At 33.3% G+C, this 65,202-nt stretch overlaps 1 protein-coding gene, 2 long non-coding RNA genes and 1 pseudogene across 3 annotated transcripts; all 4 read left to right on the forward strand.

Moving 5' to 3' along the window:
• Nucleotides 1-8,051: 8,051 nt before the first annotated feature.
• On the forward strand, nt 8,052-11,709 carry LOC128161157 (uncharacterized). Its single transcript, XR_008240335.1, has 3 exons — nt 8,052-8,344; nt 8,962-9,017; nt 11,486-11,709. It is a non-coding gene; the product is annotated as an uncharacterized LOC128161157 (long non-coding RNA).
• Nucleotides 11,710-12,908: 1,199 nt separating this feature from the next.
• LOC128159119 (uncharacterized) lies at nt 12,909-14,306 on the forward strand. The gene has a single exon (XM_052822174.1). It carries the CDS (start codon nt 12,909-12,911, stop codon nt 14,304-14,306), a length of 1,398 nt encoding a protein of 465 aa, XP_052678134.1.
• An 8,966-nt stretch (nt 14,307-23,272) lies between these two features.
• LOC128159120 (interferon-induced protein 44-like) lies at nt 23,273-59,624 on the forward strand (annotated as a pseudogene).
• LOC128160561 (uncharacterized) lies at nt 42,122-48,045 on the forward strand. The gene is made up of 2 exons (XR_008240301.1): nt 42,122-42,411; nt 46,608-48,045. It is a non-coding gene; the product is annotated as an uncharacterized LOC128160561 (long non-coding RNA).
• Nucleotides 59,625-65,202: the final 5,578 nt, after the last annotated feature.

A 65,202-nucleotide genomic window follows, 5' to 3' on the forward strand; every position in this document is an offset into this window, starting at 1 on the left:
GAACTTTTGTACGCTTGCAAATGACACCAATACAATATTGTCAGAAAGTGATATACCTGTAATCTCTCTCTCTCTCTCTCTCTTTCTCTCTTTCATTATACAAAAAAAGTGTGTAGCGTAGGGCATTTTATGTATCTTATTTCTTAAACATTTAAAAGTAAATCATATATTAAGAAAACTGTACAGCTACGCATATAATAACATGTTACAACCTTCCTTGATTTAAATCCTTCCTTTTATTTCTTGCTGAAATTAATGATACAGTTAACTACCGCTTAATATGTCACTGATTACATGTATGTTTAAAATTTATAATGAATTCTGCAGTAGGTGTTATTTTGTAAAATTAAAACCCGACATTTGCAATGTATATTTAAATATTTTAATCAAAAGAAATCAATTAACAAATGAGCTAGAAACTCGCACGCTATCTTCAAAATGTACCTATGTAGTCAAGTGGGCAGTCATGATATTTGGACATGTGTACAAAAAAAAACAAGCCTGGATATATTTTGTGGATTCTGTGTTTAATTGACTGTTTAGTGGCTAAAACACAGCTTATGAGACACAGAGAATTAACAACCCGATCATTTAAACGAGGGCTTGTCATATATCATCAATAAGAAATGATTATGTAACCTTGCTGGTGGGGGGGGGGGGGGGGGGTATTTTCGAATGACTGGCAGAATGATCATAATGACATGTACTTTTTTAATAATCAGATTCAACATGTAAAATTCAATACTTTCATCTTATAGCTGGGGAAATTATCATAATTTTATGATCGTTACATTCAATAACAATAGATTTTTATTAATAAGAAAACGTATTAAATGAATTTAACGACCTGTTTCATTCATCTGTAAAGTTATCTGTATACATAATGATAATGCTATATACAGCATAATAAGAATAAATATCGAAGAAAAAAAATATACTGTAGATTTAAATATCTGATTTTTTTCTCAAATTAATAGTACAGTGCCGTATAGTGGGGTACAGTGATGGTCAGTGTCCGGTACAATGGCGTACAGTGAGGTACAGTGCTGGTCAGTGCCCTGTACAGTGGCGTACAGTGGGGTACAGTGGAAGTCAGTAGGACTGTTCAGTAATGTACAGTGGAATACAGTGCTGTTCAGTAGAAATGTACATGTACAGTGGGGTACAGTGGGGTACAGTGGAAGTCAGTGAAATATACAGTAAGGTACAGTCAATGTACAGTGGATGTCAGACAATGTCAGTCAATATTTGGGAATATCAGTGGATTTTGAATTCAGTAGTGAATATGGTTGATAGCACAAGTTGAGTTAATAATCCAGTTTCCATTTCTATGGTTCGATACAAGATATCTTCTTCAAACTTTAATTTCTCTCTTTGTTTCAGAAGTTTCCTTACATCTTTGTTTTCTTGCTTCAACTGTATTGTAGACGGTTTGGTAGAGGACCTCAAACAGTAAATAACACGGCTAATCAATGGATCATTCCGTTGTAATGACGCTATTTCTGCTGTTTCATATCCTGGTAGCGTTGATGTAGCATCTATTCTTGATTCTGCATGTATGGCGTTAACAGAAGTAGGCGTAACAGATATTTTCTTCGATAAATCCATCAATGGGGAACTACACACAATTCTCTGAACTGCAGTTTCAGAATGACATGTCACAGTCTTAACTTTTGGAATAGGTTTTCGACTTAATGCGTCAGCGTTTCGATTCGATTTTCCGGATCGGAATTTCACCTCAAAGTTGAACTGTGCTAATTGGCTAGCCCATCTCATTTCTGTAGCTCCTAACTTTGCGGTCTGATGATAACTTAATGGATTGTTGTCGGTATAAACCGTGAATGGAGATCCAAGTAAATAATACCGAAACTTCTCTGTTACAGCCCATTTCAGAGCAAGTAGCCGTAACTTCATGGAACTGTAGTTGTTCATGTTTCGTTCTTGCGGTCGAAGTGTTCTTGATGCATAGGCAATAACAACTTTGCCATTTTCCTGTTGTTGTGATAACACCAAGACCATCCATGCTTGTATCAGTTCTAAGATGAATTCACGTTTAAAATCAGGATATCCAAGTACTGGCGAAGATGTAAGTTTCTGTTTTAGAGTTTTGAATGCATCATCACATTCTTTTGTCCACGACTCTGGAATGGAAATCCGTCTCACTTTCTTTTTCTTTGTCGACTTCTTTCCACCAGATGTAAGTTCATATAAAGGTCTTGCGATTTTGGAAAAGTCTTTCACAAAGCGGCGGTAATAACCAGCCATTCCCAAGAAAGATCTCAATTCTTTTTCTGTAGTTGGTTTAGCCCACGATTTTACAGCTGCTGTTTTATCTGGGTCGGTAGAAATTCCCTCCGATGATACAATATGTCCTAAATATTTAACAGATTTTTGGAAGAACCAGCATTTTGAAGGTTTCATTTTAAGTCCATGCTGTTTAAGTTTAAAAAACACAATATCGAGTCTAGCAAAATGTTCTTCGATAGATTTTGAGAAAACTAAAATGTCATCATGATATAATAACAGAATTTCAAAATTTTCTTTACTAAAGCAAGCCTCCATAAGCCGATCGAAAGTGGCTGGACTGTTGCACAGGCCAAAAGGCATGTGAAGGTATTCATAGAGTCCTCCGGTACCAACTCTGAATGCTGTCTTGGGAATTGATTCCTCATCCATCTCCACTTGATAGTATCCTTGTGCCAAATCTATAGAACTAAAGTACTTAGCATCATGTAACATGTCAAGAGTCTCTTCTATCCTCGCGAGGGGGTATGCATCTTTGATGGTCTTCTTGTTCAATTGTCTATAGTCGACACATAGGCGTATAGTTCCATCCTTCTTGCGGGCAATAACAATGGCTGATGCGAAAGGACTGTTACTTTTTCTGATGATTCCTTGATCCAACAGCTTACTCAAATGTTGTTTCACTTCCTCCAATTGATTGGGTGAAATTTTTCTATGTGGTACACGAATGGGTATTTCGTCAGTTAATTTGATTGAATGTTTAACAAGAGATGAATGTCCCAAATCAGAATCATTTTGACAAAATGCATCAGAATGTTTCTTTAATAAAGCGTCAAACTGTGCTTTCTGTTTTTCAGTAAAATCTACGTCACCAATGTGGAATTCTACATCAGATTTCACATTCATATTGTCTTCTGTTTTTTCATCGATATCATAATGATCCTCTGTTGACTTTACTATTTCTACTTTATGCAAAGTTCCAATTTCTGCTTTTGGGTTTTAGCCAAATATCTTCGTTTCCTAAATTTAAGACACGAACAGGAATCTTTCCATTCTTTACCTCACTAAGTGTGTCTATTACAGAAATATTTCGTGGTAATGATCCAGTTGCTCCTTGAATCGCTTGAACAGCTGCTACCATTTCTTCTCCTCTCCGATTGTGACGCGTTGAACCAATGACGACTTTCATTGAACAAGCTGGAATTAAAATGTCTTCTTTTCCTGCCACTTTAACAAATGATAACCGATCACTGTTCTCTGTTAAATCAAACACTGTTGATATTCTGTTCCAGTTTTCTTCTTCTTCTCTGTTAATGTACACAGGTGTAGTGCTATCAGTTTTCAAAACACGGTTAACATATTTCAGAATATTGCATCCCAGAATTCCTTGGACAGAACTGGAATTAGTATTTTTGGATACAAGAAATCCAACATTATGAAATACACAACCAAAAAGTTCAATGTCAAGTTCTACATAGCCTAGGTATGGAATGATAGTATTATTTGCAGCAACTAGTTTCAGGAGTCTTTGAGTATCTTTAAGTTTAACATTTGGAAAGAATTTTCTATATACAGTCTCACTCAATGTAGAGACTTCTGATCCCGTGTCTAATAAAAATGTTACATTAACTAGTCCATTCAAATTTACTTTTGTTGTTGGACACTTTGAAATACTGATTTCACTTTGAATACTTTGTTGTTGTAAGTCTGTTTCAGAGTCTTTCTTGAGTGGCCCCTCATCAGTTAGACTCCCCACTGAGAGGGTGTGCCTTTTGGGTGATTCATTGGTCCTTCCTCTTTTCCGTGTCCTCTTCTGTTAGAGTAACCCCGGTAGTTTTGGGGAATTGTTTGGTTTCTGTTTTGTCATGGACATCAGCATATCTATTTGTTTCTGTTGGTGTTCTAACATGTTTTGTTGACATTTCACAAGTTTTATCAGATCTTCGCTGAGCGGAGTTTCAGTTGATACTTTGTTGACTTGAACTGATGGTGTATCATCAACCCACTGTAGCATCCTGTCTGAATTCAATAAACGGTAACTTAGAGTTTTCAAATGCAAATCGACGCACTTCTCTCTTGATCTGTGAATCCATGATACCATCTATGAATTTATCTGTCACAACTGTGTCCATGGTTTTCATATCACAACCCTCTTTCTTCGCAATCAATGACGCTAATTTCATGAGAGCCAGAGAATATGTTTTTAATGTTTCACCACCATTCTGTTTTCTCTCGTAAAATTGATGACGAAGTTGAGTTACAGTATCTTGCACTTTATAAGTGTCTTCAATGATTTTAAGAATATCCTCTGGAGTTTTCTTCAGCTCTGCTGGTCTTAGACGAACTTCTGTTTTAGCAGATCCAATGAGGTGGTCATTGATGAATTCAATTTTTCCTTCTGTTGATGGGATACTCAATATATGTTCTCTCATATCCATTAGCCAATCGTCCACATCCGGATCACTGTCATTTTCAGGTTTTCCTGTAAACTTACTCAGTTTTCTTTCAGATTTGATGTATACTGTAGGCTGTTTCTGCTTCAGTTGACTTTGGGCAAGGTCCATCAGTGTAAACTTCTCTTTCATTTTTCTAAACTCTGCCTCAATTGCAGGATCCATCGCTTATTTCATATCATTATTTCATCGCTTATAAACCGTAGTAACGAAATGTTCCTCGACGTCACCAAATCTCTATCCTGATTCGATGTCCCAGCTCTTCATACAATGTTGTAAGTTCCTCTCCTCAACATCAGTGAAGAAGTCCGGTGAGTCATAATCAAAATCCCACTTCTGACACCATTGGTAGTACGGGTGGGGTATGTGTTCAAAATGTTCAAACCATTTTCCTATAGATTAACTAACAGTATTATGATGTAATAAAAAAAAACACATCTTGTTACATAAGCGTCCGTAGCCTATTGGATAAGACAGTGGTCATCACTTCCAGCGACCAGGGTTCAATCCCCAGTGGAACCTCTTTTTTTTTATTTGAATTTTTAAACTTATATATAAAATATTTATAAAAAGATATGATATACAATTCTTCATCACACACACACACACACACACACACACACACACACACACACACACACACACACACACACACACACACACACACACACATATATATATATATATGATGTAATGAGAGTGTGTTCAGGGTAGAAAAAATCCATGACATCATAATACAATATAAAACGTTTAAGTTCAGGAAAACTGACTTTAACAGCATAAAATAATAACGACTTCAATTATTGTATATTTACAATGGCTGCAAAAGAAATTACCAAATTTACAGATGTATACATTAATAGACATCCCTCTAACTGACCATAATCATTAAAACTCTCAATTTTAAAGACATCCAAAGACTTTTTATATCTCTTTTATTTAGTATGGTGTAGAAAATAGGAAAAAAAACGTTTCCATGGATACAGTAGAACTTCTTAAGATTTTAAAAAGATTTAGCCCTTCAGCCCATATTTTGAAAGAGATATATATTAATTGCCCCCACCTAGTAGAGCACATGGCTCAGTGGTCATAAGTGTTATGCCAGAAAGCTAAAAGTCGCTGGTTCAAACGTCTCTGTGGTCCCTTGATGGTTTGTGTTGTGCACTTAGAAAATGCACTTTATCTACATTGTCTCAGTCCACAAAGCTGAAATCGGGTGCCGGCTTATGCTGGGGGTTAACCTGCGATAGATTGGTTTCCATCCAGGGAGAGTGAATAACTCTCATCCGCTTAGCACCACAAAACTGAGGATAAGCACTGGTTTTATGGGAACTAGGTTTTTAAGGATTGATATACGTCAATTTTCTGCTACAGTACAGCTTCTATCATATCGCAATATATGCTGTGGCTATTTATTTACTCGTGAGGAGTTCTTGAAACTAGTTTTATTAGAAGGTAGCTTATCGTTAATTTTCTGCTGCTATTTGACTACCAGGATAAAAATTTAAATTTTTGAAACTTTTTGCAAAACTATAGGACATCCCCTATCATACCCTACGATATGATATGGCTATTCGATAAATCATAATAAGTGTTCTGGTAAATAGGTTTTTTTAGGATTGATAAACGTCAATTTTCTGATACTATTTGACTCCCTGGATAAAATCTAAATTTTTAAATCTGATTGCACATCTATCGAACAACCCTCATTATATCCAAAGAAATGACAAGGCTACTGCATAAATTGAAAAAGGTATTCTGGGAACCATATTAGTTTTTTACAAAAAATATGCAGCAGATTTACTTCTTATCTGTTTATATTGGATTATACCAGAACGAATATTATTTATAAATGTTGATAATTTTGATAATTATCATAATATAACATATTTCAACTGGTTTATGGCAGGTGCTTGTAAACAAACATGATATGAAAAAAGATACGTTAATTATTTTTATTAAAACAATACGATCTTTTAGAAGATCAGTGCAAGAAAAAAAACCGCACCCTAATGCTTATTTTTAAGTTTATAATAATCTAACTTTTTTAATGTAATTTGTGTAATATTAGAGGGATTTTTTTATAAGAATATGAAAAGAGGGTTAATGTTGAAACACGTATAGATTCTTTAACATACCAATGGAGAAATTATTGTTTGACCAGCTCGTTTTATACAATATCACTGCATTTACTTAATTTACAACAGAGCATATTTCTTTTTCCTATCGTAAATTTTGCTGAAAATCATATGTTTTAGAAGAGAAAATGAGGGGTAGGGGACCTTCTTTCTCTAGTCAATTAAACGATGTACTGGTAATTGATCTGTAACTTCTATCCCCATCAGGTCCTGTTCTCAAATACGGTAATTTGATTCACTAGTGTTAACAAATAATTATACTATCAACAAATCAGAAATTCAATTCCAGAATTTGTGATTAATACATATTTTTTCAAAGTGCGTTAAGAGTTTTAATACTAAAAAATGATGACGTACCTATATAACGCACTTTTAATAATTTAAAAAAGTGGGTTAACTTGGTCCAAAATGTCACGCACTTTGAATTTTTCTTCAAAGTGCGTTGATTTGGTCTCAATTTAACCATTTTAGCTTTATTGACCGGAATTGTATTTTCCGTGAGATTCCATAGTCTCACATCGGAAAAGGCATCAAGATTCTAGCTGTTTTCTGCTAACCTAATTTGGTTGTTTAGTCTCAGGATCTTGTGAAGCTTTTACGAGTATTTCGTCAGACTCTTCGAAGTTTGATACATTAGAGTATTCTCCAGACTCCAATGTCAACAAATTCAAATCAAATTTTTTAATGCATAAAGTACTGATAGACGATTTTATTTTATTACACAATGTACTGAAATATTCCATATGTCGATATTTTTTTTCAAAGAACTGATCCAGTAGATGAATGAATTGTTGACATTTTCATTGCTTAACTCGAATATCAGAACACAGGATATACGCATATACACTAACCGCTTAAGAATTGATGCACGTTTTAGGACTCATAAATATCTGTCTTTTAATAATGAAGTTGATTTTCAAAAAGAGATTCAGTGATTCAAATTTTTAAATCATGAATAAAAGAATGTTGTATTTTGTCCATAAACAATTGTGTTGTTATTTAATGCAAGATGATGCAAAAACTTCTGAAAAGACTTCTTCTGAATTCATCTTACTTATCAAATTACATTAAATATATTATGTAACCATTTTTGGTTTTATTTCATAGAATATGAATAAAAGTGTTTGCTCAGCTATGTTAAGGAAGGTCTAAGAATTCTACCACGTGTGATTTAGAAAAATTTGCATAAGCCCCGCCCCTTATTCATCAGATTTTACGAGATATGGGTATTTCGGTAATTAACAAACATCTACCAAAATGAATATGATTAATTATTGGGTTTGAATGGTTCAAGAAAGGTGTACTGAAATAAAATCATAAACTATTATTTATATCTCGCGAAATCATGAAATTCCTAAGTCGTCTGATGACGTGTCGAGGTTGACTACGTCACACCGGCGCTTGCAGCTGTGATCAGAATAAACATGTGGACTTCAGTGATATATCTCGGAATTTAACTCGTTTACAACCAGCGTGGACAGAAATCGGCATAGGATTCAACTGAACAAGGTAGGATTTATCTGTACTTTCCCTAAATATTGTTTTATATTACCTAATATTGCTGGATGGAACGGAAACGAAGTGAAATTCCTCGGCTTCGATTTTGTTTACTTGTTTACATTTGTTTTTCATGTAATATTGTGTTCAAACATCAGTTTGGTGACTCGGCCAGGCAAAGTAATTGTTCTGCGTTTCGCTAGTTTTGATCATAGAGAGCGTTGAGGCTCATTGTAGCTTTTTACTGGTCTCATATCGCGATAATATTAGATCGCATTTCCTCCATGTTCAAAGTACACAATAAAAAGTCCATGGCCAAACACTGTATGTGCTAGCACTACAAAGATTACTGTGAGGATCTGGAATGATTATAGACAAGATTGTAATTTGTTTTATTTTATTCAGCCTTCTTTTATGAAGATCTAATTAATTTTATTTAAGACAAAATTAAAGTGTGTTCAAACTGAATTTCCACACATTTTAAAAAACAAACATTTGATTATGCCTGTTGTAATATCACTGAAATTGAAACCGCCATTAATATGCCCAATAATAGAGTAATGTTTCATTTTCATGTTATCTTTAACACAATAGCTTAATGCTAATTATGACACATTATTCATTTTCAGGGTTACTAAGGCAGTAGATGGTCCACTGAAAACACTTCTTGGGATGTTAATAAAAAGTAGGTACTACAAATGTATATAAATATTTCTTTTACTCACTAACTTCAACTTCATGTATAGTTTGTTGTTTTTTAATATCATATTGATAATGATACTAATGTAACCTATAATAATATTATTATAATAATTTGCATTGATATCTATTGAAATGAAATTTGAAATTGATATATGGGTCGTTATCAAAATATGCAGACTTTTGAAAAATGTAAAACATGAGAAAATTATTGCAGAAAAAATTACTTTGATTGCAAAAAACACATTTAACAAACAATGAAGTATAACATCTAAAAATTTGCAAACATTGGAATCTACCATTTAGTTGATAATTAGACTAAAATATAATGAACTGTGAAAATTTTGTCAGTGGTGTAACAGGCATATAGTATAGGAAAAAATTCTTAAATATAATAAAATAATTCTTTTAAAATGATGGACATAAAGTTTATATCAACAAACTTCATTTAAAGTTATCAGAGTTAGATAACAGAAAATATTTGACACATTTACATAGTGACCAACATAACATTTGAGACAAAGTCTTGATGTTACTCAACAAATTTTTAATTTGAGCATTAAAAAGAACACAACTGGATTTTTCTTTTAATGGAGCATAAAAAAGACATTATTATAACTGCACTGGTGTTTTCAAATATACATGTATCATTGCCAGTTAACTTTATTTGGAGAAAAATGTACATGTTACACCACTGATTATTATGTTTTACCACTGACTTAAAGTTACACCACTGACCTAGCGATAATAAATAAGAGATAAGTGTATTAAATTTTGAAAAAAAAACTAATCTCTATTTTTGATTGCATTTAAAACATGATAAATTTGATCTTGAATAAAAGTTTTCGTACCTCATTTTTTCATAATCTGAAGATAAACACACTGTTACACCACTTATAATCAGTGTTACACCACTGACACAAAAATGGCATGTAGATGTTTTTTTTACATGAATTCACTCATTCTTTAATGTTATATTTCATACTATTGGCATCCACACACTTTTATCCACCTTGTACCGAGTTCGAACTTTCTTTGGCTCATCAATCTCACAAACAACATCGTCAATACTATACCAGCTCATATTAATCATACATTTTGGATTATAAAATTGAAATTTCTCCAATTTTCTCCAAAATCTATGCATACAACTCATATACACTTCCTCTTTGTTTATATATGTTTTTTGAAGCTCAGCTAGCATTTGTTACCTTTTAGCATTTGAAAGATTTTAGTATAACATAATAGGGAACGTGAAATGTCAGTGGAATAACATATCTTATAATACACTATAAGTCAATAAAAAATTTGATTTTTTAATAAAAAATAAAATGTGGATTATTTCATTTCTTTATCAGAATAAATTTGTTTTTACTTCTATTTTTTAATCAAGTATTTAAATGGGTAAAACATAATTAGAGCATACAAAATGTCAATGGTGTTTCAAATAATGTCAATGGTGTAACAGGTCTCATTTTCCAGATTAAGAAAACATAATTGCAATTAAATTTTCAAGCTTTCTTTATTGTGACAGTGTCCAACTTGCAAAATTGATAAATAGGAATTGTTCAAAATGCTCAAAATATAAATGAAATGGAAGAAAAAGTAAAATAATTAAATAATGTCATGTGGTGTAACAGTTTTGTCAGTGGTGTAACAACAATTTTTGGTTACACCACTGACCGTTATACCACTGATGTATCCATAGTAAATGTAGCAGTATGACCCAAGAGAACAGCTACTACACAAAGCTACATAGCCTATGTTATAATGTGATAAACATTCATCATTTATGTGAAAAACTTTTTTGTTCTTTCATAATAGAAAACCCTAAATAGCACGTTATCCCACTGACACAGTTTACATTGTATTTTTCTGAGCATACTAACATTTTCTGCCATATTTTTTATTACAATGATGTCATCACTGATACATTTATCTTTTTAGTAGCAGGGAATGATGTCACTATGATCTGAGGGATTCCAATTGTAGTACAATATTATTTACTTGATGTATTTTAAGATATTTTTATTTAATTTGCCTTGTAACACCAATGACAAAAATTTTTTGTACAAGCATATATCTCATCAAATTCATTGTTTTTAAAAGAGAAATTGTTAAGGAGCATAGCAGAAATTAATATATGAATGTTGTTTTGAAGATTAACGTTGATTTTTGGAATAAAACATCAATATTATTGAAGATATTGTAGGTTAAAGACGTTGGAAAAATTTAATGACAACATAAATTCACTGAAATCTCATAACAAATAATATTTTTTTTATACTTTAAGCAGTAAAATTGTCAATTTATTTGTTCAACAATATAGGTTTAATTTTCTAAAATCCAATGGTACTGTATATATTCCCCAGAACATCATTTTTCCCCCTTGAAATTGACACTGACGCAAAAGGCTGCATATTTTGATAATGACCCATATATTCATCATTTCAGGTAATGGTTTCATATCAACTGGACTACCTCCTAATATAAAAAAAGACAGAAGAGAAGAACATGTAGTGTGCAAGAAGAATTGTCAATTTCCATAAATTACACATTATGACTGAAAAATACTAAAAATCAGAAAACACTAGTCTTGTTGAACAGTTTGTCACAGAAAAGCAATCTCTATAGTATTTGTAAAGTTGATTATCAAAATAAATTCTTGATAATATTGATATATTGTTTCTTCTTGCTTTCTTTAATAAGTACAAAAATATCAATTATGATTACAAGTAAACCTGATTATACATTAATAGAACTTATTCACCAGCATAGTAACATAAATGTGTACATTACAAACTCAAAACTTTTACCCCCCCCCCCCCCCCCCCAATAAAGGCAACTGATGAAGTTATGTTTTTCCAATTTCAACAATTTTATAATGATGGGTGGTGTGAACAGAAACAACATTTTAACATTATTTTAGTGAAATTCACAGCGTTAAATTATTTTAAGAATGAAAATTAAAATCATGATCTTAGTCAGTGTTGCGTTTGAATTTCACGCAAATGACGCTGAAAGTGAAGTGGGTCAGATAAAATGCAGTAGTGCAATGGCATACACTTGATCAAATATATTGAAAATTTCCATGTCTTACCACTGTATCCCTATTATATCAAAAAGTGCTGGGAGCTGTATGAAGTCGCTACGCATTTTATATAAATAAGCGTTAATTGCGGGAAATCCCAGTAAATTGCTGTTCATACACTGTTTACATTGAATTTAATAATTGTTCTTACTTGAATATTTTAAGCTCCCAGCACTTTTCGAAATTTTGAAGGTTCATTTTACAAGTTAGAAACATAGATAACTATATTTGTTTATGTTATGCCCTTGCACTTTGCATTTTTTCGTATTATTCCTGGTTCATCTATTTTTAGCAGTATCACGTGACAGGGTATTCCCAAGAGACTAAAAAATTGCTCATCCGATAACAAATTATTTAATTTGTATAATCGATAAAATATCACTTTGTTTAACACATGTTTGGAGTAGAATACCAAGATTGTTCAAAGGCTAACATTTTATGTTATAAATATCGTTATTTTTGTATGGACGCCCTTAACATAGCTGAGTGACCATGGACAACCTTCAGGATCTGTTAAGGTGTCATCATTGTGAAACCCCGGCTCCCCCTCTTTACTGTGACGTTTGTAACGAATATCTGTGTAAAGTCTGTGAGGCGAAACATCTCTCTAATCTATCCAAAGAACACAAAGTGGTGCCATTTGAAAAGAGAAGATATACAGCTTCTCTTAAATGTCCAAAACATTCAACAAAAATATGTGAACATTACTGTAAACACTGTGATATTCCTATTTGTGAAATATGTGCTTCCTCTAAAAAACACTCTGGTCATAAATTTACTGAGTTAATGAAAAGCATTGACAAAAACAAAGAAGACATTAGACTAGATAAACAAGAACTAGAAAATTTCATTTATCATAAATACCAAGAGATTGCATCCATTATCCGATTGAAGAAAAATGCTTTTGATAAAAACTCAAAGAAATTGGCAACAGAAATCGAAAATCATGGAGAAGTCTGGCACAGAGAGATAGACGACATTTTACAGATTTTTAAATCTGAACTTGAAAAAATTGACTCAAAACACCTGGATGTCTTAAATAAAGAGGAAGATAAAATTAGACGTACTCTTTCTGAAATCACACAGAGCATTTATGATCTGAAGAAGTTACTAGACTCCAATGATGTCAGCCTTGTATATGCCTACAAATCCAGGAATGCTGAATTTAGAAGATTGCCTCCCAAACTCACAGTTTCCTTACCAAGGTTTACCCCTCAAAGGATAAACAAAGAACAGCTCTATAAACAGTTTGGTTCTCTGTCAGCGTTATCAATCAAAAAAGAAAAACACGGCTACACATCGAAATCTCTCGATTCTCCCTCTTCTCCCCCGGACAGACCCCGACCGCTCATTGCTGTACCTCGGATCATCACACAGATAAACACCGAGTATAGATATTCACCCTCTAAAAATCACAATCCATTACACAGTGTATCCTGTCTGAGTGATGAAGATATATGGTTATCTGGTTCTGACAACATCATGAGACTCTACCACCTTCGAGGGAAACTAGTAAAGTCAGTCCAAACCATGTCAGGAAATGATCCATGGGACATAGCAGTGACACTGAGTGGGGATTTAGTTTATACTGATGTCAATGAAAGAACCGTGAACAAAGTGAAGAATACACAGATAGAGACAGTTATCGGACTTTGGGGATGGAAACCTCGTAATGTTTGTAGCACGTCCTCGCATGGTCTTCTGGTTGTCATGGACAGTGATATTGATATGCAAACAAAAGTTGTGTGTTACTCTGGCTCCACATTTACAGAGCAACAAAGTTTTCAGTACGATGACAAAGGACAACCTCTCTATTCGTCTGGTGGTGACATCAAATATATAAGTGAGAACAGGAACCTAGATATTTGTGTGTCAGACTATAGAGCCGACGCAGTAGTGGTGGTCAATCGGGCCGGCAAACTCAGGTTTACCTACACTGGTCCTCCCTCTACTACCAAGAGATCATTTAGTCCACACGGCATTGCAACAGACAGCCAGGGTCGGATCCTGACGGCAGACTTTAACAACCATAGTATCCATATTCTGGATCAGGACGGACAGTTTCTCCGCTGCATTGAGAAGTGTGACATATGCGGTCCATGGGGTTTGTGTGTAGACACCAGAGACAACCTCTTTGTGGCTGATTACAAAACAGGTAAAGTGAAACAAATACAATATGTCTAATACTCAGTTTATAGTTTACAGTTTATACAACTTACTGTGTGTATAACTGTATTTGTTACACTCGTATCTTTTTAACATACACGAAGTCCTTTGATGTCAACAATATTGTTGTTTAGCTTGCATTTGTAAATCATAACAAACTCATTGATTTGTGGATTGGTTTTGATATTAAAATCTTTTATTTGGTGCGTCCAAACAAACTGCACGTTTGTGCATGATAAGAATACAGTTACAAAAAATTCTGGTTCAAATGCATTGTATATCAAAAATTAAAACATTTGAATGTTTGAAAAAATGACACTTCAATGATAGTATTTAATTGGATGAGTAAATCGTTATGTATATCAAATAATTATGTACGCAGCTATGTGAACTTGTTTTTACTATTTTTAACTTATAACTGTAATTTTAAAATATAAATTGGATTTCCAGATTTAATTCATAATTTTAATTATACCCGCACTTTCTAAAGAAAGTTCGGGTATATTGTTGTTACCCTGTTCCGTCCGTCCGTCCGTCCGTCCGTCCGTCTGTCACGTTTTACTTTCTCAAACTGCTCTTACATCTTATAAACCAGCAAACTGAACTCTTGGAGTTTGATTTGGGGTATCATGTTGTTTTGTAAAAAGGTTTCCAAAATTTTCTGCTAGTCCTGGGAGTCAAATAATTGGTAAAAAATGACGTTTTTTCACAAAAAACCTTCTTCCTCGAACTCCTCCTACATTTTCAAAAGTAGACAAATCATCTTTTGGAATATGTTTTAGGGTATCCTATAGATGCGCAATAAGGTTTCGGAATTTTCAATTTTGTCCTGGAGGTCATTTAATGGCTAAAAAATGACGTTTTTTCACAAAAAAACTGGTTTAAAAAACGTCATTTTTTTTAAGCAGTAGCCAAATGATCTTCTAGAATATGATTGGGGGTGTCATATTGAGGCATGATCAGGTTCCGGAATTTTTTTTTTAATTAAGGGGATCAGTGAGCAACAAAAATGACGTTTTTTGGCAAAAAAAAGTATGGTTCCCAGAACTCCTCTTACAACTTTTGGAGTAGCTACGTCATCTCTTGGGATATAATTAGGGCTGTCCTATAGATGTGCAATAAGGTTTTAAGAATTTAAATTTCATCCTGGGAGTCAAATAGTAGCAGAAAATTGACGTTTATCACTAAAAAAACAAACATTGATCCAAGAGCTCCTCTTATGATTTAATGGATAGACAATCATATCTTGGGATATGATAGGGACTGTTCTATAGATGTGCAGTAAGGTTTTCAAAATTTAAATTTCATCCAGGGAGTCAAAATGTAGCAGAAAATTGACGTTTATCACTTAAAAAAAACCATAGATCCTAGAACTCCCTTTATGATTTAATGGATAGACACATCATATCTTGGGATATGAAAGGAACTGTTCCATTGATGTGCATTACGGTTTTCAAAAATTTAATTTAACCCTGAGGCGCATTACCTACCGGTACATACCTTTTGATGCCCTTTAAGGATCAAGAATATATATGGTTAAGGGGTGGGGATCTCAACCGTTTTCGAGATATTCGTGCACTTCCTGTTCAAGGGGGGTCATGACCACCCCCGGGGCCCATGACCTACATACCGTTTGATGCCCCTTGACACAAGGAACAAGAATATATATGGTTTAAGGGTGGGGATCTCAACTGTTTTGAAGATATTAAGGGACTTGCTGTTTTAGGGCGTCAGGACCACCCACAAGGCCCATGACCTACATAACATTTGATGCCCCTTGACATCAGAAATATGAATATATATGGTTTAGGGGTCATGATTATAACAGTTTCTGAGATATATGGTAATTTCAAATTCCTGGGGGGTGGGGATGACCCCAGGGGTCAGATCTAATAAACCCTATATATTGCCAGTAACAGTTTTTATATGAATATAAAAACCCTATATTATTATCTTTGTCCGTTTTCAAGTTACCATTTACAATAGAGTCTATGATTCTTCCTACAAGGTTCAATGTTAGACCCCACACCCTTTTGACCCCCCCCCCCCCCCGAAAAGTGGTTGTCTAACCCAAAATGAGAAAAATCAAACCAGGGTGCACAACTAGATTTGCAGGCCTATCATATCCTAGAGTTTTGTACAATTATGTTCAGCCATCTCTGAGAAACAAGTTCAGAGCGGGAAAGAAGAAAAAGAAGATGAAGAATATATACATGTATTAAGAACCGTACAAAAACAATAAGTCTCCAAACTTCATTCAGGAGACTTAATAATTAATAAAGATTAAATAAAGATAGGATCATCAAACATCAATTATTTAAAGATAATTGACAATTTCTGATTCTAAGGGGGTCAGGATGACCCCTTAGGGTCATGACTTACATGCCATAATGATCTGATGCGCCTGCATGACCTAAGGAGGAATAAAATCTTTGGATTAAGGTGGGGATCTCAATGGTTTTTATGATATTTGATAACTTCAGGAAGAGCACTTGGGATCATGACCTACATACCATCTTAAATGCCTTGAACAAAGAAACAATAATATAATATGTACATGATATATGATTCAATTTAAGAACCCAGATATAGATCAATCATCTGTTTTGTAATACTTACTATGTATATATATATATACATGTACATGTATTAGTTTGTGTTTTGTTCTATACTATTCATGTTCACGACTGTAGTATGGCTTAGTCTTATTTTAAATTACATTAAAAAATTGTCAAATATATGACTTGGAACCCCCACTCCCAAACAAACTCAAATATAAACTGTTCTCTCTCCCCCCCCCCCTTCCTTGTCGAATAGTCTATTAAAATCAAAATATAATTTGGGTGTCTAAAAACTTTTATAAACTGGTAAAAAATGTTATTCTTAAAAAACATTCTTACATGTGTACAGTAGCAAATTTTAAATAATTTCTTGATTGCTTTTTCTCTCGTGATTCACATTAACATTTTGGAAATTGCTTAATTCAATTTTCAAGATTTATAAACAAAATGTTATATGCATCACTGCCATGTGTATTCACCTATTTGGGGCAATTGTAAAGTCTCCTAAACAAAGCAGTGGCATCATTAGGCTAGGAATTACCCACATGGATCAAACACTACTGTATAACATATGAATAAGATAAAATACATTATTATTTCTAGTTCTAAAATGTCAGGGTGTCTCCAAGGGGGCATAATCTTACAATACAAATTTATGCGCAATGACACAAAGAGCAAAAATAAATTAAACGGTTTAGGGATGAGGATCTCAGATCTCAGAAGTTAACAAAATATACAGTGTATCATATCATTTCCTATTTCATAAAGGCGGGGCGGGGGGTGGGGGGTGGAAGGGGGGTCTGAAGACAACACCTGGGGGTCATTAATGTACTTTACACCAGTTGATGCATCATAATGACTTTAGAAGATATTTTGTATCTTCCTGTTTCGTGGGGTCAGAACAGTCCCATAAGGTCATGACCTACATTGTATTTGATGCATTATAATACATTAAGAAAGAAATACTCCTTCCTTCCTATTATTACTCATATAAAAAATAAGTGTCTACACTTACTTGCATATGTAATACACAAAATTAATAAGAAATTGTTTATACAGGGTCAATATGGGGTCAACTCAACAGTGCATGCAGTCTGACAAATGAAAAATATAACTTTTGCAACTAAAATGACAGAAACTTTACAAATGCGATAGGATAGGTAACGATGATAAGTTTATTTAAATATTAAAAGATGATGATACAGTATGCTGCCAAAGGGAGATTACATTTAGAAAGTGAAAGTAGAACTTATATACATGTGTATGTATGCTGGCAGGAATCCCATGCTCGCATCTTATTATATTGTGCTACTGCTACTACATGTATTATGCTTACCTAAATTGGTCAACATCATAATGATAATCCAATTAAAACACAATAATGAATTCCTTTAGCTGATCTTAACTACCGTAATCCTTTTCTGCATACGGAAAACACAGACAATGAGACATGTATGTATGGGTGTTGCTAAAACGCGGAACGGAAAACGGAACGGAATGGAAAATATCATCACGTTTATCGCTTAAAAAGGGTATAGACTGGCCAGAAACGATTTACTTTGTATCTTTTATTTATATCTAATGAATGATTATCAACATGTTGCTATCTTATTAATATTCAAATGAATGTCTGTCAATTATAGCATTGTATTCATTCGGCTTTAGTTGAGTACGAAACGGAAAAATCAAATGTATACGAATTGTGAAACATTAACATGATTAAACGAGCAAATTAGCTATAACTTTTTACTTATTTCTCTTATATGGTATTGCTGGCATATTAGCGTAACGTACGCAGTTAGTGAAAGCGTTTTATGCGTGTTTTGAGTATTTTTATATTATTTTCAAATATGATGTACATGTATATACTTACATCAAAATTGAATTTTCGGTGTTCTAGACGATCTTTAATCATACAGACGATACAGTATCATTGAGATGGAAGAAAAAAACTGTAGGACTGACGACATTAAAAAATTAAAATACAGTAAACATTAAAATACCCGGAAATTTGTGAAACTAGTAATTTGTGAAACTAGTATTTTTAGCAATGCAATTTTGTTTACGTTTGCATTACAAAGCATGCAGTTGTTTATTCCAGCAGCTATATACATATGATCCGAATAGAGAGCTCTAGACGTTGCCTGGTTTGATTTTCCGATTATATATTGGGACCATAGTCTGTCGATCCCAAAATATTCATGCAGCACATTTGGACGATTTATAATGGAAAATGTTGACATCTTTTCTCCATTTGGAAGTCACTCAGAAGACCTTGCACAATTTTTCAACACTATCATCCGGGTCTGTTAAAATGCAAAACCCCGTAGACTTCTTTATTTTTAGCCGTGTATTTATCCCAGCTGATAAGCTAGAGAGGACGTTTTAAAGAAAGAATAATGAGACTGTTTAATGCTTCTAAAAGAGAATCGCTTGAACCCTGAGGTATATATAATATACAGCAAAAAGTTAATCGAGGATACATAAAAGGTACATAAGGTATATCGTTTTAGCATACTTAACAAATCTATGAGGTGAATAACATTAGATAAGATTTTCCGTTTTCCTTCCGTTCCGTTTTCCGTTCCGCGTTTTAGCAACACCCATGTATGTATACACGTGAACCCATCTAATCGAAGAGCTGGGTAAAACTAGTACCCGCTAATGAGACATGCAAACCTGTGTTGTGTACGTAACTTCAGACAAAGATCAGTCATTTGTAACATGCATGCATTTTTATGACATATTCTTCAAATCCACTTGCACTATTTTATTAGGTAAATAACAGCTTTAAGGTGGTGCAGGACACCTGCATATTGTGATGTACATGTATACTTCCTATTCAGATAAACAATAAAGTATGTTGAATATTGATTAAATATTTACCCCCCAAACAATGTTACCTAACATTGAAGCGCAATGGGTTAGAGCGTTTACATGTCTGTAAGAGCATTGGGGTCCAAGGTGTATTTTTGGTAATTTACGAATTTTCATGGGGAGGGGGGGTCTGGACCCCTCACTCCCACCCCTTCTCTAAATCTGTGCACACGATGATGTTCATGTAGGCACACAGAAGCAAATCTAAAACCGGCAACCGCCACGGGGAGGGGGCATAATTTAATTTTTAATTTTGTTTGTAATAATTATGTAAACCATTATACTTCCTATGACATAAAATGTTAAGATTATTGATTAACTGAAAATTCACTGCAAACAGGTCTACCCCAAATTGCACATAAAGTGCTGCTCATGTCACGATGTGTATTATCATATGGGCAGGGATCTCATCCTTCAGTTATGAAAATTATAATTTTTAAATGTATTACCGGAGTTTGCATGTAGCCTTCATTTTTAATTAAACTGGTACAAAACAGTGTTGTTTAGGGGCAAACACATGGTGCGGGTATTACTGTCTAATGACAGCATCTAGTTTAGTTTGTCATTGATCATAAAATTTTGTATTTACTGCCACCCGGTAAATTCAATATTTACAACATGACATTCCCTATCAGAGGTGAGCAATTTGCTGAGATTGTGGATAGATGATAGGTTGTCATCACGCTCTGTATATAGACTGCCCATATTGTTATAGCATGACTTTTGTAAATTTTTAGTTCAAAAGGTCGATGGGTAAATAAGTAATGTCAATAAAAGTTCTGTCAAACCAATACCTTTTAAGGGTTTCGTCATCTTTTTTATCATAGTTTTCAATAACATTTACTCTGTTACAGCTTTTCTTTCTCTGTTGGATAAATCATTGTTTAAAATGAGCCGGATTTCGATGTTAAGGTATTCGGTCCATATAGCCCCAGATTCAATGAATATGGGATCATAACAGATATGTATGGACTTAATACTTAGTATACTTGGGCATAATTTTCATATTTAAGTATCAATATGTAACAGTGGAATGTGTCCTAATTAATGACCTTTCCCTTTTCTTGAAGAGTTGTCCCCCTTCGCTTTTTTTCTATTCAAATTTATTCTAGAAAAATTTAAACGGTATAAAAATTATTTTCATTAGTTTTTAGCTCACCTGGCCTTACAAGAAGGTTCAGAGTTTGATGTAGCTTTTTATCTCATGTATAAACTATTGTTAAGGATCTTTTTGAGAACTGAAATACTCAACATATGATATGACTATAAAATCACCCTGTTAGAAACAAGGGACTAATGATTATAAACATAAGAATATCCAGGGAAAAATGGATTTTATTTATACAGGATCTACATGTATTATTGTACATTGTCCAGATGATTTCTATTATGACTCCATTAAGCTGATTTTATCATACCTATTGTTCCTCAGGTGAGCAATGTGGTCCATGGGCCTCTTGTTGTATTCCTAATGATAAAAAAACTATGCTATAATTTTCATTTGATCTATTCTTTTGTACAGTAAAACTAGGATATGACAAATTCATTAGATCCATTTGCAATAAGTAGTGTGATCAAGATTGAAAAGTATGATTTAAGTTTTTTAAGTATTAGAGAAAAACAATATTGGATATTTTTTAAAACAAGAATTTAGCCTTTCCCAACTGTACTTTTATTTGTATCATTCAAGGTATAAGGCGTTGACTTTTCTATACAAATCATTAACTTATTCTTATTTCCAGCTTTTCTGTAACCATACAATAAGTAAATAGTTAAATGTAACTAATATCTAAGGTAATATTTGTATTATTGGTGTGATTAATAAAACATTTATGGTTGATCTATAATACATTTAAAAGTGAGTTGTATTGGTAAAAGGCTTAGTTTTGGAGCCGATCCACAACTCCTTAACTTAATTGATAGCAGTGATGCATATACGATTCATGCTGCGAATTCTGCAAGTTTCCGATTATTGAACATAAAAACAACAAAAAGGTATACTCCATCGTAACTACGAGTCCTACTTCCTGAAAATTCATGGAAAATGCATGGGTGCTCAGTTCAACGTATGATTCAAATGTTGTATACCCGGTACAGTTTACTTTTAGTGGATAACTTAATGTACACAGTCTTTTGTTTATATATGCTAACTTGATTACTACATACATGTCGTGTTTGAAAAGCTACAAATGATGTTTTAGTTAAGGAATAAGGTATCATTTTTGGATCACGTACCAACCCGTATTTATATCCCTATATACATCAAAAAATGATACCGTTTTTCTTATCTTTACATTTGTTGCAAATTATGACAATAACAATATTCCATACTTTCTCTTTTGTGATGACCTAGAAAGCCGCATCGATTAAGATGACGTAACAAAAAATAGTACAACAATGTTGCAAGCATTTGATTATCGTGATAAATAAATATGACACTACTTTTGACAAGACAACACTTTTTTATTATAATAAAGGGAAACAGAAAAGAAAATTCACTTGTACAATTGAAAAAAAAAACGATTGAAGTTTTGCGGAATAGCATCACTTCTGTTGAAGTCGCAGAGCGGTTGGAAATTTGAAAACAAAGCGATAGAAAGTTGAGTTGGGTCTACTTAGACAGTTTCAGGGGGAACTCTATCGCAGAATCAGATTCAAGAGCATAATGATTTCCTCCGACATTATAGAGGAAAGCAATATTAACTTCGAAGTTCTTTTTACGAAACAAAACGGACAGAAAAGCACAAGGAGTTAAATTTGACCGTGATCCGTGAATGGACTAAACACGAAAGGTCTGTGTTATTTCGTTTGCAATTTTGATCGAGGCTTGTAATAAAGTCCGAAATGAATTTTAACTGAATTTACTCCTTTGACAAAATGCGATTGTAATTTTGAAGAACGCCTCGTTACGATGTCGATCCATAAACATTATTCTGTTTACAGACCTAAGGTGTTATCAAATATCATTTATCCCCCGCAATTAATGTTATATTTTTTAAGAAAATGAATGAATAAAACTTCGTATAACAAAATACAGACACGTTTTTTATGTCTAAATTATGTTTACATACGATATATGGTGTGTTTTTTTAGCACAAGTCGGTTAGTCTGAGCACTGGAAAAAGTAGTGACCTAGATCATTCATGCGCTACTTTGTCCTCTTGACCCATAATGATGTTATGCAGAAATAACAGCGGATTGCGCAAACAGTGTTATGTAAGGGAAAACATTTACAAGTGTAAATATAAAATATTGTACAGCTGTAGAACAATTACTTAGGTTAAAAAAATCCTTTCTTGACGACTTTCTGCCTTACATTTACCACAATTCCATTGATAAGCAAGAAAATGCGTAAGTCGTCAGCCTATATAATTGTCAAATCTACCCAGTGACTATGTCATTGCATTTTGCTTATATTACTTTTTATAGCTTATAGGTTATTACCTCGGTGCTAAACCTTTTACATAGTTTACAATAACATTTACTGTTTTGGGAGTTGATTTTAAGGTATCCGATCCATGATATCACCAGATTCATTGAATCTGGATGCATAACAGGTAAGTTACTATACTCTGTCCCGAGTTTTTGCTTCAACCACTTTTTGCTTGATATTTCAATAATAGTAAATACCTTTGTGCTCAAACTACGTTCATCCAATAATATGAAAAATGTCCAGATTATCTGTTATAAATCGCCCCTTCTACCGCTTCAGGTTTCAATACACATCCCAAAATTGAAAGTGTACGGAGATTTTGCATTGCACCAACCATTTAGAAGCCCGGATGATAACGTTAAAAAAATGCGCGAGGTATCCCGAGTATTTCCGAATGGAGAAAAGATGTAAACATTTCCCATTATAAATCTCCGTAAGAAAATTGTTTTCGTTCCTGTGAGATTTTATGAGTGAAAAGGGATCATTGTTCAATGAAGATATCTTGGATATGTTCCCTTTCATCGATTTCAATTGTATTTCTTTCACAGGTATGTGTATTTTTATTGAAAATCATCAAAAATTGATGGAGGCAATAACTTGGGACAGACTATAAGAGTACTTAGAGTAGTTACTCTATATACTTGGACATAATTTTCATTTTTAAGTATCAACATGTAAGAGAGGAACGTGTCCTAATAAATGAACTTTTCCTTTTCTTGAAGAGTTCCCCCCCCCACACCCTTTTGCTTTTAATCCGAAAAAAATAATTCTAAAAATTTGTATAGGGTATAAAATCTATTTTCAATAGCTTTTGTATTCCTAATGATTAAATAGGAAAGCATTTATTGATATTCTTTGTATTTACTTTTTTTTAATTTAATGTGCTTGTCTCCTTACACCTAAATGCAATTTTCATTAGTAAATTATTACTGCTTAATTAAGAATATTTTTTTAAAATTCTCTCAGTAAATCTTATTCACTCTAAAATGCTTTGAATTAATATCAGAGTATTTCTTTCATGATGGATATTCAAGGTTAGAAAAAAAGGTCCTAATATGGGCCGGATACCTTTATCAACTCTCCTATGCAGTAACTCTGGCAAACCGGAAGTGAAACAGTGTTTGGACCCCAGCACAAATCATCATCGCTGACAAGACTTAGTTCTTAAAAATAATATATACACTCGATGATGTATTCAGAAGCATTGTTTTTCAAGGAAACTTATTTATAAATGCCTCGAAAATAGTCAGATTTTAAATGATATGAACAATTTAGATATTTTTTTGTTGTATGTATTTCTACGCCAGAGTTCAATACTGCTATAGTACAATTATTTGGAAATATTTTGATTTCTGATACAAATGCATATCGTAGAAATTGATGGTGTTAATTCTATCTTTAATTATTACACAACATGATTTATATGGGGCTTTCCGTTTTTTTGTCTATTAATGTAGCTCGGAATTAAAAATTCTTTTTAGAGAAAATGTGCGCAATATTATTCATATACAGCTAAGGAACTTACGGCGCGCACTTTGAACAAACACAAAGTACGCGCTGTGGCTCGTCGTTCTGCTAAACACGCCGTAGAAGCGTAGTGAGGTCGCCGTGACAGCACCGAAAGATCTCCAACAGCGCCACGAGAGCTCCGTCGGCACGCTCAAGGAACGCAGCTAATCGTAGTGTAGATGCAGTGATAAGTCAATTGCGCTTGCACGGAGACCTCACGGAGTCCTTTGGGATCTCACTGCGTCTCTATCGCGTTCTCACTGCGCTCTCACTGCGCATCCACAGCGTTTGAACAAGTTGTGTTCTATTTGGCTGTGTTCACACAGCGACCCCAAAGAGCTGTTGCTGCGTTCATCGCGCTCTCGTGACGTTTCTTCTGCGTTTATATTGCAATCCCACGGCATTTCTAGTGCGATGTCACCAAGACCACGAAAATCCAAAAAATGGCTGTTGTACAATAGCAAGCGATGTTATAATTATCAAAATGGATGTAGATTACTATGTAAAAAGTAGCATTTGCTAATATTCCAAGACCTATCGATGGACGTAGATGGAATTCATGCCATTTGGTTCCGATGTTTTCAAATCTTTTCTCTGTTTTCTAACAACTAAAAACGAATCTTATTTGTAGACCTGACTACTAAGAGTTTAATCCTAGTCCATCACAAATTGTTTAGAAGTAACTATGTTTCAATTACAATGTACCTTTTCATAAAAAAGTGACAACATTTTTCAGTTAAGTTTATTTATCAGTCAAGTGAGTAAGGATATGAAACGTCATTCATGCCTGGTAAACGACAATCTATATAATAGAGAAGGCCAATTAAAGTTTTCAATGTTTTTAATTTGAGGAATTGAGTGCATTCATTCTGGTGCATTAAGGTACACTTTTCTTCATTCACATACATGATTTTTTTAAATAAAATACAATAACTAGTAATAACCTTAGCAAATTAAGCCGAGACGGAGGGTCATCAAAAAAGTTCCACGAATTGTGTGACAACAAGGGACCAACGGTGACCATCTTCTACAACACGGACAACAATGTGAACGGGGATTACCGGTCAGACAGCTGGGGGAGTACTGGAGACTGGTGTATAGACGAGCGAGCGTTCTTGTATAAGCTATATTCTACAAAAGGTCGGGAACCAATGAAATTTCCATACGTAATGAAAGAAACCCATTACAAAGATAAATTTACGGACAATGGATTTTTTCTTTGCCTTTATTTTACCCGACTGTTACAATAGTTAAAAAGCCGTCTTTAAACTGTTACACGTTATGTACCTACAGTTCTTTTCATGACAGACAAAGATTTGACATGAAAGGAGATTCACCAAGTCTGTAGCAAACGGTCACAACAACGAACCGATCTTGAGGTCTACCTGGTTAAAGGTTGGAGGCTTTTCGTCATTATCGTCTATTTTTATATTAATTATGGCCAGCGTTTTTTAAAAAGTGGCACTGTTTTGTTTTGGTATGGTTCTTTATGGAAAAAAACCCCAACATTCCTAATTTTTGTACAAATTAGAATTCAAATTATATTTCAAAAGATCTTTGCACTTTTCTTCCTGGTCTTTATATATAAAGAGTACATTATATATATATAAAGAGTATATATATATATATATATATATATATATATATATATATATATATATATATATAACTGTTTCTATTAAGAAAGAGGATTTTCTATTCGTATCCTCTTTTTTTCAGTGCAAAATGAAAAATGAACACAATGCAAAAACAGAAATGAACATGAATTTTATTCATTTTTGTTGTTGAACACAACATAAATTGGTGAACCCACCATCGTTTTCACACAAAAGCACATTTTACAGTACCTTAAAACCTTCATATTCCACAATAACAGTCACAATATTGGTGAATCAACCAAGTTATTTCATCGAATATCTCACATACGAATAAACTTGGTGGGTCCACCAATAATAAAATTTTGGCGATTGTATTTTTTTAGACAGCTTCAAATATGCAATACTCGTTTTGTCTTATACTTTACTGATTAAATTTGGTGAACTCACCAAAGAATGAAAAATGCAGACATAATTTCTTTTTCCAAATATTTGGTGGATCCACCAAAATGAAATTTTACAAACAAATATAGAGTACAAAGTTGGTGCAATCACCAAAAGTTTCTAAACATTTATCGATGGCACTAAATAAACAGAAACACCGCAAAATATGTCAGTTTATATACAAAACAAGAAAGTTGGTGAAGCCACCAAAAAGATTGACAAAATTCAAAATACCCCTACTTGGTGGATCCACCAGATATCAAGTTATACGAATTATAAAAAAATTACAAAATTGGTGGATTCACCAAAGAAACTCCAGGCCGGTAACAATTAGTTTATCGCTGCAGTTGAATACATAATTGGTGGGCCCACCAACATGAATGCTATGTTCAGTTTACATAAAAGATCAGAAAGTTGGTGAATCCACCAGAAAGATCAACATATCATCATAACTCCTAATTGCCTTTGGATTTACAATGCCATAAAAAAAAGAAATACGTGTAGAAAGAAATTTTAAAGAATATTAAAATATCATGAAGTGTTTTTGGATTACAGTAGTGAAACATTTTATTACTTGCTTTACACAAAGGGTTTACATATAACTTTCTCATCATCCATGATCACGTTTTGTATTGTGTCTGCACGTATAGTCTCTTTTTCATAAAGAGTTGACTATTTAGAAAACATTTGAAATATTCCCTATGCATGTGCGAAAAAAATGTCTCCATCTATTTACAGCATTATTTCTTACTGTTCTTATATAGCTTTTTTTTCACAGATGATTTGTACAAATCAATATGATAACTTATTGACCATTTCCAATCAGTAAAGTGGATAAAAATTCTTTCTTTAAAAAATGCGTTAAAGATGAACGGGAAAAGTTTTGGTATTCCTCTCAAGCTACGAATTTTGCGATGCTTAAACCATGCTTGTTTACCTCCTTCGGATTTCTTGTTACATGTAGGCGAGTCACCCATCCTTTTGTAGAACGTTTTCACTGTCGAATCGTTGTTTGTAATCTTGTAGTGAAGTGGACGAAAAAATTTCGTAAAATCACACATACTATTTTGCATCAAGGTGTGAATTTCATAATTAAATTACGTTAATAATCATGTTGACTTTAAGAAGTAGTTCAATGGGATCATCATTTCCTCCTCAGTTTCCAGCCTCGTTGCTGAATCATGCATTGACATCCTCATGTGCATAAGAAAAGGTGCACCTGAAAATACATATTTTTTTTCAATCTTTTTAATTAGATCTTTGATAAAGGCAACAAATCTATGTTTCCTACATGTATAGCAAAGGTGATAATGCATTTCTATCCTTATAAGTAAATACATTTTGCCAATAAACTAATAAAGTAACTGATTACACCTTCTGTATTTTAAGTCTTGTGAGAAAATGTCCTTCAGCTATAATTTCATTTTCGCTTTATAAATAATTATTGTAAAATTATTTTTAAAAAAACCCTACTATCATTTTTGAAATAGTATAAATGAAAGTGAGGTAGTGGACAGGCTTTGGCGGATCCAAGTCAGTGGGAGTTAGCATAAAAAAATATAATTATACTTTAAATGAAATAATATTGAATAAATACGTTAAGAGTAAGAATATTTAGCGATAACTTTTTAATATGTGGATTAATTAACAAAAAATCTTTGTAGATAGTGTAGGGCGAGTTCATCAAGTTTCGGGCAGATCATATACATTGGATCGGACAACTTAGGTTCAAAATCTATCCCCCGGGGCCCGTTTCACAAACCATGCTTTTGACTAAGTTATATTTTGTGAAAAAAAACTTTTTCTTAAGTCCATTTCTTATCCGTTTCACTATTCAAGTCTTATCTTAGGAAATTCCTTAGTTATGTCTTTACTTTAAAAAGACAGGTAAATCGATGTCTTAACAAACTTAACATGACGACTGTTTATGTTTTACTGAAAAGAATTATACGGAGATTAAAGCATATTAAAGTGGAACAAAAATAATAAATTACACGTATCATTAAAACCTGTTTCACTTTACTTCTAAACTAAAACATTAGAAGTAAAAATATACATAATATATATCGTCAATTAATTCCTTTGGTTTAGACTTTAGATTTTTACATCTTTTAGATTATCTGGTTACATTAGCATTTTTAATTTTGGAGTAAGCATATTTGTATATGTTAACACGGGCTATTAATAATGAACCAACTATAGACAAAAAATACACTCGATCGTAAAAATTTCAACAGTGACCAATTTCAGTTGATTTATGCAGTCATATTCATATAATATCTAAAACAAAGAAATGTATGTACATGTAATAAAAAACAAGAAAGATACTTTGATCGATGCATTAAATTAAAAAGAAATACCGTTTACAAAGAACATTACGTAATTTTTATCTGCTCGCTTATGCATGTAAATGGAAAATTTCATACAAAATATCAGTATATGTATTTAGACATTACACTATTTACACTCTATGTACGCATTTTTTTCTAGGTGAATAAGAGAATGAATTTTTATATTCACTTATTAAGTTAACATTCTTGTTATATTGAAAAGAAATTATACATAATCGGTATTAATTTAGCTATAACAATATGATATGAAAGTTATTTACAATGCATCTTAATTAAGATAAGTCAACTGTGCTACGCTAAGAAAGTTTTGTGAAACAGCTATGGTAAACCTCGGGAAATTCCTAAGTTATAAATTAGGCATTTCTTAAGTGCTATCTAATGAATCATCTTTAAAAAATCATTGTGAAACGGGCACCAGGAGTGTGGGGGGGGGGGGTCTTCTTCTCCAAAACAGTCTTTTATCTGATACATTTAATTTGGGACGGTGATAAAACTTAATAGTGGCATTTAACCTAACGAACAAAATCTAGAAGAGATACGTCCCACTAATCATCCCCTTCCCCTTCTGTAATCAATGTCCTAATGCATGTACAGCTGTATTTATGCGATTGCGGGTTCATATTTATTACAATAGATATTGCAAGAATAGAAATATTTCAAGCTTCATCATTAAACCGCATATTAAAAAGTGGAAAGCCGGAAATGTTTGTATTTTTTCCAGTCAGATGCAATAAAAAATATCTTAGCAACTTACATCAACTGTATACATTTATACATTATCAATTTTAGTTAATTTTTTTCGCATTGTCATCTCCTCTGAATATCAAGCCAGTTGCTACTTGATTTCATTTTTTAAACCATAAGTCAAGAAAAACAAATAAGGAAAAATTCGGACACAGTATAACGTACAAAACAATCTTGTTAAACACACAGAGCCCTTTAATGTTTATCCTCTAGTGTATCAAATACGCATCATTTGTTGAACATGAATTTTATTTTACTACTTCCATCCCATAATTTATATGTTAAGTGCCCGTGAATTAATTTGACTATCTATAAAAGAAGTTGTAGTTAACTGAATAATTAAGATATTTTGGTTAAATCAATAAAATCTGAATTTCAGTTCAACTGCGGTCAATTTGGATACAGATGACTTTAATAATCAGAATACATAGAGACTGTCAAGAATATTTTTTCCTTAACTAACGCAAATCAGCATATACCTGATTAATATAGAACAAAGAGATTCTTTATCAGTTGTTATCAATTTCTCGATGAAAATCAAATTTTGAATAGGACATAATTTTACAATGTAAACTTTACATAACATTTTTCTGTATGGCATTATTATTTAAATGATAGAGAACATTCGAAAATAAAAAGAGCTATGTTCACTTAATCCATACAATAGTTTTGTCTGTATCCCAACTATAGGTACATGATTTTGTTATATAAACAAGACACTTAATCTGTGGGGTGGGGGGGGGGGGGGTCATTTAAAAGTTTCATTCGAGATCCATGTTTTATGAATCAGAATATGAAAAATATTTTTTTCAAATAACATTTGCAATTCATTTCTTTCATTAATATATACAAGGCAATCGACCTTAAATGACACCAACATCAAAACATGTGTTATAATCTTAGAGGCAAATATATCATTGTAAATACTGGTATGCATTAAACTAAATGTGTGCGCTTTTTGAATTTGCGAAAATGTTCTGAATTTTCATGTAGCCTGTACTAAACGTTTTTCTTAGTTTATGAAAATCAAACCGTTCTACATGTACTTGTGTTTTCTTGGACAGACCTTTGAAGACTACGACGAATTTATCTAGCTCGAAGTTCTGTAGCTTCATGTCACAATATTGATTCAATATTGTGATTTTTTTTTAAGGAAGACTATAAACATAATCATTACTATATAAAAGGGTCTAGATCGAAGTGTATATTTTATAAACGTTTAGTGTATGACAACCTACCTTCGGGTAATGCTTGTGAATGGATCTTTTCAGTCAGTAGATTCATTAACAGGTGCTTGAATATTAGTATTTTGACATCTGATTCAAAAGTAGGATGATGATCACAGCAACTTCCGAGTCTGAGCGTGTAGCCTTTTACGAGGTTTTCGAGAAAATCACGGCACATAACGGAAGAGGCTTTGTAAGAGTCTTCTAAACGGAAAAGAAGGAACATTAGAATAATTTGGCAAGTGATGTTGATCCATCTCTTAACATGGTCAATGCAGACGTATTTGACAAATCGCCGAGTGAAATGCCGAGATTATCACCAAATTGAATGTTATTGATATAGCTTTCCTAAAAATGCACTGCATGAAATAGAAATTCGAAATTTAACTGTCGAGTTATTTGCCAATTGGAATGATAGGCAATTAAATTGTTCTCGATATGACCCGCTATTCAAAAGAGAAACATCGAGAGTAATCTTCACAATAGTCTCTACCTTGACCCATTTTCTCAGCGTCCACATCGTTAGAATAAATGTAGGGAATTCTTTAGATTATGTTTTTATCAGTTGGAAGAAAGGAAAATATTCGTAACGTACAATTTGTACTCAAAGTAGTCTATTTTCTCTTTATATTTTGACTTCAACAATTTAAAAACGTACCTTTGATTTAGGATTTTTTCCCTCTTCATCCATGATTTACATGCAGTAATCGAATACGTTGTTTGTATCCTCGAAATGCAAAGCTTGTAAACATCTGAAACAATTCTATAGCGCAGACCGACCTGTTTATGCTAATACAAAAACGACACAGCATGGCTCCACGGCAACAGTTCTACACTAATTAGGCCGCACCTAAGACCACTCACTCAGTCTAGATTTATTTCCCAAATGAACAACAGACGTGTCTTCTTTCGATATGTAACATACTCTACGATCTATCCAAGTCTCTCTCTCTCTCTCTCTCTCTCTCTCTCTCTCTCATTTTATTCAAGTGTTTTGGTAAACGGAAGAGAATTTTTACTTTTATGTCACACACTTTTAAGTCAGAGAGAGAGAGAGAGAGAGAGAGAGAGAAGGGGGGCATACGGACAGGTACATGTACATGTAGGCAACCAAACGGTCAAATAGACACTGTTTGTAATTTGTAAGCATACAGCCATAAGATAAGTCAAGAAATTTGACTCACGGGTTTGTAAAACTTTGCAAGGCTAATTTGGTTGTTCACATAGTAATTCTTTCATATCAAAATCTAACTGACAATGTTATACGAGGATTGTCCAAAAATTGCGTAGATAAGTAGCGTTACTCACTTGATAATGAAAATAAAAAATGAAAAGTTAAAATCAGCATAAAGAAATGAATATCGTGACGAAAAGTACTTTTAATTAATAATAAAGAAACTTAAAAAGGGATAAAATTTGTTCAGGCTCATTTTTTTAACCAATAAAAAATTGTTTCATTTCGTAGTAAAATGGCGACGTCAGCGTTTGAGGCGACGCAAAGATAACAACTTTTGTAATGATCTTTAAACAGATCTTAAGGCGATATAAAAATCAACATAATAGCTTAGATATAAATTTTGTTATCAAATAGTCAAGCAACAAAGAAAGTCGTCATACGAGTAAAATGACATCAAGTGGGAAAAAAAACCTCAATCGACAGACAGACGTTATACAATAATTGATGCAGGCATGTTTGTAAACGAGACATCGTAAATATGCATGTGGGGAACATGTTCAAGGAAAATGTTTTCTCTGATGTTGTTAAGAAATAAAACGATTAATCTGATTTTCCCCATGTAATTTGGGAATATGTATCATATTAAAAGATTCCGTAATAATATGACTTAATACGTCTATAATTGTAATGGTGTAATCTCTCTCTCTCTCTCTCTCTCTCTCTCTCTCTCTCTCTCTCAAAACAATAAATAAGAAAAAGTATGTGCAGTATCATCGATCCTTGCGGTGAATTAGAGGAACAACGATTAAAATATTCTTCTTCTATATATGGAAGGTCTGTCGGCATACCTGTGTCAGATGGTACCGACGATGACAGGGAATAGGCAGAGGTTTTGCGAATTAAACACGGTTTACGGTTGGAAGTCTGTCATTTGTTCATAGAGTCAACACAGTACGTGATTTAATTGAAGAAAACATTTATATTGATTCCGGAAATATTCACACATCTCCCTCTCATTTATTTTACATACACACAATTGATTTAAGGTTATATGAACGTATGAACGATGTAAAATCATTAATTATATGTAAGTATAAATATTTGCAAATGTATTTTATTTCCCTTAAATCAAGCTACAAAATAGCAAAAACGTAGGCTAAGAAATAAGTCTCAGTGGTTATCGCGTGAGCTTAAACCATTTTCTAGATTGTAACAATTTTGTTTATTTCTTAATTGAACAGCAATAATTATTGCAATCACCTAAATGATGAATGATTCAAAACTGAAACAATTTCCGTACCAAAAGGATGTCAAGATACTTGAATTTGAAGACGCCCCTTATTGGCCACCCTTTCTGAATTATAAAGCTGTACTTACCCGACAAATAGCTACCTCTTTCTTTTTTCATTCTTTATCTCTCCCAAAACTTACAGATTTTGATATGTCTATGTGAGGATCTTACGACATGTAGATGCCTCATTTGAACTCTCTCTCTCTCTCTCTCTCTCTCTCTCTCTCTCTCTCTCTCTCTCTCTCTCTCTCTGGGTGATGGTTATCCCTAATCCTGATCGATCATGCAGACACAGGGAAATCGCTTCTGCATATCATCTGCTTGGTCCCCCTGATTTTGACGAGTGCCGATATGTAGTGGAGAATTTCATCAGGGAAAGTGCGATTTCTCCACTTCACAGGTGGGCTCCGAATTTTGACATCGAGTGCAGATATTGAGGTAAAAGCAGAATTTCAACGGGTAAAATGCGATTTATCCACTTCACGTGGAAGGCCCCTGCTTGATTCATGTTCATGTATCTTCCCACCGAGCACCGGGTATTGTCATTTCTTCCGATGGGTCTGTGGATCTGTGCTGCGAGTAAGTCATTGCTTCAAGAACCGGAGCAGACTTGCCGGACCATAACCGCAAAGCCTCTGCGGACAGGCCCTTCTTCCTCCGTCGTATCCGTAGCGCCGGCTCGGACAAGACGAGAATCACCACAGAGCCCATGCGGAGTCGGGCGTCAACGGGTACGTTCTGTGTTCGCTTCGGAGAAGGGTAACGCACCCGGAGCCGGCCCAAAACAGCACTGTCTTTGTGTTCCCAGTCCGTCCAGACTGAGGCAAACTTCCTCAGAGTCAGGATTACGGTTAGGGTTAAATTGATTTGCTAAATCTGAATAACTTTTTTTTGAAAGTCAGTTTAAAAAAAAAATTACACATGAAGTTATTCGCGTTCGCTAATTTCTTTTCAATCAATTACAATTTATTGTACACGGGGTCACCACAACCAATATTTTCATCATAGTAAAACACATATACATGTATATACACTGGTGTATCCACACCTGTAACACCTTAGCGCTGGTGCAAGGGATGGGGTATCTGGCTAAGGTGTGAATAAATGAAACAAGGGTTTGTAATTTACCCATTTACATGAAGTCATGAAATCAGATGAAATATCCCAAGATTTGTGTGTGTTTTATTACTTACCTATTAGTTACTCAATTTATCATGTTTAATTATATTGGGGAGAGAGAGAGAGAGAGAGAGAGAGAGAGAGAGAGAGAGAGAGGGGGGGGCTCAACTTCGTTTCTATATGAAGAAGTTCAACGATCTATGTATGCACAGGAAACTATTTTAACGAACGGGAAATATACCAATTAAGCTAGTGGACATAGGATTTCCTCACTTGTCGTCTTTATATTGCATGTTGTTCAAAGGGGGTTCATTTGCTACATGTGCCTGTACAGGTACATGTATATTTTACACTGGGATTTACGTAGCTTCCATAGTCTGTTCTACATTTATTATCCATTTGTCATTTTTCACATGTTACATATGTACATGTACATATGCACGTAGTTGTTTGTTTAAAAAATTGTTGAAACTCTTATCATATGTACATCAGCCGGAATCGGACAGTCGTCGTGATATCAAAATGTATCTCAGATCTATGATAAATGATGAAGCGCTAATCACTTGGTGAATTAACATTTAGAGGACCACAATCCGATCGAGTGTCAATCGGGTTTTAGTACAGCCGGATCGATCGAGTTGTACATTGGTCCTAATTGGTGGTGTTGCATGTAATCTTATGTCGATAATCGTCCATAAAAATTATTTCTGCATGCTCTGGGCATTACTAGCAAATTTTAAAGAAATTCCGAACGGATTATTGGTGCAGATATGTGTACCGGGTATACGATTCACGCCCATTTCGGTCAAACGAGTTTCCCTTAACTTCAACTTACATGCATCAGGACCCGCACCTTAAACATAGACTTACATACAGTTCCAACCACAATTACAGTGGCAGTTTTCAGCACCGGTGTGCTTTAGGTCGCTAAATGTAGATGCATTACAGCGCACGCAACTTTTTTTTATGAACAAAAGGGAAATGTTGGCAGAAATAATGGATCCTGTGCTTTATGTAAAACCAAATCAAATGAAACTGAGATTTCCAGCAATTTCCTGAAATCCTTTTGACATGTATGCCAGATTTAAAAGCTATTGTAAAGAAGTTTCGAGAAACAATCGTGATATTGATAATGAAAATCTTTCACTTTAATTGATTCCCATCGACCTTTTTTTTTTGTAAAGGACAGTATCCACAAACAGAACCTATTAAAAAGGTTTATGTTTTCCACACCAGCAAAGAGTACTGAGGATATGATTCTCAGCAGTTTAAAATAGAGAAGAGAACTAACAGAAACGTAGCACGTTTTTGAAAGTGGGGAGGGGGGTGGGCAGACTAAACAAAAAAATCTTGACATGCCCCCCACCCCCCAACCCCCAAAGAAAAAAAACGGAAGGAAAAAAGAATAAGACACCTTTCCATAATCATGAAAATCCTAATCCGTGGATTTTACTGTTCATTTCCTAATTTTCAATTCTATTCTTTGTCCAAAAATTTAATTTTTTATATGTAAATTTAGGAAAAAATCATTGATTCGACACCCCCCCCCCCCCCGATACTACGTCCCTGCAATAAAACTATATGATATCCCGTTTAAGCTCGGAGATTACATGTATCACTTACACATGTATATGATGAAATGCTTAATATCTTAATTTCTTGAATATTTAGTTAATTTTGTTCATATCGAGTCCATTTTTTTTAAAATAACTTTCTTAACATATTCCTTAGAATTAAAATAAAATTAATACAACTGTAAAATGAAAAGTTATAGGAGAGGATAGGGTTGAAAAATCTAAACTGATGATTTATGTAATGTACGTGGCCATAATTCTTTATATGTAGCTGACTGAAAAACATTTTTTTTTTTAAATATCAAACCAATTAGTAGGTATATTTTGTGCTTTGTATCTCTAAATTTTGTGATTTAGGTCCCTTTGGCTTTTATCATTCATCCAAATAAGAATTTCAGATAAAATACTGTTTCGAAAAAAAAAAAAATTAGGGCATGGGGTCACCCCCTCCCCTTCATCTTCCCCGTTTTATGCATAAATAATTTATACATATGCATAAAGACGTATCACACCATTTGTTTATTGTTTACAAATTATGCATAAGGTGGACAACCAATCTGTCGCAGTACATACTTTTTTCCAAAGGGGGGGGGGGGGTTACAGTCCCTGAAACGTTTTACTTTCCCACTTGAACGGTGAGTGCACTCTGAGCGTACGGTGAGCGCACTCTGATCGAACAGTAAGCGCACGCTGAACGGAATTTGGTGAACGCTAATGAACGATGAGCGACCGCAGAGCGCAAAGTGAACGGTGGAGTGCCTCGGAGATTATCTTTACATTGTATTTCGTCAGTAATCAGGACAAAATAGCTGATTAACTAAATGTACAGTGCTGCTATCGTGAATATTGACAAAACATGGCTATCCTATCCAATAATCTGCAAATAAAATTTATTCTATTACATCTTATACCATACCATTCATACTTAAGAATAACATTTAAATTAAACCAAATTTAAGACTATAATGATTTTATCAACGAAAAATCCAGTAATTTACTAACTGTCTAATTGTGGTAATTTATCGCTGTATGAAGTCATACAAAAACAACCAAAGACGGACCTGCTTAAGAATGTGTATTTTAGATTCTGCGGATTAAAGTCTTATTTAAAGTGATCTTTTGTGTGTAATATACATGTAAGTTTTCTTCCACCTTTACGCACGGGTTCTTTTCTCATTTTGCTGTGTCCCGCAAAGACCGATTCTTTCATTTTGGAGTTCCGAATGAAAACTGACTGAACGATAAGTGAACGCTGAACGAACGGTGAACGCTTTGTGAACGCACAATGAGCGCACGGTGAGAGCTTTGTAAACGATGAGCGCGAACCGAGCGGAGACCGCAAGTGAACCAACTGTGAGCGCACTATGAGCGCACGGTGAGCTCTCGAAAAAATAAAAAGTAGAACGTTTCAGGGTCTGTAAAAATGGACATTTTTTTTATCTTATCTATATTTGCATGTCGGCAAAAGGTGGGTGGGGATTCCGAGCGCTAGTTTCAGTAACTTTACTATGTGATTTTATTCAGAATAAATTCATTCTCCCAATTCCACGCATGACTTGTGTTACATACATTGAGTACAAAATCCGTTTTCTAAATTTTAAGAAGATTACCCGTCTAATATTTACAAGTAGATCTAAGTGAGCTTTTTGCAATTTCCATTTTATTAAAAAAAAACTAATGTGCAGCAAATTATATCTCATTGAAAATAACATTTATAGATCCAAATACTCTTATGGTGTGAGAAAACAATACACGCAATTTAAATTTGATGAAAACTTGATAAGTATTATGACATATGTTCATAAATACATGCATATGCATGCACACACCATTGTCTACATTTACCTGTGTAAGAAATGCAAGAAACAAGTATGATTTTAAAATATCAGATTCACGTGAAGCACTATGCAGAGACAATTCCTATTTTTCTGCTTTGAAAACCCCTGTCCCCTCCCATCCTCACGCTAGAGTTACATGAGTTCGATTTTGTACCATTACCTTTTAGGATGTTTGAATTTGATTCTAAGTAAGTTGACCATGGCTCAGTGATATTTAAAATTGGCGATGATAAAAATATATACGGCACACATTTTACTAAACGTATATATATACAGTGTAAATGTAATGGATTATCAAAAACCAAGCTAAACAAATAAATAAAACCATTTCATTTTATCAAGGTCTTGGACTTTCAGTAGGACAAAACTATATTTTTCTTGCGTTAAAACAAGTTTGATCAAAGTACTAAAGTACTGACTGGAGTTGATTTTATCGATTATTATTAATTCTTAAATCAACGATATGTTATTTTGCATGGCAAGTAGTTTCTAATCTGTATTTGAATTTTTAAAACATGAATTCTCGAACTTTTCCGACAAGAATCATGTATCGAAATATTTCTAAAAATTGTACACGTCTGGATCCAATTAATATTAAATATTTATTAGATAATATTATGAATATTAGATATTGTTAATTATATAATATTGTCTCGTTCAATCAGACGCTCGGCTGTCTCCGTTACTCTCCAACTACCAAGAGAGACTCTCTGTCGGAAATTTACGGATACAGCCGGTTAAACGAGACTAAATTGACCTCTGGCGTAGGAATACATTCGACGACAAAAATATATATATTGTTTTTATTATTTAAAATCAGACTATTTTCAAGGTATTTATTAATATGTTTCCTTGAATTTGAATATTAATTATGGTTCAGCATACAGTACACCGAATTTATCTGTTATTTTCATGATCTAAGTCTTGTCAGCGGTGATGATTTGTGCTTAGGTCCTAAGACTGTTTCACTTTCGGTTTGCCAGATCTAGAGTAACTGCATAGGATAGTTGATTAAAATCAACTTCCAAAAATGACACTGGTTTCAAGCAAAATACACACCGATCGCGTAGTCTTAGCTGAAAAGCCAGACAAATCTTGTCGATTTCAAAGAGCCCTACAATGAAATAAACAGGCCTACGTCACATTATCGTTTGACACAACTACCCAAAGTCCAAGCTGTGTTTAAAATGGTTCTAATCGTCATTGGTGAATAAAATATTTAACACATAAGAAATCTTTGAAAATAAAATTTCTTAATATTCACTTAATAGGAAATTCGGTCAATCTTAGAATAAGTAATTTAGTATACGTAAGACAGCTTCGGTTTACTTCTTATGATTCGTCTTAGAGTGGTCATAAGATATGTTTCAAGACATATCCTACATCTAGGCCATGTCGCAAGATAGGTTTTAAGATACTTCCATGAAAGTGGCCACTGGTGTTGGTATTTTTTGGGCTATTGGCAAAATGTATAGATAAATGATCAGCACGTCATACAGTAGTTAACTAGCAGCAACATTAACAAAATTATGTGAACTCTCTCTCTCTCTCTCTCTCTCTCTCTCTCTCTCTCTCTCTCTCTCTCTCTCTCTCTCTCAATATTCAGGCTCGAATGCAGGATTTTTTTTTGTTTTAAAATGGGAAATACACATGTACATGTATGTGAAAAATGTGCACGTATATAGAACTAAACATTTGGGGTGGCAACGGTAGGAAAATGCGTTGTATATCATCCTGGTATATTCCTATATTCTCGAAGGGGGGGGGGGGGGGGTCTAATTCAATACTACATACTGCTCATGTATGTAATCCTTATATCTCTGCAAGCTCGGATGAATTGGGAGGGGGAAGGGGATATACCACTATAACACGACTCTATATCAACCTATAAGACTATCTTTTGGAGGCAGACTACACTTTTAAATGCAATGTATTCTGTCTTATAAAAACATGAGGTGGGTCAGTCACGTTTTGTCCGCCGTCACATTATGTTCGTCGTTACAAAATGCCCGCCCTTTTTCGAAAAAACAAATCGATACGTTATGTCCACCGGCAGACATACATGTAACCCTGAAAAAACAGTGGCGGCGGACAGAATGTTCATGTGTGCGATTTTTTATTAAAAGCATCAGAGACAATTCTGTTTTTCGCGCGGGAAACGGAGATTATGTATCCGTTTAATACATATCTTGACATCAATTTCATTAAATGATAAAAAAATTATCCAATGATTTATTCTCAAATTTGATATTTTACTTATCGCAGCGCGAAGAAACTTTTGGATTTGATGCGACAAAGAATAAATAAAAAGGAAACAAATGCATCATTCTTGTACATATGTATGAGAAGTTGTCCTAAGAATACACAAATGGACCTTCATGTAAGATGCGTCACACCCGCCTCTCGAAAGTTTCTTATCTATATGATATATAGCTTCATTAACATTCCTGTGGGTGCTCATTCTGTTCATTTCAATCGTATTTTGTAAGGTACATACTTTATCCGTAAAGCCTTTTTAATAATTGCTTCTAATTTTTGACAATTACATGTATTCAACTAAAAAGATATATATTTATATTCATTGAGTTATAAGTTACTTTCCAGGAGCATGTTTCATTAGAACATCAACCATTGCAACGTATAAACTACGTAAAATTCAGCAATATCTGAGAATTTCAAAATAATTCCGTGCAAGAAGCTCAGCAAAGAGGGGGGTCTTTGATCAAATAATTACAAACACTTCTAAGATCACTTTCTTGGTCGGCACAGCGGGAGGCTACATTCTGTTGAATTCGCCGGCTCTTCACACCAGCGGGAGGATAAAACGTTGCTGACCTTGTGCAGGACAAGCGGAACCGCGTTCTGTGTCTCCTTATCACGATTCAAAATATCCTCTATATTCTAGCGACCTTATCTTGTGTGTTTACAATTTGAAATATATTATATTACCTAAATCCACCTACAAGTTTTTTTAATGATACTTGAAGAAAGTGCTAAGAATACTAAGTATACATGTATATTTTGGTTATATACATGCTTATGTTTTCTTAAGTGGCATTTTTCAGCAATGTGATATGAATGTCTCAACAAAAAGCAAAGGAACGCTTAAATATTGCTAACTGATTAATTCAAATAAATACAAAAAAATGTTGATTTAAACAATGCCCTTCTAAACATGTCTCTTTGTTATGATATTTTGTACTCAAAATAGATGAACAAATTTTTGATGATCTTTTTGATGCATTCACCTCTTTCTATTTCACAAGTTTTCATTTGGACGGTAACGAAATGTATTTTAACAAAACGAAAACTATTCTAAAAATCGGGCCCGCCTGTGATGCGGGGAAATCGAACTTTATCCGATGAAATTCTCCGCTTCAAAATCAGCACTTGGTGTCGTAATCGGGGCGGCCGAACATCAGACAGAGTTTGTATGTAGGTCATGGTAATAGTTAACCCTCCCCAAAGAGAGAGAGAGAGAGAGAGAGAGAGAGAGAGAGAGAGAGAGAGAGAGAGAGAGAGAGAGAGAGAGAGAGAGAATTCTTCACTGCTCTCGGATGTCGTAAAATTCCCACATTGACTCATGTCAAAGTCAGCAAGATCGGAGAAAGAGCTGAACAAAGAAAAAGGTGCATAGATACTTTGCACACACACAGAGAGAGAGAGAGAGAGAGAGAGAGAGAGAGAGAGAGAGAGAGAGAGAGAGAGAAAGAGAGAGAGAGAGAATTGCGTCATATAAAATTTTCTGTTTATTCTAGGAGTAGAGTGTATATAAAAATTTATGACAATTAATTGTTTGTATCGATTTAATCTTAAATCAGGATTAACAAATTTACCTTTAAGGTTACATGTACTTTATGAATAGATGTATTATGGACTAACGTACGTAATTGAAAAAAGTGGGTCGGAAAAACTTGTAAACAGGAACAAAGTGATTGCATAATTGAAAAACATCGCGCTTAATTTTAGCACTATTCAACAAATAAATACAGTTAAATGTTCCTAGATATAGTATTTTATTTATTTTGAATTTGAAATGGACGGCAGTCAACAAATAACGGTAACGGTTAATTGCATAAAGACTTCCTGCTGTGCCTTCCTCTGAAACATTATACCATCAACCAATGGAAGGCTGGGTGAATGGGGCATGCACAGAACAGTTTACAGTACGAATGATCATCATTCTAAAAATAGGACATACGGATTAACAACAACGGAATTTTGAATTATCACGAAATATAATAATTCATCTGTTTGAATAATGACTGAAATATTGGATATTGTGTGTCAAAGAGGAGAAAAGAATTATATGGATGCCGATGGTTGGATAAATGAAGAAAGAAAAAAAGAAATAAAGACAACAAATGAAGTCGGCCTAGTTATGGTAAGTAATACACTACATCAACATGAATACTCGGAGTTATTGTGAATATGTTACTTAACCGTGTTCACAATTAGCTGCAGAAAAAATGCGCAAAGTTATGACGATTGCTAAAGTTATGGATGTAAACATTACAAATGCAACATATATATCAGCATCATTGACCTGGCCTTTCCTTTTTTCTGTTTTCAAGCATAACTTGGCATTATATGCATACTAGTACCTTGAACATGTAATTAAGGCACGGAGCCTCGGGCGTTGGGTGGGGTAAGGGTGAGGGGGCAGCACCCCCCCCCTGTTTTTTTGCGCAGTAAACATTTTCTTTAAAATCTACATATAAAGAGGAAAATTAAAATGGAGCCCCCCTCCATCTTTTTTTGGAGAATGTAAAAATTGAATTGAAAGGAAGTTGATGTTATATGAAGTTACAAATAGATATGCAATATTTGGAACCCCCCCCCCCCTTCCCACGGATTAGGATTTTTATGATTTTGAAAGTTCCTTTTTTCGCTTGTCAAAATTTTTTGGATGAGTTTGGCCCCACACACTTTCTAAAACGATGCTACGTGCCTGTAACTGCTGTCATAATGATTTTTAAATATTCAGTGTTTTTGGTTTAATTTGTTTTAATGTAAGTCTTTAACACGCGCGAAATAAATACTAGACCTATAGATGACATAATCATGTCTCAAAACCACCTTTTTCAAAGAGAAAAGAACGAGAAGGTGCAAATTCTTCAGTGACTGTGTAAAGGAAGGTGCACTTATCTATTCCTTCGCCTGACGTAATTAATGGGTTGGATTAGTCATTTATGATATCAACAAATGGATTCAGCGATATACTTTCCTTGATATATACCATTCTTACCTGGCTACCTAATTTCTTCAAACATAATTGAATAATTTCAGCATCTGGATGTCACTTGCGGGATCTAACACGTTATCAAAAAGGAGATAAAAGTTTTAATGAATATGAAGTTTAATTCTTAAAATAAGATTTATGTACAATTTAAATTCAATCAGCATATGCAAAAGGTGACCAATGAAAAAGATTTCATTGAAAACAATTGTTAATCACGAGTGTAAGTATACATAGCTACATGTATTTTTTCTATAGTTTCAGTGCAGTAAAATTTAAATATAAAATGCCTAAAAACATTTTCTCATTTACTATACTTTAAATGAAACAAAAATAATCAGGAAAATGATGGGAAAACACTAAAGGAGACAGGAATCATTCAAACTAAATCATTATATTTTAACCACTATTTTCGCTTAGCCAAATATATAACTTACATGTAAGTGAAGTACTGTAGTTTGTTATACTTTCATGTTAAATACTGAAATCTGATTGGTTAAGAGGCAGTTCATAATCATTTCTATTACCCTCAGCGTTAGCAACGCACTTAGCAACGGGTAACATTAAAAATTGTTACATGCGCGAAAATTATGCGCGTACGGTTCGCTGTAGAATTCACGTTATTCTAATATAAAAGCAGTAAAGTTTTCTTAAAAATTAAGTCAGTATAACAAAATAAATAGTGCCTGTTTGGGAGGATAACAGTTGAAATTGACACCCGTCGAAAACCATTGTCAACCTCCGCTTCGGTTGACAATGGTTTTCTCGGGGTGTCAATTTCAACTGTTAACCTCCCAAACAGGCACTATTTATATATTGTTAACACGTATAAATGACGACACTTGATCAGCACGTGAATTAAGCTTACTTTTTTCAGAGGTCAGTTGACGGTTTTTAGATATTACGAGGCTTTTAAGGCAAAAACTTGTCTGGAGATATCGAGGGTACTAATCATATCCACAGACCTTGTGAAAGTAAGATTAATCAGTTCAAAAATTAGCTTTAGCTATTAAGACACGTAGATTGCAACGTTTTAGCACGTAAACAACTATAACTATTATAACCAAAAAAGAAGACCCAGAGACGACAAAATCATTCAAAGACAACAATAAATAAGTAGGATTTTGCATGAATTGCATCGTGTTGCTATATTTATACTCTCTCCCGAGTTTTTGCTTCCACCACTTTTCGCTTGATATTTCGATAATCATAAATACCTCAGATTCCAAACTACGTTCATCCACAAATATAAATAATGTCCAGATTATTTGTTTTGAAACGCCCCCTTTACCGCTTCAAATTTCAATACACATCCCAAATTAGAAAGTCTACGGGTATTTTACATTGCATCAACAAGCCCGGATGATAACGTTGAAAAATTGTGCGAGGTATCCCGAGTACTTCCGAATGGAGGAAAGAATGATAATTTGTCAAAGAAGATATCTTGGATATTTTTCCTTTTATCGATTTCAACAGCATTTCTTTCACAGATATGTCTTGTTGTTTTTTTTTAATCATCAAAAAGTGATGGATGCAATAACTTGGGACAGACTATAGACCCATATTTTGATACAATCTTTGCATTACAAACATTTTCTACCCATTTCACGTTCAACAAAAACCAAATTACCGTTATAATTCAGAAAATGTGCAAAAATGATCGATGCATGGAATTTTCATTCTCCGTGTGCGCATAGAATCCCGCCGAATGTATATCTTAAACGCCAACATTCTTTAACAGATTTAAAATTAACATACGCGCAAATATGATTTTGTTTTGTCACCTGATACACTCAGTAGGCCAATATTGTCATACACTATTAAAATACACGTAAAATGGTTGAAACTCTTCTTATTTATCTTTACTGAAACTGAAAGAATTTTAAGAAAGACTGTAAAGTCGAAAATTATTAATTCAACAACAACAGGGTAGGGTTTCTTATCACGGGGTGTGGCCAGAATCCGCGTTTTCGGGTTATGTAAATTTTTCTGCAATTTTCGCTACCTTCACATTACCTGTATGAATCATAAAAAAAAACATACCCTCGTTTATGTTTACATCTTTCTTTTAACAAATTGATAAAATGATTGTTAAAAAATATAAATCAGCAAGATGTATATGTCCATTATTATTTCGTGAAGTTTGTGATTTTTTATATCACTGTAGGTCTACATACATGTAGCTATAAATTGCATTAAAGGATGACTGCACTTAGTGGCAGGATTTTGGCCCTTTTTGGTCGCTTCTCCTGCGTTTATTTCAATTTTTTAGAAGTCTAGTCAATTTTCCACATGAATTCTGATATTAGACTGTGATACATTAACTTAAAGCTCTAACTATGTTTTTTCCTTACAACTTTTGAAAAAAAAGAGATTTTTTGCTTATCTGCCCCTGATCAAACATAGATCACTCTTTCTTCATAATTCTATCTCTTCTATAACGTACACGTATACTATTTAATATGGTTTAAACAATTAGACTACACCCATGTAAGTACAGAATACTTTAAAGGGACTTAGAGGCGGTTTCAGATGAAAGTTTTATTGTATTTGTATGTATAAATTTTTGTTGTTGTCTACTTTAAACGATTTACCCAAATTTGAATGTTAAAAGTCACGTTACAAGCGAGATACAGAGGAAAGAAATCGTTGTTATGTAAACAAAGCTCGAGTCTTATATTTGCTTACAAATAATGTAATTTTTGTAAAGTAAAGAAATTACATTTTCTTTGACAAAATAACATGTGGAAACAAGATAAACTAATTCAATGTGCTCATAAATAATTTTATCAACAACAAAAAGTAACATTAGATTGAAGCTTATATCAATATAACACACATGTAAACAATAACAAGGCTCGAGTTTTGTTTACAAATTTTTATTTTTAGTTTTCATTTAATCCGGTATTATTGCTCTCCGGCCCCTGGATAATTGAGGGGTTGTTTAGTTAAAACATGTATTCTATAGCCATCTTCATGAAACAATACATATGAAAAACTATCTTGGCAGCAAACAAATTATGAAATATTATTTACTATCATGAGAGACTTGTACTTTTTCAACATTTATTGACAACATATTGATTATTGCGTCATTATTTAGATACTAAACTGAAACTGAGTACTTGGTCTTCTTTTTGCAACTTTGTTCGTGATATTAACATTATATTGATTATTTTAAACTTCAACGCATGACCTCAACACGGACTTAATGTGACAATATTTTCTTTCATTTACTCTGTACTTGAACTGACAAATCTTTGTGAAAGTTTATCATAAAAAAAAAAGTTGATGATTTCTTTTCATTTTCATAATTATCCAGTTTTGCACTTCTTTTACAGATCGCTGTGTTGGTTTACACATAAAATCCCTGTGGCACCACCTCCATCTAGAACCCTGAGGAGGATAGACAAACTATGCGTATGTCGATCATTCGTAAACTCTTTAAAATATGACCAGAGAGTAGTGTCGGTGATTTTCTACGAGAATAATCAACAAAATTATTGAAATGTTAATAGTGACGGTGACTAGTTTATTTACAACACATACCATCGGTGGAAATCCATATAAGTTGCTCCTAGGAGTTGGTGATGATAATTTTTGCTTTTATCTTTTATAATATCATTCTGTTCTGCCATTGATAATCCCGTTAAAAAGGAAAACTTTTGACTCACAGGAAGAGCAGACTCCGACAATTCTATATTTTTATTTGACAGTGAAAAAAAGTGCTTTGGGGGATTTTATTTTTTGTGTGTGTGCATGCACCAGATTTGTAATCTATTTTGGTCAACAAGTCGTCGTAGATCCACAAAGTATATGTAAATTTAACGTGAAAGTGCTTGTTTTTAATTGAGTCTAACAAGGTAAATTTATTCCACTAGTCTGCATCAGCGAAAACGAAAAATACGTTAATGTAATCTCTCTGGTGGATTCACCAACTTTCTTGTCTTGTATAAAAGCTAAAATTTTCCTGTGTGTTGGTTGTCCAACCAATGTTAATATATTTAACACAGCGATTTATAAACCTTTTAAAATTCTTGGTGAGTCCACCAATTTGGAACTTTAGTTTCATTTCACATTTCGCACAATTTTATATTGGTGGATTCAACAAGTATTGAAATAGTGACATCATTTTTCATTTTGGACAAGTTCTTAAAATGTGTTCAGTGTAGTAGTTATTGATGTATTAGAAAATTTAACCTCTTTGACTATTGGTGGAACCACCAAACATTGTTTGCAGAATTGTTGATTTTTAGGCATTCGAAGGGGTTTTGTTTCTGTCATCTGTTCTATTATTGCTTTGTTGGTGGGTTCACCAATTCTTTGAATGAAATACAAAACTGTATACAGACAATTTCACACTTAATTTTTGGTGAAACCACCATGGTCCTCTGTGCATGAAATATTTTATGCTGTTCAAAATAATAGAATCGCCAATATCTTATTATTGGTGGACCCACCAAGTTTATTCATAAGTGAAATATTTGTTGAATAAAATTGGTGGAACCACCAGGGTCCTCTGTGAGCGAGATATTTTATGCTGTTCAAAATAATAGAATCGCCAATATATTATTATTGGTAGACCCACCAAGTTTATTCGTAAGTGAAATAGTCGATGAATGAAATTGGTGGAATCACCAATATTTTGACTGTAATTGTGGAATATGAAGGTTTAAAGATACTGTAAAATGTGCTTTTGTGTAAAAAAAGATGGTGGGTTCACCAATTTATGTTGTATTCAACGACCAAAATGAATAAAATTCATGTTCATTTCTGTTATTGCATTGCGTTCATTTTTCATTTTGCACTGAAAAAAAGAGGACACGAATAGAAAATCCTCTTTCTTAATAGAAACAGTTATATATATATATATATATATATATATATATATATATATATATATATATATATATATATATATATATAACATTAAATAATAGTATGTTTAAATGTAGCAACTGGATTCTCCATTGAGACTTCCGCCGGAATGGAGTTCTCAGGTATGTCATAACTTCTTTTCACTTGATCGCAGGGGTAAAAATATAACGGAGATTCAGTTGTCGGCTGCTAAGAACTAAAAAGATAGCGTGGTTACACAAAGTGTTTGTCTCTTTGAAATTCATGTCCGTGAGTGCTCTCTCCGGGCTACGTGTTGAACTTTTTAGTAGCAGTTACATTGATATTCTTAATCTCTTGCTACAGCTTGGCAGAGAATAATAAATAAGAGAAGTGCTGACATCTTCTCTTTGGTATCGGGCTCTTGGAGGCGTTGGTATCCTCTGTAGGGAACTCTGGTTATATGAGGTGTTGGTACCCTCTGCTGTTTAGACACAGTTGTAGCGCGAAACTATTGCTACGGAGAATTAATGTTGTGAAGAGTCACAAGGTAGCATGAAAACTCTGGGTTTTGGCACCTGGTTATGGTCGCTTGTTTAGAGACATTGGTTTGGGCAACTGGTCTACGACACCCAATTGAGATTTACGGCAGTGTTCGGTTTCTTTTATAGCCTGGTCAAGGAAGACCAAGATCTTGTACATACTTTGTGCCTATCTGTTTTGTTTTCCGAGGTCTGATTCTACGCAGGCCCTTGTCCCACAGTAACGGCTGACAAATAGTTAATTTAGATTTTACATATTTGTTTAAAAGTTAAAAGACTTCGTTGCCACTTATGAACCTTTTGAGGACATAAAAATTCCAGATGTCATCATTATACTGATAGGACATGTCGGTGCCGGAAAGTCCAGCTTCCTCAACCCAATCAACTCAATCTTCAGGGGCAAAATGTCTTCTCGGGCATGTTCCGAGGGCGATCTGAACAGCCTTACCAAGCGGGTGATATCTCTTTCTCTCTCTCTCTCTCTCTCTCTCTCTCTCTCTCTCTCTCTCTCTCTCTCTCTCTCTCTTTTAACCTATCTACTATTATTTTATATAATATTATTTCAAATTGTATAATTTGACATGGAAAAATAATGGGAGAATATAATACAAAGGTAAAACAGCACTTTCAAAAATTAAAAAACTTTCATTTGACCTAATTAAATAGTTTGAAAAATTCCGGATTCGTGACCCTTTGACCACGAAATACATTTGTTTCCGGATTTGTGACACAAGAGGCATGGAGAAGAGTGACTCCATTAAAAGTGAAGACCTGAGATTTCCCCTGGATGGAAATCTCCCCAATCATTACATTGTACGCTTAGATCTGGTTAAACGTTAATAAAGGTAAGCAATAGAGTGCATGAAAAGGGGGAACCATTTCAAAAAAATTTCAAAGACAATCTTTGGATGTATGTAGCACTCTGCTGCCATATCATTTATAAAGCGTAAATAAGGGCTAGTTTTAACAAGTTTTAGAAACACTGCAAAAGTTAAGTAAAACGCTCTCAAGTTTTCCGCAGAGAAAAAAATCCATAGGAATGATTATGTAAACAAAATCAACCTTCAGTTATTTGATCTGATTTCAGTTTGAAGTTGATTCCACTCTATCAACAAATACCCCGGGCTTTGTCAAAGACCCCACAGTGAAGGACAGGATACACGTGGTGGTATTTGTACTTGACAGAAGTACCCTGGACGTCCTTTCTGAGGGGGTCGTCTCAAAACTCAAAGAGATCAAAAGTGTGGTGGTAGATAAAAGTAAATATCTAATGTCAGAGGGGTTGTTACAAAATCATGAAGATCAAAGCTATATAATGGATTAGTTAGGTAGGGTATGTGTGAGGCGTCGTTTGAGATATTTTTTCACATTTGAGCGGATTACAACTCTCGTTGAAGAACACTTATCAAAATCAAAATACTTTTTTATTTTGTAATGTAATAAGGCTAACAAGAACCAATATGAGAAGATCTTCTAGATTTATAATAAGTCCCGGCTGACAGACCAAAATGTGATCAGATGGGTTTTTCTGATTGAATTTTCCTCTTTCACAACATATGTAAACACGCAACATTTCTAATAAATTTTTTTATATACAATTGGAAATCCTATTGGAAAACCTTTCAATATTTGAATACTTTATACTGTAAAATTCTTATACATGTATAGTGAAAGTAAATTTTGGGTGAGAGAAAAAGAGAGGAAAAGAGAGGAGAGAATATATATATATATATATATATATATATATATATATATATATATATATATATATATATATATATATATATATATATATATATATATATATATAAATTCACGAAATAGGTAACTGTTTAACAAAGATTCTTGAAAGAGGACAAGAAAGTTAAACACGTTGCACCCAAAAGCAAAAAAGAAAAGAAACACAATAAAAACTAGAGCAAAGCTAGTAGGTCTTCCGCTTATGTCCAAAGTAAAACTATTGGTACCTGTAAGAAGCAGAGTTCTTAAAGGAAAAACACAAGTACATTTGTAACTTTAAAAAAATGAAATAATTCTTGGTACGATTTAACAAAATATGAGTAATTTTGAGTACAAATTAGCAAACATCTTTTCGACTTTAAGAACGACTTAGCGAATAAAAATCCGAATGTGTTGAAGAAAGATTTAACATTTATGGAAATATTTTAGGAACGAGTTAATTTAACATTGAACATAATACTTTTTTCTTTACCAAGAATGCGGAGTCAAAATGTCCGGAAAAAATCAATTTTTAAACCCCAATATCTCTGTAGATCATCGTCCGATTTTAAAACGGATTTCAGCGTTAGATAAAACTTAAAACGTTCTTTGTTTAAAAATTGATGTCAAATTATCGCTCAGAAAAGAGTTATTATAAAAAGACTTTGTAGCTCTTTTAGCCCTTAATTTGAGGGGTAAGCCCCTTTTTCTTGATATCAAATAAAAGGTCTTGCAAATATAAACATATTTTGTTCAACAAGTATTCACGAATTGTTAACTGTTCTCGAGATATCTGTACAAAAGTGGTTTAGGTGCTGACCCTTAAACTCCTTACCGGGGCCATCAACAACAAAATTTTAGTTATCATATTGTTAAGAATATTATTGTAAACAACTTTTGTTCTACAATGCTTTCAAAATATTTCTCCTCTTTCCGATATTAATGATCAAAGTTTTAAACTTCTGGCCCCTTGAAACCCCTGTTTACGTAATATATGACTTAGCTATGGTACTATATAGATAAACAGTTGTACAATGAACATTTTTGCTTCTATAATTGATAACAAATTACTGTTCAGTAAAAGGTTATTGTAAGAAGACTGTAGAGCCAATAAAGTTTCCGGTCAGCAATGCAAGCCATGCTGGATATGGCAAGATTGGTTACCGACCAACCTTTGGTAGCGGGCATGACATTTGTACATTCAGTGGAACCATAACCAGTTCAGGAAATGCGTTTTCTCTCAAGGGTCACTGCAATCTTGGAAATAGTTTCAATTTGAATGGTGAAAACAAAAACACCATAACAAACAACAATATGAAAGTCACAGACTTGGAAGTTTACAAAGTTATAGGTAAAATTTGTTATTACTATTGATGTAAATATATAAAACAACTTCATTGTTTACGGTGTCATGTGAAACTCCTATGAAAGAGTTCTTTGTTGCATGGTGTTGTCATCAGATTTAATAAATGCCGTACCTTATTATGTTTTAATTTAATTTATTTACAGATTTTATTATCAAATAAGAACCCATTGTAAATCAAGAGAAGAATATCAAATAATTTAGGCAATAAATGTTCACCCTGTATACTTCTGTACTTATAAACTTTCCTTTTTCACTTTTATTAAACAATATTTATACGTGAAGATGGAACTGGTCAAAGAATTTTAGAAAAACCATGGAGAGAACACGAAGATTGGACAACTAAGGTATTAACGCTTTGTTCATTAAATCTGAACCTGTCTCGCACAAGAAATTGTTACGCTCTGTAATAGAGGTTGGTTCCTGTTTTTGGATTTGTCACCTTTTGTCTGAAAATTATGCATCAGTTTTTATTCATTTTACTCTTATACTATTATTTTACAATGCCGGATTAACTTTACTGAATAAAATATTTCATAGAAAATTACATCGTTTAGTACAGGACTATATTCTGTAGCGGAAGGTTTTCAAGAATAAAATGTACATTTTTTTTTTAATTCACTGGTTTTGAAGTCCTGTAACTCTAACTTCCAAATTCTCAGTGCAGACTGAACTTCCAGATAGTTTGTTCATTGAGATATGTCAACTTACCAAAACGTTTACTTTCATTTTTTTTAAATTTATAAGATTTTGCAGACAAGTCCATTTTACGAGCGGCGTTCCATAGCTAATGCTATCGTTTTATGTGGTAGCCTAACGATTAATTCTATTTTTCTTTAATTAGGTTTATTCACTTTTGGACACTGTCATTTTTCGAACTTACTCTCTCATGTGATGTATACATTATGTGTTAAATTTCAATACATGTATTAGGTTAATCATTGGTTTGTGCGTCATCAAGTCTGTTTATTTTATTATTTTGGGACTTTATAGAGTTCCAATACCAGTTTTGTCATTCAAGTTCAAGTTTGAAGTTTTTAATTTTAATTTGTGGTTAGCCAAGTAGGACTCAATTAGGCTTTATGCTTAAATTTTATCCAACATTCTTAAACGTATAGTCTATTTAAGTTGTATTGTTGATTGTAAAGTAAAGTTCTTAAAATCCATATGTCGAATTTAGGGGAAAGTTCTGTTTGTTACACTCGTTCAAGTGAACGCTAAAAAAAACCTCAAAGAACGAAACAAAAGTTCAACAAGTTGTATTTTAGTTATTAAAAAAGAGACATGGTTTTAAATGGGTGTCTCGGATTTCAAAGACAACAACTTGAATACCTTTGGAAGTTCAAGCACGGACAGTTCGATGTAATTTTGTTCATAAAATCTATACCGAAGTGCGGAAATCCAACAAAGTTAGACCAACACCACACACAACATCCCACTATTGTGCGGATTTCCAGTACACTAGTTAAGCCCATAATAACACACTCTTTAACTTTTATTGGCATTGTTTTTTTCGGTAATAAAGAAATGATAATGACACCAAAGAAAAAAAAATAAACATTTTCCTGCACTCAGAGCTGTAAAGATAAGTTCAATCATCTATTGTCCAGCAATTTATTAATTGCCAAGATTAAGGTAGACCAGAAGTTTTAGAAATTTGTGTCAAACTAATGTCTTTTAATCGGAACAGTTAAAATAATTCATAAACTCACTAAAGAGTCCAAAATACTATACAAATATTGACTGGGGTTGAGGGCAACATTGATTATATTAGCCCCCGAGGGATGAAATATTGCCCGACGCGAAGCGGAGGGCAATATTTTCGTCCCAAGGGGGCTAATATAATCAATGTTGCCCGAAAACACAGTCAACATTTGTTTTGTTATATGAAGAAACAAACCAAAATTTAAGAAAGTATTGAAAACAGATCGTCGTAATTTTCTCAGCTCAACAAAGAATTCACGAATTCAATTTTGTGCAAAGTTCATTTCCAAAATATCCTCAGCATCAAACGGTCACTGGTGATATTCCGCCGAGCGTAAGAATTAACATACAGATGTTCTACCTGATTTTACTTCACAGTAATTCGCAAATCCTTATATCCGTTATGATAGCAAACCGTCGCATTGCGCGTCTGTGGTTTACTTGCCTTGACTGTCTATTATGACGTCACCTTGTTTTGGAGTCGCGAAGAGTAATTTACGTCATCATTTACGAATCAACAAATCATAGGCGATTATTTGAAATAAAGGGAATGTTCTCTAGATATTATTCCTAGCCGGTCAATATAAAAAAAATATTGACCGGTCAATATTTTTCGGACGAGCTGATATTACAATTATTGACTATTCGTCCATATAGAGTTATATAGTGAGAATATACTACTGAATATAACAAACATTAATATTGACTTTCTATAATGAAACTGGGAATTTTTTCAAAAAAAAGGAAGCGTGATCTCAAGATTTATTAAATTATGTACCAAAATACAAAATTATATAAGGTTATACTGTAATTTAAGAAAAATCTATTGAAAGTCGATAAATAAAAAAAAGTCTTATTGATTTTCAAAAGAAAATATACAAACATTTTACATTTTTTTTTCAGAAAACTTAAAAAACAAAACACAAATATCATAATTTTGTAATTTTGCATAAAAAAACAGTTTATATTTTACATACCATTTGTAATAAAACATTTATTAAGAGTTATAAAATTTGTTCACAAAAAATACTTAATTTAAATTGATAGTCTCTTGATCATGTTTACCCCAATATTGTTTGATTTAGTTTTATAAGTTGTGTTTTGCTAAAAGTTCGAAAGTTGAGTTATGTATGCTTGGTAAGAAAATGTTTCGAATTAAACCATTTTATTTGACAAATTAACACACTCTTTTTCACATTTGAAATTTTGAGCATGAGCATTGTGATGGAATATATATTTGAAAACTTTTGCTACTTGTGTTTAGAGAAAAGATAAATTCAATATCGAACTAATATCGAACTAAAATAATTACTTGTGGATCGCTTTAGGTACTGAAATATGTGGATTTTAAAGAACTGATAGCAAAAATTTTGAAAAAGAGTTTACCAAACTTCGAAAGATGTGAAAAAATAGAGTTAAAATCTCTAATGTCTGTATTAATTTAAGTTATGTGTGTTATTAGCTCACCTGAGCTGAAAGCTCAAGTGAGCTATTCTGATCACATTTGGTCTGTCGTCCGTCGGTCCGTCCGTCCGTCCGTCCGTCCGTCTGTCTTTCTGGCTGTCCGTCTGTCTGTCTGTCTGTCTGTCTGTCTGTCTGTCTGTCTGTCTGTCTGTCTGTCTGTTAACTTTTTACAATTTGAACTTCTCTAAAACCACTAGGCCAATTTCAACCAATTTTGACACAAAGCATCCTTATTGGAAGGCAAATTAAAATCGTAGAAATGAAAGACCTATTGTTATCCAAAGCGAAGAAAACCTCGAAAATGTAGAAAAAGGGGAATGCATTTTTAAAAATCTCTTCTTTAAAAGAACTACTAAGTTAAATTCAGCGTAATTTAGCAAAAGAAAAAGTCCTATGGAAAGGTTAATACTAATTGCAAAAATTATGGGCTAATTCAGTTTCAAATCTGAGTTATTACGAAAAAATGATAAAGGAAATCCGTGTTTCAATCAGATTATAACTTCGGGTTCGGTATTCCATACTTCTGAAACGGGACGGTGTAAAAGTTAGTTCTTTGTTTAAAGCAGCCATGTAGGACGTAAGATAAACGGGTCGATCTGACAAATGCTGTGCAACAGTTTGCGAACAAAGGGACTTTTTGAAACATGCAAGATACATTGATGCCGATTTTGTGAAGTAAAGTGGGGTAAAATATTTCAATGCGTTGACAGTTTTCACATTTGACGGTTTCGTTCATTTTATATAACTGTATTTATGTTCTGTGGAACTATCGCCTGTATTTTGTAATTTTTACGTATCAAATCAAACATAGACATGGTAAATGAGACAGTGGACTGTTTACCTGCGCAAAATAAGCAAAATCTGGTGTATTAACAATGTACTAAAATGAAATTCATTCTATTTGTAATTCGTACGTATGATCTTTTGCGTAATGGATTAATGCAATGTGTTTTGTTGAGATGCTCAGCATTTTTCGAGTTTAGTCAGTTTAAACAGAGTTTAATATCGATGACGGAAATATGTTATATATAAGGCTTTATTTATCTACATATATATATATATATATATATATATATATATATATATATATATATATATATATATATATATATATATATATGATTCATTTTGAAACAAAATTGTTATCTTTGTTTTAGTGCATGTCTCTTCTGTTTAAGGGTTTACATTTTCTATTTGCTAACCATATTTGAGTGTTAAGCTTCAAATTATAAGCAAGATATAGAGCTGTGTTCACAGATATGAGGCCATTTTTTGTTTACATTTTAAATGCTGAATAGGAAATACCAATTGCAAAATCTAGCAAAATTGTGAGCTCTATATCTTGCTTATAATTCTACGATTGACGGTGAAATTTTGGTTGATCATTAGAAATGTCTCACTAAACGTTAAATACTTGTACAACAAATTAAAAGATGATATGCTGTAACTACTTTTTGGGGCCCCCTCTTTATACGATGGATTATATGAATTCCACATCAATTTTGATAGTTTCTCAGACACGAGTAAATAAAAACGAGATCGTTAAAACAGTTTCAATAGATCTAATACATTTTGTTACGGGGATAAAGGTATTATCGCTATTCCATAGAAAATATTACAGCGTAATATCATCCTGGTTTGTAGCCATTTGTTGTTTTTGAATATAGATGAAAATAATAGGTGGGTCTATCCTTTGCATTTTAACGCCCATATAAAGTCATTGTTGCTCAGGTGAGCGATATGGACCCATGGACCTCTTGTTCAATTTGCAATTAATCTTAAATGTGTTTTATAGGTAATGCAAGATTTTAAGGAAACTTAGCTTAACTACAAACCTATGACGGAAACAAACGTGCCGGCAGCAAACATCCTCCTGATTGATCAGATTGGCGCGGGAAAGACCAGCTTCTTTAACTCTGTCAACTCCTTATTCCGCGGGAAAATCACCAGCAAAGCTTGTAGTGGGAGCTTTGAACACAGTGTGACAACGATGGAGAGAGAGAGAGAGAGAGAGAGAGAGAGAGAGAGAGAGAGAGAGAGAGAGAGAGAGAGAGAGTTCTGATAAGTTATACACTTGAATAACATTATTATGTAGTAACCGATAAGCAGAAAGAACAATTGTTTTTATTAAGTTACAAGTGCAGCCCATATAATCATAGAACAACTTATTTTTAGGCAAAACCCGATCTTTTTATATCATTACATAAAACTTACCATTGTTTTTTAACCAGTATCGACAAAACAAAGTGAAGGACTTTTCTAAGGGAACAATTCTTAATTTCCGTTTGTGTGGCACACGTGGATTTGAGGAGGAATTTGCACTGGATGCACAAGAGATCTCTTTCATCTTGGACGGAAATATACCAGACCGGTACCAGGTAATTCATTTTTCTCATGTAACAAATACTTTTTTTTAGTTGGCATTTCGAAAAAAAGTTTCACATTCTGTGATTGAACCTTCTGATTTGCTTTGTTTCGAAAACCAAGTCCTAAAGGATGATATGAAATACCGCCCATGCACAGAGCAAATTTGCACAAAAAAATAACGTGGAAATTCCAGGGGGGGGGGGGGGTGTACCTAATCTTTAATGTCTGCAAACTCGTAAAATTCATTTTTTACTCAAGATAAAATAGTTACAAGTGAGAAATTCATGTACATTTATGGCAGGGGTACACTGTTTATATTCATTCGCCGTACACTTTTAGGTCTGCCCTACATCTAAAAGCTTTTAAAATACAAGAAAACATATGAATATACATTTCTTTTTCTGCTCGTCAATGTATATTTTCAAATTCCATCCATACGTGAAAAAGAAATATTTACCTCACTGTGCTCAACTGTAATTTTTTAAATGATAAAAAAGCCCAGTTGTCCCTTGTCTCCGGGGGTAGGCTGGAGATCACAACAAGGGATACAAATTTTTACATAGGAATATACATGTATAGAGAAAAAAATTTAAAAATCCTCTAAGAAACCGTTTGCATAGAAAAACTGAAATTTTTTATGAAAGCAACCTCAGATAGTATAGAATCAGATTTGCTAAAATCAAAATCTTGAGAAGTGTGTGTGTGGGGGGGGGGGGGGGGGGGTGGCACATTGGGGACCAATCATCGGGGATTTTGAAAAGGAAAACATTTTAATTTTTCTCAAATTTGAATTATGATAATGTATGGTTAAACTTAATGATATATGCAAACAATTTGCTGATTTTTCAAAATTGTTTAGACTTTTGCCCCTGGACGATTTATCGACCTCACAAGGGGTTCAGAGTTAAATAAAGGTTTATATCTCATATATAAGCAATTGTTTAGAATCTTTTTGAGAACTGCAATGCTTAACATAAGATATGACTGTGAAATCATCCTGTTAAAAAGGAGACATAATTATGAGCATAAGAATATCCAGGGAAAAGACTGGGGTTGTATATACAGGATCTACATTTATTAAACTACATTGTCTATATATTTTGTGTAATGACTCCATGAAGCTGCTTTTATTATATCTATTGTTGCTCAGGTGAGCGTTGTGGCCCATGTGCTTCTAGTTAGGGAAATCACCTTTCTTTTCTTAAAAATACTAATATCTATTTTAGTTTAACCCTTTGGTTCCTTTCACACCGGATACTCTTGGGTATATCAATGACCCAAATCTGAAAGATAAAATTCACTGCGTGGCATTTGTCATCGATGACAGCACTGTTGATGTAATGTCGGACGCAGTCCTCCAACGTCTTAAAGATCTACAAGTCAAAATGAACCATAGAGGTAAGAGGTAAGAAAAAACCAAAACTATCAAATCACAGTGGAAGGACATATAATTTACAAAACATTGGTTAATATAGCAAATGAAAAGGATTAAAATGGAGATTGAAAACAAAATAAACCGTATTTTTATGTAAGATTTCTATATCACAGAGATACAAAACATAAAGTTCTATGGGTTATTAAAACAGAAAAGCATATAAATATGGATCATTAGATAAAGAAAAAAAAATTCTAAAAGTATAAACAACTTGAAAACATGACATATGAAACCAAAACACAATAACACCCCTAAATGAATAGAATGAGTCACAAAGTCAGATGTGAACTAATATAGATTTTTTTTAAGTCACAGCTTTTTTTCTTATTTAGGTTTACCACAAGTCGTCTTCTTGACCAAACTTGACAAAATATGCCCGGATGTAAATGAGTATGTTAAGAACACGTTTACAAGTTCGACGCCGTGGATAAAGTCGCAGACGTAATGGGTCTCCCACGTGCCCATGTGCTTCCGGTGAAAAATTACGAGAGCGAGACTAAACTGAAGACTGCAGTGGACATTTTGTTAATGGAAGCTCTGCAGCGATGCCTAGACTTTGCTGATGATTACATGGAAGAACAACTTGACGAAATGGCAGCAGAAGGAAAGAGTGTCCACACTAAAACTAATTGTCTTTTAGATAAATATAATTGATGAGTCAAATCTGTTTGATTGCACATTGTGGACAGTGTTTTTTTTTGTATGTGAGAAACACATTTTATTGATTTGGTCATTGATACAATTATTAATTAAGCATTTAGTTTTTTTATATCAGTAAGGAAGTGAATTTAATCAATTGATTGCCGTTCTTAAAAAAAATATGTATGGAACAAGGTTAGAGAAGTATGTTTTGATTGGTAATGGTTAACAGTGCATTACAACGGTTTCTACGTGAATGAAAGACCCATTTTCTGCCTGCAAGGTTCCGAGGAAGGCAGTGCCAGATAAGTATTAGCGTAACAGTAACCGTACATGTAGAAATAATCATATGTTGAATTCTTTTGCTTCTTGATTAAAATCAAATACATGTGTATTTTTTCTTTCTTTTAAAATGTTTTTGTAATTTCTGATAAATCAGGCAATATGTGATTAAAGAGTCCTTCTTGACTTGCTTTCTGGATTCGCTTTATTACTTATATTTTTTAGTATCTGTTTGATACCCTCTAATATCAAACAAGAGACGATTACTTCAAATAATGTATGTTAATGTACGTAAATGATAGATAAATCGCCTGCATGGCTTGAGCCGTTCTACAAGCGATCACTCCTTTCAACACAAGCATAGCATGGCCCTTTCGATGTATCGTAAAAACAAACATGTTTCTTGACTAAAAACGAAAGGAGATACCAGAAAAAATATCGGAATTATAAACTTGCTACACGAAAGAGGCATTGGTGAGAACTACTAACGAATCAAAACTAATATCAACTTGTAAGTTGTTATATAATTGTTATTTTAGAGTGATGAAAAATGTTTATTTAAATAACAAATACAAAGATCATATAAAACCAATAATAAGCAATTATATGTGATTTAAATTGTCTAGATCCGGTGAAGTTTATACATTTAGAATGTTGGAATCAGACAAATATTGAATGTTTATGTTCAACGGAACGAACGGGATAGGTGAGGTTGCAGGGAATAAAAGTATAGGTTAATTGCAACTTCTAGGGAGTGTATGTAAAGAAATATGGAGGTCCAATTGAAACATAAAGTAGTTGGCCATTATATTGTTTCCAAGTTGGCACCTTTTTTTAAATGGTGGACTTACCTGTTGTTATGTAACAGGATAAGTTAGTAAACCTTCAATATCTTACAAACAACAAACTATTTCATCATAAAGATTTAGTAATTTGTTTTTTAACTCTTATAACTGCTCTGAATTACTTTAAAAGACAAGATTTTAATATATAGCGACGCCCAAATTTAAGCCATTTTATTTCAAATAACACGGCGTAAATTAGATGCGAATGTTTACAAATATCTATTTATTTTTCATAATATTTATATCAGGATGTTTATGCGGGCCTTTCAGGCATTTTGCGATGATTTGTTCTGCCCTCTGTTTCAACGACAGATGAGACTTTTTTTTTTTTTTTTTTTTTTTTTTTTATTTTACTCTCAAGAAACATAATAAATAAATTCAATACAGTTTTTTTTAAATATTCTTTCACGCATGCTCACTCTCTCACACTCAATCTAATTGGTAGAGGCTGCTTAAATTGAAAAAATACCAAAAGAATTAAACCAAAAAAAAAACAAAAAAAACAAAAACAAAAAACAAAAGAAAAACAAAAACAGAAAAATCATATGGTAAATATAAAGAGTAAGAATATTAGAACGGATGAAAGCACATAAATTGGTAATTAATGAACAAAGTGTTAGTTAAGCCAAATAACATGACTAAGATTGAATCATGGTGTCAAAGATAGAATACCAGGGTTGCCAGGTATTGACAAATTTTTGCATTTCAAAATTTTTACAAGCTATATATTTTTCAACCTTGTATTTGTTAAATAAATAAGATAATAAAAGTCCAGAAAGGCATGGCAGTTTGCCTTTTTTTAAACAAGTAAACAAATATTGTTTCGAACATAGAATAATTAAATTAATAACTTTGTTGTTTTTAGACATTGGAAGTTCACCAAACAAAATATTAACTACATTAAAACCAAGTCTTAAGGAAGTTGCATGGTAAATATGCAAGCTTAGGTTGCTCCATATTGTGGATACTTTTTCACAGTTTATGAAGACATGCTGAATTGTCTCAACTTCATGTTTACAAAATGAGCAACAGTCAGAGGACACCACCTTAATTTTTTTTAAGTAATGATTCACAGGTAGAATTCTATGAAGTAATCTAAATTGTAACCATTGTAGCTGAGTGTCTTTGGTTGTTTTAAAGCATACATTAAAAGCATCGATCATTAACACATATTTTGGCTCCATATTGAACTAACTCTGATTCCCACTTGGATATGGAAGTAGGAATTACATTACAAGAGTTTAATTGTCTACACACTACATTAGTACATTTATTATACAACAACAAAGATTTATAATATATTGGAATGTATGGAGTAATAAACCCTTGGTATGAATTTTTGGTAAGAAAAGATTTAAGATATCTTGATATGGCACTTACTACACTGTTATACTGCATAATGCAGACATTCATATTGAATCTATGTTGAAAAATATCATGTGGTAAAAGATTTCCATCCACATCAAGAAAATCACTGATTATTTTGACACCCTTTTCATACCAGCTTTTTATAAATAGTGTTTTCATACCCACTTTAATGTTTGTGTTATACCAAACAGGAATACTAGGGAGGTTTTCTTTGACGAAACTCCCATTAAAAGATTTTATAACACAGAGAAAAGAATCGAAAACATCTTGCCAAAAAACATTATTTTTTGGAATTACACATTCTGATATGAATGCATCACCAAAATCAAGTAATTTGTTAACAATTTGTACACCATTAATAGCTTCAAAAATATCTATCCATGATTTTTTACCTTTAATCAATCTTTTCAACCATGAGCATTTCAATGACATAATAAATTTGTTCATTTCTAACATTTTTAACCCTCCTTGTTGATAGTCTTGAGTTATAATTGAACGCTTTATTTTGTCACACTTTGCATTCCAAACAAATTCAAAAATGTCTTTATTGAGAGATAAAATTGTCTCCCTTCTGGGTGTCGGCAATGATATAAATAAGTGGTTGATTTTTGGAATGATTAAGGACTTTACTACAGTCACACGACCAATTGGAGTTAGAATTCTTCTATTCCAATGTTGTATCATACTTTTTATTTTAGGAATCTGCAAAGAGTAGTTTAGGTCAGTAATTTGTTCTAAATCAACAGAAAAACAGATACCCAATAAGTTAAATGTTGTTGAACTTCAATCAAGTTTCCATCTAGAGTGATGAAACACCTGATTTGAAATTTTTTTTGATCCTATCAAAATTATTTTTGTTTTAGAGCTATTTACTTTCAACCCAGATAGTTTTGAATAAAATTCTAAAGTATCAAAAGCTGTAAATAGTGAATTTGGTGAGCCATCAAGAATTAAAGATGTATCATCAGCATATTGACTTATTTTATGTTCCTTACCATGTATCAGAATGCCCTTAATATAATTATTTTCCTTTATCAAGGCTGATAGAATCTCAGCACAAAGAAGAAATAAATAAGGTGCAACAGGGTCTCCTTGCCTACATCCTCTCTCAACACAAAGTTGGTCTGATAAAAAACCACTTTGTAAAACAGCTGCCTTGAAATTAGTGTTAAGAATCTTAACCCATTGTATAATGTATTCACCAAATCCGAAAAACTTTAAGACTTTGTAAATAAAAGACCAAGAAATCGAATCGAAGGCTTTTTCAAAATCTATTAACACTAATAGTCCTGGTATTTTCTTAACTTCAGTAAAATGCATTAAGTCATATATAAATCTGGTATTTTCTCCAATGTATCTTCCTTTAATAAAGCCTGACTGAGTGTCAGAAATAAGATAATCTAAAGTAGATTTAATTCTCGAACTAAGACAACCTGAAATAAGTTTATATATAACATTCAAAAGTGTAATCGGTCGCCAGTTTTTTAAAAATTGTCTAGGTTTATCTCCCTTCGGCAAACATGATATAATTCCCAAACGTTGAGAAATAGGAAGTTCCTTTTTGGAGAAAATACGATTTATTGACTTCAGAATAAATTCCTTAAGGTCAACCCAAAAGAATTTAAAAAAACTCGACAGTATATCCATCGCTACCTGGGGATTTATTGTTTTTCATGTTTTTTAAGACTTCATAAATTTCATTTTCAGATATATTCCTGTCCAATGATTCTGAGAGACATGTATCTAATTTTGGAATATGGATTTGAATAATATCTTCGAGGTCTAGGTCCAATAGTTCAGAATCTCTTTTTGCATAGAGATTTTTGTAAAAAGTTTTAACTTCATTAAGAATTTCTGCCTGGTCATAGATCATACCACTTCCTTCTAATTCTAATTTTTTGATAGTTTTATTAATATAATTACGATTTTCCAAGTTACAAAAATATCTGGTAGGCTTTTCTCCTTCCTCAACCCATCTAGCTTTACCTCTGATCATATGCCCTATCATCTTTTCTTTCCTAATGTTTTCTAGTAATAATCTCTTTTCTTCAACTGCATGTAAATGTCTCAAATGAGACATTTTGTAAGCAGACTAATTAGACAGATTACAGTGGCCTCCGGGTATAACGAGCTCGGATATAACGAGGAACCGCTTATAACGAGATGATTGTAGGTTCCATATTATTTCTTTATTTTTTCTTTTTAAAAATTCCGGATACAGCGAGATTGTGCCCGTTAGTTGTAAGCGCTATCGGACATAACGAGATACTCACGGCACGCCTCATTGCGTACGTTGGTTCCAGGTAACTAACGGTATGCCGGGTATGACCATGTACTTTTCACAGGTACTTATACACAGAAGAATAGATTAAAAGTATTCAGAAATAATGAGTTGTTTTACTGCAATGTTCAATAACATTGTAGTCAGTAAAAGAAAAGGAAAGTAATTTCGCTAGAAACAATATTTAGAAATAGTTTTAAAACAATTAATTAAAAATAAAAAGTGAAATTGCACAGGACTATGGATTAACTAAGAGCACATTTATTACAATTTAAAAAAAACATGATTTAGAATGCTTGGAAGAGTAAGCGGACTTATCGAGGGAAGCGCGTGATTCTAAAAATAGCGATACCGACACTGAGCATTCTCGTTGTGTCGGTGTTGATTCACTGGTTACGGTAATAAATTTTATACTAACTTAGTAAAATTTGGGCTGAAATTAAAGATGATGACGAGACAGAAACCGAAAATGGTGGTGATGATGTCGGTATGTCTGCAAAACCTCAAGAATTTTCTACTAAAGATGCATTAAACGCGGTAACGCTTTTTAGACCTTCTTCATGCAGAAAACAGACATCGAAGATTCCACATTAAGTGTTCTACAAAAACTGATTGACGTTATTGGAACTTACCGAAGAGTTAATTAAAAAAAGCAACCTACTATCACACAGTTTTTGTCTCTCGTGAATTGAAAGTAACACGTTTTTATATTGTACACGTATTTAATCCATGGTCATTTACATGAATACGCTAAGTATGATATTTTTCAACAAAGTTAGAATAAATTATACATGTACGTATTTATTTCATATTCCCTTGTTTATAAACGTTATTTGAAATGTAAAGAACAACAATCACGTGTCACCTTGGGAAATGCCAACCTCGGATATAACGAGTATCAGGTATAACGAGAAATAAAACTATGTCACCAGCATCTCTTTATACCCGGAGGCCACTGTATAAAGATAAATTCGAAAAAAAAAATCGAAATTTAGTTTGAAACCAAATTTATGTCTATGTTTTTATCCAAACTGACACATTTAATTTTTATACGACAGTGTTATCATTGCTAAAACGATTTATGTTAACAC

The sequence above is a fragment of the Crassostrea angulata genome, chromosome 8, assembly GCF_025612915.1.
Source record: "Crassostrea angulata isolate pt1a10 chromosome 8, ASM2561291v2, whole genome shotgun sequence".
NCBI classification, from domain to species: Eukaryota; Metazoa; Mollusca; class Bivalvia; order Ostreida; family Ostreidae; genus Magallana; species Magallana angulata.

Excerpts from the sequence above, each read along its gene's own strand:
- LOC128159119 (XM_052822174.1), top strand. The coding sequence starts at position 12,909 with ATGAAAAGCATTGACAAAAACAAAGAAGACATTAGACTAGATAAACAA.